Source organism: Halichoerus grypus, chromosome 5 (assembly GCF_964656455.1).
Source record: "Halichoerus grypus chromosome 5, mHalGry1.hap1.1, whole genome shotgun sequence".
Taxonomy (NCBI): Eukaryota; Metazoa; Chordata; class Mammalia; order Carnivora; family Phocidae; genus Halichoerus; species Halichoerus grypus.
The window spans coordinates 104440389-104494143 of NC_135716.1; the positions used below are offsets into that span (position 1 = coordinate 104440389).

The 53755-nt window shown below is 41.0% G+C and overlaps 2 long non-coding RNA genes and 1 pseudogene across 5 annotated transcripts in view; 1 reads left to right on the top strand and 2 right to left on the bottom strand.

Annotated features, from left to right (window-relative positions):
• Positions 1–4850, bottom strand: part of LOC118521144 (uncharacterized) — a 30453-nt gene extending 25603 nt beyond the window's left edge. The window contains exon 1 of the long non-coding RNA XR_004910015.2: positions 4767–4850. This is a non-coding gene — a long non-coding RNA (uncharacterized LOC118521144). The remainder of the gene's footprint in view (positions 1–4766) is intronic.
• Positions 4851–23190: 18340 nt separating this feature from the next.
• LOC118521142 (uncharacterized) lies at positions 23191–39057 on the top strand. 4 transcript variants are annotated; one of them, XR_013447546.1, is made up of 6 exons: positions 23191–24136; positions 24842–24915; positions 26142–26284; positions 29501–29651; positions 36254–36400; positions 37860–39057. It is a non-coding gene; the product is annotated as an uncharacterized LOC118521142 (long non-coding RNA). The 4 variants fall into 4 exon arrangements; XR_013447547.1 differs by lacking the exons at positions 36254–36400; positions 37860–39057 and adding an exon at positions 35079–35215 and having other exon boundaries at positions 23201–24136; XR_004910013.2 differs by lacking the exons at positions 36254–36400; positions 37860–39057 and having other exon boundaries at positions 23206–24136; positions 29501–29678.
• A 5936-nt stretch (positions 39058–44993) lies between these two features.
• LOC118521171 (small ribosomal subunit protein uS2 pseudogene) lies at positions 44994–45955 on the bottom strand (annotated as a pseudogene).
• Positions 45956–53755: the final 7800 nt, after the last annotated feature.

Sequence of the window (53755 nt, forward strand, 5' to 3'; positions counted from 1 at the left end):
TGGACCTCAATTTCTTCATTTATAAAATGGGGCATATAACAGCGTTGTGTGAGGAATAAGTGAAATAAGACTTAGCATATAGTGAGCACATGATAATTATTGGTAGTTATTATTCTAATTTTCTTTTGAGGCCACTTCTTACCTCTCCCACTCTGGTATTTGATGTAAATCTAAATTGAGAAGATATTTCTCAACCAGTAGTACCTGATTCTGCTTAGTAGAATGATTAACGTTAAACGGAAATTTGAACTGAAATTAAAAGAAGTTCCATGGCAGTCCTATTGCTGGGAAGGCAGTGTCCCCACAGTGGTCCTCGTACAAGCAGGGTCATGGGAGCCACCTCCCAGAAGCTCAGGTACCAAGACTGGCTCTAGAGAGCCTGGTTCCCACCCATAAGGGGAGCTGTCAGCAGAGGAGTGATAAATAAGGACGGAATCTCCTCTGTCATTGGATTAAATTCAAAATAGTAAAGTAAGATATCTTTGCCAAAAAGAAATCCAGAAAAAAAATGGACATTGAAATTTTCTTTTGAGGACAATTTCCCACAGGGACTTTTTATCCCCCCGGGACTTTTTTCCCCCCTTTCTTGTTACCTATAAATGTCTCGGGTGCCTGGGTAGCTCAGTCAGTTAAGCATCTACCTTCGGCTCAGGTCGTGATCTCAGGGTCCTGGGATCGAGCCCCACATCAGGCTCCCTGCTCAGCAGGGAGCCTGCTTCTCCCTCTCCCTCTGCCTGCCGCTCCCCCTGCTTGTGCTCTCTCTCTCTGTCAAATAAATAAAATCTTAAAAAAAAAAAAAGTCTCAATTCACAGAAAAGATTAGTAGCAGGAAAAAAAGAATAATAAAATATTCTCCATTGTTTTGATGGCTATTTAAGGACAGAAGATACTAATATCTGGTAAAAGAATTAACTTTCTGTTTCAATTTACTGAAAATATTTGCTTTCTAGATTATGGAATCATAGAGCTTAAAACCAAGGGAAGGGGGCTTGAAGGCATGCAACAAATTTCTTTTTCTTTTCTTTTTTTTTCCTACAATGAAAAAACTAAGGCCTTGAAAGGAAGTAGAAGCGAAGTAGAAGCTAAGTCCCCTGTCTCCTGGACTAGTGCTTATACATTATGATCTTTCACCTGGCTTATGTTAGCCAGTCTTTCTTAAGAGTTCTGCAATCACACAAAAGCCCGGCAATGATCCATGCTGTCCAAAGACTTCATAGCAAGAGGCAGATACCATGATAACATTTGTAAATTCCAATTTCTTCTTCTATTTAAAGTATTTAAAATGGAAAGGATCAAGCAATGGTTTCGAAATTAACACCAATGTCTATTTCAATGGGAGGAGCCATACATGTTAGCTGCTTAAAGCTGGGACCCCAGACACACATCTGCACTTGTTATTTAAAGTCTTGGGCCCTCTCAGATAAGAGTTATATTTTGGAAGAATACAGAGAGATTGAGAATCAGCTATAGAGGGGCTGATGGCCAAGGAAATTATCTTTGAAGGCACTTATGAGACCCTGGGTGGCATAATACCCAGAGAAATTATTGGAGCTGAGGAGTCAGGCAGGGCTACCGTGATGGGGACTGGTGACTTGAGTTTTGCAGGATGAGTAAGCATAGGTGGACAAGATAGGAAGGGTGTTCCTGGCAGAGGAAACAGTAAATTGCAAATGTTGTTCCTCAGAGATAGTGACTGTGGCTAAATTTTGAAGGATGAGTAAGAACAGGTAGACAAGACAGGAAAGAGTAATCCTGGCAAAGGAAACAGATTAAATCTTGAAGGTTTACTTCCAGATATGATAAGCTCCTTAAAGTCAGAGGCCATGTGCTGCTTCATTTTCCAACCCAAACTCTAGCACAGAGGCTGGCAGAATAGGAAATATGGAATGAATGACTGTTGAGTAGATGAATGGACACAGGCAGGGAGCACGTATCCTCAATTTTAGTCCTCAGAATTCAGCACTCTATCCCAAATGGGGTCTAGGAATCTATGTACTCTTCCAAGCTCCCCTAAGCCTCTGTCATGAGACATGCATCAGACAGCTGTGACCATGGGTCACATCTGGTAGCAGCTGTCTGGTTACCCAAGACTCACCAGTTTGAAGAGGAAGGCACTGTTTTCTTAGCTTTGGGCTCTGCTGGGAAATGAAGTCAATCTTAATACAGAGATAAAAATCAGCTGCAGGATAAATCAAGTTGTTCCTTAATAAAAACATGGACTAGGGTTATGGGTGGAGGGTAGCAAACATATTAAATTCCCCCTCACAGAGCAGAGAGTCTTCCTTTGATGTTGCGTTTCAAACTGAGGATCATCTTATAGTATCTAGATAAAATTATCCATCCCTCTAGCTACACAGCTGACAGAATTTAAGAGCAAAGTGGTTAATGCTCCCCAGTCCGTGAAGCCTTCTCCTGCTTCTGGGGACTAAAGTTTGGACTAACAAGCCCATGGTTGTAAGGACACTGAGGCAAACCACTTCCATTATGTTATATTTTTTTAATATAAAGGTAATACATGCTAGTGGTAATTTTTTTCCAAATAGAACAAAAGGATAGTGTAATCAAGTAATATTGATAATTGTTGAAACTAGGTGATGGGTAAATGGTGGGGGGAGGTCCATTTTATCATTTTTTTTACTTGTATATGTTTGAAATTTTCTCTAACAAAATATATTTTAAAAAGGAGTCTCCATGCCCCCCATGGTCTATAGCCCCTTAGGCCTCCAATTCTACTCTCCAGAGTTAGACATGAGATGATTTTTTCTATATTAAGTGTCCATTCAAGTCTTTTGCCCATTTCTCTTTTAGGGATTTTTGGGATATTCTTTCTTATTTGTTTGTAATTTCACTAATAAGGCAATTTTTCTTTTGTCTGATGTATGCTACAGACATTTTGGCGCACAGTATAATGATATGGTCAAGAGTAAACCTCTGGATCCAGATGACTGGGTTGCTGGAACACTTATCACTCCTGACAGGCAATATTGGCCAACTTACTCCAAAAAACCATCCACTGAAGTATACTATTGGTACAAAATGTACCCTAATCTCAGATTTACTTCTTGGATGCTCTCCCTTCCTAAATCTCTACACCTGATCAATCATCTGTTGCTCTAGTATCTTCTAAATCCACTTTTCTTCCGCATCGCAACTGTTACTACCTCTACTAAGTTTACCTTAATTTCTGGCCTGGATTACTGCACGAACCTCCCTGCCTCCAGACTTACCCTACCCCTTCCTCACCAAAGCCAGAGTAATCTTTCTTAAACTCCGACCTGATTCTCTGTTTTCCCTGGCTGAAAGCACTGTCAGTACTACCTCCTGCCCTAGAATCCATCCAAGCTCTTAACCCAGCAACCAGAGTATTCTGAACATCACTAGCACCTGCCACAGAGCTGATTTTTTAAAATCCAGGATTTAAGTGTGCTGGCTGTTAAATTGCTGGTAGCTGAAATCAGCCACGATGGGAAGATTCATACTGTGGAAATCAGCTGATATTCTCAGAGCTGGTTGACCAGCACACTTCACCTCCCCAGCCTCATCTCTTCTCACTCCCAGCTGGAGCTTTGCTCTCCAGCTGCACTGAACTACTGCCTGTTGTCTCTCGCTTCTGTGCCCTTATACCACTGCTCTGTCTGGAGGGCAACTCCTCTTCCTACTGGCTCTCTTCTACTCTTTCTTTAGGTCCTACATTAGCACTCACCTCCTCAAGGATGCCTTTCCTAATGTTCTGCCTTCATGTTGACTGATGTACCCCTTCTCTGTGCTCCCACAGCCTGCAGACATAAGTCTGTCTATATCTGCAACTACATATAAAATAGGATTTGCTATTTGCCACACAATGTAAAAAGTTGAGATGCATGACCTCATTTAATCCTCAGTTGCATGAGATGGTCACTATTGTTAAAAAAAAAAAAATTCAGGGGCACCTGGGTGCCTCCATTGGTTAAGCATCTGGCTCCTGATTTTGGCTTAGGTCATGATCTCCAGGTCCTGGGATCAAGCCCCGAGTCAGGCTCCACACTCAGTGCAGAGCCTGCTTGAAATTCTCTCTCTCCCTCTCCCTCTGCTTCTCCCCTGCATGTTCTCTTTCTAAAATAAATAAATCTTTTTTAAAAAAACAAAAACAAAATTCAACTGAGTAAATGTAACAATTTAATTGGCTTTATTCAACAATTCATAAATCAGGCAGCATCCCATCTAACGAGTAGAAGGGAGCTTCAAAGAGTTGCTAGAAATGGAAGGATCTTATAGGCAGAAGGAAGGTGGGACAGGAATTTTGAATAGTGGATTATTTCAGGCAAGGTTACCTTCCCTTAAGGGAAGACAGAATATCTTCTCATGTGAACTAGCCTCATAGTGCTGATCAGGAAATTCCAGACTGACTGGCCAAAAATTCCACTCCAGGGAAAGGATAAAACTGCAGTTAGGTTAGCTATTCACAAGCCTTGGTGGGGCTTAGCAGAAGTGACTCCATTCGGGAGGGCCTCTCGTTTCTTTTTAGCACTATCTGAGATGAAGAAATTCAGGCTTAGAGCATTTCTATAAACACCACGAGATTAGAAGATACCTTGTACACACATGTATCACAGTGCCTGGTACTTAGTGGGTGTTCAACACATGTAGATATTGAATAAATTCATTCTAAACCACTAAACAGCTTGTCAAATTCTATATTATAACATTCAAAGCATTTTGTCCCAATGTCATATTAATGCTCATAAACTCTCTAGAAGCTTACAAATAATGCTGACTGGAAAGTTTACCCATTAATTTTCACAGCTAGCTGGTGCAAGACTCCTTTCTCAGGAAGCAGCGAACAAGAGTGCCCCTAAATTGCTGTTACTCAGACCTCAGCTGGGACTCAGAAGGCTGGGACTTCTCCCCTGAAAGCATTGGCTTCCTGAGTTTCCACAAGAGGCTTTTTTTTCACTGTTTTGTTTTTAAGTTGTGATTTCTGCATGACCACCCCTGAGATTCATTTGACCTTTTGTCGTAGTTTCAAAAGAGCAGCCAAGAAACTTGGTTTTGAAATTGAATCAGAGACAAGGGTTATGAACCTGAGTACTCTCCCGGCCATTTGGTTGCACTGTGAACTGTTAGGGCACAGCTGTCAATAAAGTTTTATCCAGCAAAAGTAGTCCCCCAAAGAAACGATATTCATTTGAGAACGAAACTACTTCCAACTGACTTTACCTCTTGGATTTTTTCAGTAATCACAACTAATGTCTATAGCACCTTCGTGGCGGCTGCCTAGCCATGGCTTCCTCAACACTTTCTGTTGTTCTGCTATGCATTGATTCCTTAAATGGATTCAAAACTCCTAAATGGGAAGAGAGCTTCTCCTCCTTGAAATGGAACCATGTGCTTCCTGCAGGCATAAAAACAGCTTATTTGAACATTAGGAAAAATCAACCAAATTAAGATAAAGGACTTTTTTCAAGCCAACTGATTGAAAATTGGTTCTTTTTTAAATGATGTCTAATGCTAAGTCTTTTATTGATTTCCCCTGAAGATTAACTAGAATCAGAGAAGCAATAACGGGAGGCCACTCTACATGAGGAAAACTGAAGTAAAACCATTTTACAAAAAGCGTTTACTCTCCCTTTTCTTTACCCTCCCTTGGCAACACATTTGGGACATAGCAAGGCAGACTGAAATAAACTTTGTTGTAAGAATTTCAAAGGGGGGCGCCTGGGTGGCTCAGTCGCTTAAGCGTCTGCCTTCAGCTCAGGTCATGATCTCAGCCTCCTGGGATCGAGGCCCACATTGGGCTCCCTGCTCCGCGGGGAGTCTGCTTCTCCCTCTCCCTCAGCCTGCTGCTCTGCCTACTTGTGCTCTCTCTCTATCTCTCTGTCACATAAATAAATAAAATCTTAAAAAAAAAAAAAAGAATCTCAAAGGACTCTGTTTACCTGGTTCAGGTTCCTATTCTTCACCAGACTTAAAGAGGATTCTTTAAACTCAAGATAATAAGAAATGACAAAAATATTTGTTAAAAATAACTGAACCTACATTCTGTGCTGTGTATCATAAGCACAAGGAATAGTAGCTTATAGCATTACTATTGATGCCCAGTATGTACTGCAAAGCTACTTTGATTAAAATTTCCTTATACTTACTTTTCTGAAATTGTGCACCACAAATGTATTCTCAGGGAATTATTGGATACAGCCATTGGCTGTATCACCAATGAAGAGGTAGTGCATTGAGGATAAGCATAAATTTTGGATCTCTGAATGTAAACTTTTGAAAAACCTCCTTTTTCTTCTTTATTTTTTTTAAATTTTTAAATGGGGGCATAATATACATATAGTACAGTGTTTAAATCTTAAGTACAGCTTAATTACTTTTTACATGTGTATCCATGGAAGTACCACACAAACAAGACATAAAACATCCCTGGCCTCCCAGAGTCTTTCTGAAACCCACTCCCAGTCAATACCCTCCAAAAATAACCACTCTTCTATTACCATAAATTAGTTTTACCTGTCCTTGAACTTCATATAAATGGAATCATAATTGTTTTCTTCTGTGCCTAGCTTCTTTCACACAACATTATGTCGGTGAGATTCATCTATGTTGTTGCATATAATAATAGCTTGCTCTTTTTCATTATTTTATAATATTCTACTATTGATGGACATTTGGGTTTAAGTCTTTGGTTATTATGAATAGAGTAACTATGAACATTCTTGTATATCTTTGAGGTGGACATAATTCTCTGGGGTATACACCTAGAAGTGGAATTGCTAGAATACAGAGGAGACTATGTCTGGAAGCTTTATCTTTAATAATTAAAAAAAAAAAAGAGTGGTGGTAGGGGGTACAATACCTTCTATCGGTATCTATTTGTGTTAGTTGACATTCTGAGGGAGTGTTTTATAGCTGTAGTTGGTCAAATTGAACAGGTGCACTTCTAGGTAAAATCTCAAGGAGTGAGTGGGTAAAGCCAGAAGATACTTGAACTACCTCACTAATACATTGTATATGGGTCAATAAGAATTATTTACATGACTTATTTGATCCTCTAGGAAATGCCAAAGTTTGAAATATTCTGTCATTAAAAATTCTTGGAAGTATGAGAGTGCTCCAATTAGACTCAACTATAAGATCTTTGATGCAACGCAAAGCTATCTATGGACCCAAGTAATCACAGGAGAGTTTTTCACAGGGAAATGAACAATGTCCTCGTCTACCTTTTCTATTGGCCATGGAGGATTTGGAACTTCCACTTGGAAGTCATCAGTGAGAATAAAAATATTTTCCTTCTTATTTCAACCACAGCACCCAACTTCAAATAAAATGTCTCCTCTCTCTTTGGGTTTTTCGCAGGTTTGAGTTAAAGTCTTTGCATGGGGAATAAATCTGGTGCCAAGTACGAGTTAATATTATATTATACTTATCCTCTGGGGAAGCTGAAGTCTGATCAACTTCCTCCACATTGTAGAACTGTTTCTTCTTTCCCTTAAATGCATCCCTGCCCTCCCCAGCTCTCCCGCGACTACAACACAAATGATTTGTGTTTATCTGTTATGTCCTAGTCTCCTTTTGCAAATCACTTTATTTTCTGTAAAACCCCTTTGTTACAGCATATCTCTTAACTACCTTCCTACATCCCATTGGCATTAGATTAATTGTACAAAGTTTATCTTGGGGTTTTGTCTAGACTTAAAAAAAAAAAGAAAGGAAAAAAAGCAACCTGGGAATAGTTCCAGGTTTTTTGATTAACTGGGCAGTTCTGGAAATTAAGTCTGCTTTTGCCATTCTTCACTTGAATTACGGTATTTGTCACTGGCCTTTTATATCTGGGTGTGCTGGTAAGAATTTCTGCTAATACAGGATGTAACAACTTGGATTCTCAAGAAAGTGTTCATTCTGAAGTCATTTCACCTTCGTATATAAATCTTTACTTAGGTTTCTTAATAAAACAGGGGTCAATGTTAGACCTTTTCTAAAAAAAAAAAAAAAATGTTACCGGGGCGCCTGGGTGGTTCAGTCATTAAGCGTCTGCCTTCGGCTTAGGTCATGATCCCAGGGTCCTAGGATTGAGCCCTGAGTCGGGCTCCCTGCTCCTCGAGAAGCCTGCTTCTCCCTCTCCCTCTGCCCCTGTTTGTGTTCCCTCTCTCGCTGTCTCTCTCTCTGTCAAATAAATAAATAAAATCTTAAACATAAATAAATAAATAAATAAAAATTTTTTTAAATGCTACCAAGTCCTTATCATAGAGATCGGTGTGGTCTTCAAATCTTTTCCTTCAGATGGCTTTAACATCTGTTGGTCCAATTTAACTTTGTTTCGAAGGAACTTGGATCAGCGAGGATTATTTTATTCACTATAGGCAACCACTCTTCAAGATTGTCCAATTTGTTCCTCTGTTGGAATCTACATGCACAATTCTGAAAACTATGATAACTATAATTTTATTCAAATTGATCAGTAGCATGTGGCTGCCTGAAAGGCACCATCAAACTAAGAACAGTCAACATGTTGATTACAAAACTGGATCAGCTCTGGGGCACCTGGGTGACTCAGTCAGTTGAGCATCGGACTCTTTTTTTTTTTTTTTAAGATTTTATTTATTTATTTGACAGAGAGAGACACAGCAAGAGAGGGAACACAAACAGGGGGAGTGGGAGAGGGAGAAGCAGGCTTCCCGCCGAGGAGGGAGCCCGATATGGGGCTCGATCCCAGGACCCTGAGATCATGACCTTAGCCAAAGGCAGACGCTTAACGACTGAGCCACCCAGGCGCCCCAAGCATCGGACTCTTGATTTCTGCTCAGGTCCTGATCTCAGGGTCATGGAATCAAGCCCCAGGTCAGGCTCCATGCTCTTAGCTTAAGCTTCTCTCTCACCTTCTCCCTCTCCCTGCTCGTGTGCTCTCTCTCAAAACAAACAAACAAATAAACAAACAAACAAACAAACAAATAAAAACAAAGCCAGATTGGGGCGCCTGGGTGGCTCAGATGGTTAAGTGTCTGCCTTCGGCTCAGGTCATGATCTCAGGGTCTTGGGATCGAGCCCCGCGTCGGGCTCCCTACTCAGCGGGAGGCCTGCTTCTCTCTCTCCCTCTACTACTCCTCCCTGCTTGTACTCTCTCACTCTCTCTGTCGAATAAATAAATAAAATCTTTAAAAAAAAAAAACAAAGCCAGATTAGTTCTACCTTCATGAGATGGACCAAGAGTTGCTTCTTGCTAAGTGGTCTTCTGCATACCTTGCCACTAGAAGAAAGAAAGGGAAGGAACTAACATTCATTGAATGCCACATGCCGAACACTCTGGAAATATTTTACATGGGTTAGCTGAAAATTCATAATTACAGGAAAGGAGTGAAGTAACTTTTCATAATGACAAGAATGGAGAATTTCTTAATCATAGGTGTTATGTATTTTACAGATTCTTGTCCAATCTGAGGAGGTCTCTTTGGGGATGAGTAGAAGAGGTTGAGCAGCTGAGTTTAAAAGACTTTCCTGTCTTGAATAATTATTGGTTCAACTCCTGAATGTATTTTCTCAATTGCTGCTATTTATACTTCTAGCCTTGCCCTAACTCTCTTATTATTAACTTGTTAATAATTTTAATTATATATATATAAAACAAGTTAATATTTTTTTTTTTTTTAAAGATTTTATTTATTTATTTGAGAGAGAGAGAATGAGAGAGAGCACATGAGAGGGGGGGAGGGTCAGAGGGAGAAGCAGACTCCCCGCCGAGCAGGGAGCCCGACGCGGGACTCGATCCAGGTACTCCAGGATCATGACCTGAGCCGAAGGCAGTCGCCCAACCAACTGAGCCACCCAGGCGCCCTAAAACAAGTTAATATTAACTTGTTAATAATTTACTTATCTGCTTCTATATTGCTGCTTAGCTGCTACCCTGGGGATGGACTTTCTCCTGGATTGCTGCTCAGTTCTTATGTTGGCTCTTGTCCTGCTTGGGCTGCCCGCTTTTCTCACTTTTCCAGAAACTCCTGGCACTACTGGTTCGCTCTTAATGGTATACCTGCCAACTCTTGCTGATTCCTCCCACTTCCCATTTCATCTCCCCGTCTATTCTGGACTTGTTCCACCTCAGATTGGTGCCACCTCATTTGTTTTCCCACTCTGTGTAACTTGATTCCAGATCTGATGCATAGGATAGGATTGACCAAGGCACATACGATTGTCCGCATATCCTATACCTCTGCACAGTTAAATTGAAAGGATCACATTGACCAAAAGTTATGACCAGGACAATTCTGGAAATTATTCTTTGCACTGGTCTATAGATCTGGTCTTATAAATAAAATCAAGGAGAACTCAAATGATTGATCTTGAAAACCAACAAAGAGTTGCAGGAGAATCCAAATCTGCTTATCTATTTTTTGAAGAGTAGCATCTAATGATTTGATAAGATCTCTGAAGTAAGGAACTGCCTGTCAGAATAATTTTCTGATGTTGGGTAAGTTTTACAAGATACAAAACAATTGCAAATCTCTGATTTTCTTTTTTTTTCTTAAGATTTTATTTATTTATTGAGAGAGAATGAGAGATCAGGGAAGGGGGAGAGAGAGAGAGAATCCCAAGCAGACTCCACACCCAGCACAGAGCCTGATGCAGGGCTTGATCCTGAGATTATGACCTGACCGAAAATCAAGAGTTGGACACTTAACCAACTGAACCACGTAGGTGCCCCTTTTCTGGTTCAATTCACAAAACTAGAAGAAATTAATAATAATAATAATAATAATAATAATAATTCATTGCCTTAAGCCACTAAGCATTGATGTGGTTGATTATACAGCAGTAGATAACTGAGACAAAGGGGGCCCAAGTTTCAGGATAAAGCAAGAATCCAAACCAAGTACTTCCCATCAAAAATTTTGTCTCTGGATTTCTCTCTCCACATTCAATCTAGTTGGCCTTTCTCCAGTTGTTTTTTCCATAATGTTAGTAACGAATGTGAATGATTACTGTTAAGCTTAAGCCTTCTATATATGGGTATGTGTATATAAATCTTAGGTTTGTTTGTAAATTTATTACATAAATACAATTCATAAAAGCTATTGGCACATCACAAAGTCAGACTTGTAGAATTAATGGTGGGGAATCCCAGTGGAGATCACCAAATTTTACATATCAATGACTTATTGGGCAACAAGGATACACGATTTGATATGTGCTCTTATTCTTTTTCCATAAGTGGGTACTAAAGGAACCCATTCTATGGCCACTAAAAATATCCAACATGATAATTTGCTCTCTGGCTTCCTAGAGAAAATATCCTGCATGATAATTTGCTCTCTGGCTTCCAGGAGAAATTAATCCTCTGCCATTACTAAGAGACAATTCCAGCCCCCAGAAACTAGAAATATAAAACTTCCTAGACCCACAGCTTGGCTTCTGAACAGCAAATCAGTCTCCTGCTTAAACTCTCTGACTCTATATCTTGATTTCAGCAACTGGACTTTTGGTTTGCTCTTTGTGTCCAAAAACAGAGAGAAAATGGTATCTAAGAAAAAGAAGAGCCAAGAATATATTTCACATTTACAACATACGAGGCATTTTTCTATGTGCTTCTAGGTTATCTCCTAATCCAGTAATATACGGACTTCTCTTCTCCCCAGTTCTCTGCATTTCAGCAAATGCCCCCCATCCCGTGTCCATACCGTCACTTAATCTCTAATCCAAGACATGTCCTTGATGCCTCTCTTCCTTTCATATTTTGAATCAACTCCATTATTGCGTCCTATCATATCTATCTCTAGAACCACTGAATTGAACACTTCGTATAATTAAATAAAATTTTATGGTATGTGAATTAAATTTCAGTAAAACTGTAATTTAAAAAATTAAATATATGTCTAGAATCTTTCCACCTCTCCTCATCACCACCGCTGTCATCCTTGTTCAAATCTCTATCTTTCCTTGCCTGGATCTCTGTAGCCACTTCCTAACTGGTCTCCTTGCTTCAGGTCTTACCCACTCATGCTCCATTTCCACACTGCACTCAGAACAATCCTCTAAAAACATAATCCCTACCACGTTACTTTCTTGCTCAAAACCCATCCAGTGATTTCCCACTGGCCTGAGAATAAAAGCCATCAGGGTCCCCCATAATCTGGCCTTTCTTTCCAACATCATCTCTATTACTCTCCACCTGCTCCTTTCCTCCACCACACTGGCCTTCTTGCTCTTCCTAAACTGTGCTAAATTCACTCCCATCTAAGAACGACTAGTCTTAGCATTGGTGTTCTTTCTGCCTGGGACGCACTTCCTTCAGATCTTATAGATCTCTGTTTAGTTCTTCTCATCAGAGACTTTCCAAGGCCATTCTATATGATGTCCCATCTGAACTTCCCCATTATTCTTTATCTCTTTAAACTGCTTTACCTTTTCTCTGTAGCACTCATCATTACATGACATTGTATTACATGGCCATTTGTTCATAGCAATGTAATCTCCATGAGTAGAGAGGCCCTATCTGTCTTCAGCACTTAAAATAGTATCTGGCACATAGCAGATGCTCAGTAAATATTGTGGAATGTTGAATGAATGTGAATGACAAATTAAGAAATGAAGGTATAAATATTACTAAACATCTCTCTTTACCTGGTTTACCAGTTTTTCTGTTCGAGGACACTCTTCATATCACAAATGGCAACCTTACAAAACATAACTGTGCTCTGGTTAGGTCTCATTCCCCGCCCCCCCCCCCAGAGCTTTGTGGGAAATATCCCAGCCACTTTGAGGAGATTCCAACAATTTCAAATGGTAGGAAGAAAAGATCTCTAATATGCCCCGTAAAAGGCCTACAGTGCCCTCCTTCCACTGAAAGGACATTGAGCTCCCAGTCACAAAAACATTTTCCTAAAATTATCAGTATTGAAGCCCAATCATATATTCTCCGATAACTCTTTATTACATGTGAATATATGGTGGGTCCTGTGCTGGACATTGAATATATAAAACTAAATACAGTAGGGTCACTTGAGGGTTCTTTCAGTTTCCCTTGACTAAAACACATGGTTTAAAGAAGAAACTAACCTAATTTTTCAATAACACATCATTACTTTTTCATTTCAAAGAACGAACATATTTCTTATTTTCTACCCTGGTAAGAGCTACTATACGATTACTCCTACCCACTGACAATGTCTCTCTTAGTCCCTCTCCTCCTGCCCCTCCTCTCACAGAATATGTCCATCTTCTTTCTAGAGGTTAGCCCACTCACCCTACTCTTGATTCCACCACCTCCAACTACCCCTCCGTCATTCCATCACTGTAATTTTTATCACCAAATTTGTCAAAAGAACATTTTCATTTTATACTGAACTTGATTCCTTATCTATCACCAATGATCTCCTCTGAGCTCAGGGCCACTTTCCACGTTCCCTTCCTCCTGCCGCTCTCTAAAGTATTTGACCCTATTGACCTTTCCCTCCTCCTCAGACTCTCCTCTGCCTCATTTGAGCCGATCCTACACTACTCTGTTCTCTCCTCCTCTCCTTCTTATCAGTGATCCTCAGTCTCCCTCCCAGGCTTATCTTCTTCCCATTCTCTGCAAATGCGAAGTCCCCAAGGCTCTGCCTTTCAGCCACTCTTCCCCTATGATATTCACATCTGCATTCATGGCTTCAGCTGTCACCTCTTTCGTAGATCCCACGGTCTACAACTTCAATCACAACCACAATCCTAAATCCTATTTCCATGACTCCAGGTGCCTATTAAACATTTCCAACTGAAATTCCTCAAACTCAGCATAACTAAAATAAAACATCATATTCCCATTCTAAAAGTCAATTATTTTTCTTATCTTTCTAATTTCATTTATGATACCACCACTGTCTAATCGTCTTCAACTTCCTGCTCTGTGTGTCTCCTTTGTTCCCCAAACAGATGGGTTTTCAAGTTTTGTTGATTTCCTTTGCAGATTGCCTGTCCATGTTCTGTCCACTTCATTGCTGCTCTGATTCTCCCTTCAGTATCTCCTACCTAGACCCTTCAAGTAGCCTCATAAATGTCTTCAGCTTCTCTTCAATCCATTCTTCACTTAGTTTCCAAAACCTCTAGTGCCTTATCATTGCCTGCTGAGCAGACTCTAAAGTCCTTAGTCTGGAATTTAAGACTATTATTTCTCTGTGTGGCAACTTACCTTCCACCAGAAGTGGACTGTTCACTTTTTTCCTGAGTACACCTTTTTCTTGAGCATCTTCATGTCTTTCTTAATAGTCTTCTGTGCACCTAGACCACCTTTTCCCCATTTCCTTCTCATAAAATCTTACTATTTTCTGCCCAAGCCAAAGGATACATCCTCTGTAAGCCCTGTCAAAGGAAATCTCTCTTTCTTCTTACCTCTCTAACATATTGCTTGCACCTCATTTTAAATATTATAGATATTTGTGTGTAGCTTACTTTCGAATTATATTTTAAACTCCTTAAAAATAGGATGACTTCTCTGGTAGATTATATTATTATTCCCAAGTATTCACCGCCTTGGGAGAATTATATGTGTCTGCCCCTCGTCGGAGGTTTCCCCAAATGACTAGCTTTGGCCAGTTAAGTTTGAGCACCTTAAATATGCCACTTCTGGCCCCTGGCATGTTTCTGTCATCTCTCTTGGGCCCCTGCCGCCAGATGGGCTTATCCCAATGAGTGGCGGCTCCACCTGCCCAGATCCCAGAAATGAAAAAATGGAACTTGAGCTACAACTAACTCACAGTGGACTTCAACATCGATGAGAAATAAACTATTGCATTGTAAATTACTGAACTCTAGGGGTTGTTTGTTAAGGCAGCATAACTTAACCTAAACTGAATCGACCTCTTACCCAACTCAACAAATATTCAGTCATTCATTCCACAATGCTGAGAGCATACTCTACGCCAAGACTTCTTTAAGCACCATGGAACATGCAAAAATTTGTAAAACATTACGTCTGTCTTCGTTTGTCTCAGTTCTGAATAGTAAGATAAGACATGTTCTCAAGTTGCTACAATACAATGCAAAGTGTCACAAATCTATTTGGAGACTTGCAAACAAAGAGCTATGAGGTATCAGAAAAGAAGCAAGTAACACTCCACTGGAGGAATCAGAAAGAGTTGCATGAAGGAAGTATTATTTGTATCTTGCAGCACACCTGGAACACGGTCCATTTTAAAGATGGGTTGAATAGAGAAATAAATGGACAGCTAGTTGTCATCCATAAAAGCTGGTATTTCTGTGTTAATGAAACCACATCAGGGCAAGTGAAATATTCCAGGGTAAAAGATAATGGCACTTAAGAACTTGTGAGTGGGTGAATTTGCTTTAACTAGATCCTCTGATGAGAGAAATCTTACTCATCGACGCTGGCATCTTTAAGCTCCGATTATTTCTAGTTAGTCATGTGGCTTTTCATATGATCTGCTGCTTTTGGCAGACTGCTTGAGCAAGATTATCTCACAGTCAGCAACCAAAGCCTTCCTATTTTCAGTTTGATCCTTGATGGGAACCATCAAGCAGAACCTTCGGGCCTGGTACTTCCGAGTTCATCAGGGCTGGGAGAACTCAGGCCAAGATTCAGCGAGGCATGTACAGTATCCAAGGCAGACAAGAATGCACACCTGAAATAGCTTATAACGGAGCTTTTGGAAGAAATCTTTCCCTCCCTAACTCTCACAAATGCTTCTAGAGTGATTCAAATGATAAGTGCCCTTTTCCTGGGTTCATAAATTACAAATTCGGGAATTGGCTAAGTAGCTTAATCATGCACCCAGTGCCACAGACAGGAAAATGTTGCATGCATGAGGACGGGGGTGGGGGGGATGGGGGAGAGTTGGGGGGGGTGATAAATGAACTCTTGTCTTAGCTTTCCCCTAGCCAGATTGAGCCACAGGCAAAAATGTTAAGTTCTTTTCAGCTCTGAAATTCTGTGAGTCTATGAAACTGCATATTTGCCTCTGAGAATTGGGCAGCTTAAGCTCACTGGACATTTTTTCAAATGATATGGGAATGAGGATCCTTACCTCCCCACCCCCATGGTTTTCCTAACTAAGCAGGGTAAGCATATTTTGTGGAATGTCAGCTCCAGCAACATTTACCCCAGGATGACAATAGAAACCTCACACGTCTACACTTGAAAGCAAGTGCCCCACACTAGAATAACATCTTCAGATAATGCTAACACCATGTCAGATATATGAAAGCAGACTCTCCCCTTTCCACATAGAGATCATTCTGGAAAGATAAAGTGAGTATGGCAAGGGTGCCAAGTCTATAACGGAGTTTCTGAGAGAAGAATAACTTCATACCCTCCACAGTTCAAACCTGACCTCTCCAACAGTCATTCCCTGAGGCTGAAGAAGTTGCTTACTCTCTCCATGCCTCAGTTTTCAGATCTGCATAAGAGTAACCTTGCATGGCTACAGTGAGGTTATTTTGTAGATATGAAAGTCCCCAGGGCCCAGAAGGCACTCATATGAACGCAATGTATCTTAATGCTCTTCCCCTCGGGACTACCCCTTAGCCTATTTCAGTTCCTACCTTGAAGATTATTTTATTGACTTTCTTTTTCTTTAACTTTTAGTTAAATATTGCTTTCACTTGTGTTTAATGTGTTTCACAATAAGCTGAGAAACCACAGACACACAAAAACATAGACAATCCAGGATGAAAAAATGTGCCGAATCATCCAGTGTAGAATCATCATCTACTTTTAAGCTTACCAACAAAATTTGAGATCTCTTACCATCCACAAAAATTCCTTTGGCCCATAACAACTTTAGTTTTAAAATTTCCTAAGCCCTAGGGGCACCTGGGTGGCTCAGTCTGTTGAGTATCTGGTTTCATCTCAGGTCATGATGTTGAGGTCCTGGGATTGAGCCCCACATCAGGCTCCCTGCTCAGTGGGGTGTCTGCCTGTCTCTCTCTCTCTTTCTCTGTTCCTCCCCTCACTCACGCTCTCTCTTTCTAAAATAAATAAATAAATCTTTAAAAAAATAAAATAAAATTTCCTAAATTCTAGCACACAGTATCTCCAGGGCCTCCATCAACAAACTGCTCTTCACTGCTGACTCCTAACTCCCAAGAGCAGCACCCACCACCCTTCTCCCAGCTAAGTAGAAAAGGGTTTCATACCCTTCCTTTTTTTGCTTTGTCTCTTTATTTCAGTATTTCCAGGCATCATATTGGCTGTGTACTTTGTGACCTAACCAACCTTCAGTTTACATAGGAGGAAACTAAAGGACAGGAAAATGAATGATTTACTCAATGCCAAGAAGTTATCAGCAAACGTCAGTCAGTGTTAGAACTGAGCTCCCTGCCTTTTCTTGATCTCGTCCTTTCAGTTGATAGCAGGGCCCCTGGGGCAGGGAAGGCTCTTCACAGATATTTATCGAATAAGTATTACATGAATGAATGTTCAGTGTCCTCCGCTGTGGATTGAGGGTGACACTCTTCTGAAATAGGTACAACCTATTGTTATCTTCAGCTTAAAATGTTGGAATATTACTTAGGAGTCCAGATGTCTGTGTTTAGTTCTGCTCCTTCAGCTCGATGATAGTTGCTAATGCACACACAATACATACACAGAATGATACAACCTCCGGCTATTTCATAAGCAAAGATAGGAAACACACAAAACAGAAAGTTTGTTAGAGTCTCACTCTATGAGAAGGCAGAGGAAGGAAAATGATCATACGATAGATCACTGCCATAGGATTATAATTTATTATGTGCTTTTATAAACCTTAGCTCATTTAAGCCTTATGTCAACCTTACGGGAATGGTAGGGGGGATATCATCGCTGGTCTTTGAAACATTGAAAACTCAAAGAATTTAAGTGAATTTTCCCAGATTACAAACTTACAAAGAAAACTAATACCCAAAGCTAGAGCCTAGTTCTTCTTTTTCTGGATTGAATTAGTTGTTCTTGGGCTATAAGGTATTTAATCTTTGATGCCGAGTATAACTTTTGTTAAATAGGTGTATTCTGTCTTCCTGCTGAAGAACCTTAAAGTCAAGGCTAACTCATTCATATTTGATTCCCTATATCTAAGCACAGTTTCCTTCACAAGGTAGAACTTCAAAAGGTTATAACAATAATATATTATATTATTAAATTATATTATTAAATAACAATAATATTATTTTGATGGATAAAAAATAACGTTTTTAAGAAACAGCAGCTACATTTAGCAAGTCGGCTCTTCCAGGATATTGAGCAAGCAAAATGAAAAGTTTATTTCTTAATACATGTCCCATCAACTTGGTATGAGCAAAAATTTTTATGAGGGAAATTTGGTCATTTTGAGAGAAACTGTCATAAATCTTTCTGAATGTGCCTCCTTCTGGTGTCCCTAAAAGATCTGTGATTTGCCAAATGATGAAAGATGTATTCTCTCCTAAACTCTAAAATTAGAAACATTGTTCTGTCCCCTCCTCTTTTTTTTTTCCTAATGCCCCTGTTGGAACAGGTTTCCATGTTACCGTTCAAGGATTGGTTTTAGGCAAAAAGCTACTTCTCATGTTTAGAATTCAGGAGATATTTAAATAAGAATCTTCATCATTAATACAGATAATATTTATGGAGTGTTCAGTGTATGTCATGCTTTTTATACATTATCTTGTCTAACTCTTAAATGATTTGACTCCTTGAAAATCTCATTAACTCGTGGGATTATCCCTTTTATCACACAGGGAATATTATTATCCTTATTGTATAGTTAAGGAGACTGAATCTTAGAGTTCACACAACCAGTAAGCATCAGCGGTGAGATTTGACCCTAGGTCTCTCTTAATTTGGAATTTAACAACTATCCTATACGGTTTCTGTCACTATCAATGATAGCAGATGGACCTCATGTTAATGGCAGACAGTCTCAATTTCTTTTTGAATACCTGATAGACCAAGCTGTTGACCGTGGTAACAAAAAGCCTAATTCATCCCCACACCTAACTTGTGATTATGTAAAGGTTTTTCACTTCAGTATTCTCTGTAAGAGAATACAAAACTACGATGGGATTCCACCCTACACCCATCAGGATGGCTACTATAAAAAAACAAAACATAGCAAAGTACAAACGGTGAGAATGCAGAGTAATTGGAACCCTCGTGCCCTATTGGTGGGAATGTAAATGGTACAGACACTGTGGAAAACAGTATGGGGGCTCCTCAAAAAAATTATAAATAGGATTACCATATGATCCAACAATTCCACTTCTGAATGCATACCCAAAAGTATTGAAAACAGCATCTCAAAGTAGTATTTTTACACCCATGTTTATAGCAACATTATCCACAGTAGCTAAAACGTGGAAGCAACCCAAGTGTCTATTGACAGATGAACAAGATATACATAAAATTGAATATTATTCAGCTTAAAAAGGAGGGAAATTCTCTATAGTTAAGAGTCTGTTTCTTCTACTCCTAAAACCAATATTGCACTGTATGTCAATTAAAATTTAAATAACTGAAGAGTATTATGCTGAGCGAAATAAATCAATCAGAGAAAGACATGTATCATATGACCTCACTGATATGAGGAATTCTTAATCTCATGAAACAAACTGAGGGTTGCTGGAGTGGTGGGGGGTGGGAGGGGTGGGTGGCTGGGTGATAGACATTGGAGAGGGTATGTGTTATGGTGAGTGCTGTGAATTGTGTAAGACTGTTGAATCACAGACCTGTACCTCTGAAACAAATAATACATCTTATGTTAAAAAAAAAAAGAAGAAGAAGATAGCAGGAAGGGAAAAATGAAGGGGGCGGAATCGGAGGGGGAGACGAACCATGAGAGACTATGGACTCTGAGAAACAAACTGAGGGTTCTAGAGGGGAGGGGGGCGGGGGGATGGGTTAGCCTGGTGATGGGTATTAAAGAGGGCACGTATTGAATGGAGCACTGGATGAATCATGGAACACTACATCAAAAAATAAATAAATTTTTAAAATAAATAAATAAATAAATTTTTTAAAGAGTCTCTGTTTCTTGGTTTGTCTCTCTCTCTTTTTTTCCTTTGTTAGTTTTGTGTCTTAAATTCCACAAATGAGTAAAATCATATGGTATTTGTCTTTCTCTGACTGACTTATTTCACTTAGCATTATATTCTCTAGTCCATCCATGTTGTTGCAAATGGCAAGATTTCATTTGTTTATGGCTGAATATTATTCCTTTGTACATATATACTGGAATTAAAATTAAAACTCTAATTTTAAAAAAAAGAAAGAAAGAAAATGCTTTGTCTTTCCTGAGTGCTAAGATTTTTTTTGTAAAAAAATATAATTTTTGTCTTCTACTGATGTACTTGATATTAAATCTGGATTCTTACAGCTTGAAAAAAAAAAGGAGGGAAATTCTGACACAGACTACAACATAGATGAACCTTGAGGACATTTGCTAAATGAAATAAACAGTCACAAAAAGACAGAACTGGGGCACCTGGGTGGCTCAGTTGGTTAAGTTTCTGCCTTCAGCTCAGGTCATGATCTCCAGGTCCTGGGATGGAGCCCCGCATCGGGATCCCTGCTCAGCAGGGAGCCTGCTTCTCCCTCTCCCTCTGCCCCTCTGCCCTGCTTGTGTGATCACTCACTCTCTTTCTCTCTCTTGCTCTCTCGCTCTATCTCAAATAAATAAAATCTTAAAAAAAAAAGATAGAAACTGATACCACTTATATGAGATACCCAGAGTAGTCAAAATCCTAGAAACAGAAAGTAGAAGGTGGTTGCCAGGAACTAGGGAGACAGGAAAACACAGAGTTATTGTTTAATGGGTATAGAGTTTCAGTTTTACAAAATAAAAGTGTTCTGGAGATGGATGGTGGTGACCATTGCACAACATTATAAAAGTATTTAATGCCACTGAACTGTACACCTAAAAATAGTTAAAATGGTAAATTTTATGTCATCCATCTTTTGCCATAATAAAAAACGTTTGAGAAAAAATTACATTAAAGTTGAATAATTGTCAATTCATGGTCAATTTGAACAACCAGTTCAAACGTGTTAGGTTAAAAAGGAGAGTCATTTTCACATCATAAAAAATAATCAAGGAGCGCTTGGGTGGCTCAGTCTGTTAAGCGTCTGCCTTTGGCCGAGGTCACGATCGTAGGGTCCTGGGAATCAGCCCGACGTTGGACTCCCTGCTCAGCAGGGAGTCTGCTTCTCTGTCTGCCCCCTGTTCGTGCTCTCTCTCTCTCAAATAAATAAATAAAATCTTTTTAAAAAAATAATCAAGAACCACAAGAGAGTCATATTCAGAGAGAGGTGGCTTGTTTCTTATGTACCTGCGCCAGACAATGTGGCTTGTGATTAAAGGGTTATCCAGATGCACAGGACCTCTGAGAAAACAATTGCTGTGTGCTAAGGCAGGGGGAGGTCCGGCAGGCCGGATGGCTCATTCATCACCTTACGGAAGGCAGCCTCTTAAGATCATGTAAACGGGATGAAGAGCTCTCTCGGAAGGTTCCAACAAACATATGCCAGCCCTCTGAGTTCTCTGTCTGGGGTCATTTCACTTGAAATGACTCATCTTAATCTTTTAAGGTTCTGGGAAGAGTAAGATATATATCAGTCAGGAGGTCCCACATCTCTTAACTGCCGCCTTTATGACAGAGAAGAAATCCTTCCTGAATGACCACACTTGAAGGTAGGAAACAGCAGGGCAGAGTCCAGAGCTCTGCATGGATTGTTTACTCAAAAAATCCCTAATAATTACCAGAGCAAAAACTGGATTTAGGAAGCTAAATTCAAAACTTATTTTGGTGACCTTCAGAAAGGACCCTTCAGCACAAAAATTTATCATAAATGTTACCATGCTTTGCCCTTTGAAATGAAATTCATTTACTTCAAGTTGAACATTGCTGGTTATTTTACCCACTTCTACTGCTGTATTTCTGGAGCATATTCCCCATCCTTTCCACAGATTTTGGTCTTTTTTTTTTTTTTCCAGTGGAAAAGGAATTTGTTGGGTCATGTGTTCCTAGAATTCTTTCTGTAGTTTGTTCTAAGTCATTCATATCCTCTCTCCTAGTCTGTCACTCACCTCTGAACCATTTGCCCACTGTAATGGGTGAAAAGGGCTAATCTAGATGCAGCTCAATTCAACGCAGAGAGCTCCAGATTAAAAGCCAGAGACCAAGCCTATGATTTTCCTATCAGTAGCATCACATCCTTCTTGCTGCAATAAGCACTAAATCTTATAGGTAAGTGAGGCATTTAATAAACACTATATCCCTGGAACAACTTTATAAGCCCATAGAAATGAAAATCCATAAAGTACCTAGAAAATTACTGCACAAAGCAGGTGAACAACAGATGAAGATTTTACTCTGATGTTGCTTCTGCCATTTATTTATTCACTCATACATTCATACATTCACGCATTCAGCAACTATTTATCGAATGGCTACTATTCGTAGACACTAGAAATAGGATGGTGAACAAGGCAGACATGGTCCCAACAATCACAGAAGTTACATTCTAGTGGGAGGAGGTATGTAGAGAAGTTGAGAGGAAACCACAATAGCTTATAATAAATGCTATCGTAATGGGAGAATCGTAGTGTGCTACTGGGACCACAGAGGAGGGGCGACTAGCACAAGTGTGTGTGTGTGTGCATGTGTGTGTGTATGTGTGTGTGCATGTGTGTGCGTGCGTGTGTGTGTGTGTTTATGTGTGTAGCTGGTCACCAAGGGCTCCCATGATTAAATCCCAGTTGATACTTAAAATATGAGTTTAAGGGGCACCTGGGTGGCTCAGTCAGTTAAACGTCTGACTTCAGCTCAGGTCATGATCTCAAGGGTCCTGGGTTTGAGCCTCAAGTCGGGCTCCCCACTCAAGGGGGAGTCTGCTCCTGGCCCTCTCCTTCTCCCTCTGCCCCTCCTCCTAATTACGCACTCTCTAATAAATAAAATGTTTTAAAAATAAATGAAATAAGAGTTTAATTTAGACAAATAGAGGGCTGGGGTGGGGTGGGGAGACAAGGGAGAACCAGTACGTACAAAGGCCCAGAGGCTAAAAAGAAGATTCCATTAATTCCATAATGTTTTGGCGATCGTCCCACATTTTACTTCTCTTCTCTGTGACAGAAGGCGGTGTCTTGGCCAAACACTTGGGCAAGACTGTATTTGGAGTTGCAAGCTGTTGCCCGTAAAAGTTATTTTCTCTGTTTATAATGGTTAAGCTGTTTGACTATGTCATTTATTGCATTCCCCACTGAAAACGTGACCAGCTCACAGACAGGGAGCATAGCTCAGTGTATTTCCCAGAAGCCAGGGTAGTATTCCTTACACAATGGAAGCTTTAGAAATGCTGGTGCTAAACAAATAGATAAACAGCAGAGAGAGGTCGGCAACCAAGCTGGAACTCCCAGAATTTTCAAGGGAGCGGCAATGTTTATCCACGGAGGTTTTTAAGCCAGCATTACTTGCTGAAGTTCCAACAGTAGGAGCTTAGCCACAAAGAGCCTCATTATATGGTATCTTGGCAATCCAAATAGTCACCTCCCCTCTGACTGAATTTGGTTGACTCCGTCGATGACAGAGGCCAAAATCAGGAGTTTCGAGTCCTGTGAAAGGTTCCTTAGCTTCAGGGAGAGAGAGAGAAGACCCGTTCCACAGTCCCGCGCATCGCCACACCCTGAACTCAGGCCAGGCTGAGGGAAGTAGCGTTGCATGGAGCGTGTGGCCCGCAGTATGAGCCAGGCACTGTACCAGGTGCTGTGGACATAAACATAAAGAAGTAGTTTCTGCCACTAAGATACATCTGGCACTTAGCAGTGGCTTGATAAATATTTGCTGAGAAACTGACTGAACACAGTCCCACGTATTTCAGCAAAACACTTACCACAAACTATATTACAGTTTTGTTTTTATAGTGGGACTTTCTCCTAGGCTGTGGAAATTTTCGTATCCCATGGACTCTTTGTAGTCTCTACCAAAGGACCTCCCCTGCGGTCCCGAAGAGAACCCCTGCCATTGCTTTTGAAGACAGTAAGAGCTGCAGCTGCTGAGGGGGCCCTGGTCCCCCCTCATGGAGACTTTGGCGTGCCTCTGCTCCGACGTCACCCTACCCTGTGCGCAGCTGTTGGACCCAAAGAGCTGCTCTGAGAGTCGCAGTAGCCCTAAGAGCTCCAGAGTCATCCTGAGAGAATGTTCTACAAAGAACGCACGTTTGTAGGTAAGCAGGACTCCACTCCACTCTTGGATTGCCCCACTGCCGGTGCTCCTGGCCCCCAAGAGCAGAGGGTTCTGACAGGAGGAATCAGTAACTTTATTTCCTGATGCAGAGAACAAACATATTCCTTTCCTCTGAAACCTGGAAAATCATATCCATTAGTGGCCTATTTATTCATAAATATCCTCAAAACGAGGGTTCTGTCTGCTCAGGTAAGGACAATCTTAAATCTCAGGGAGTCAAGTTCTTCCTTTAATCAGCCCCAATAATACTGGTCAGAAGCTCTGGTTTTGAGTTTTCTGAGCCATATGAGCAAGCCATTTTGTTTCCAGGGCACTTTCCTCAGCCTCTTTGGCATAAACTGCAACGAGGTCTTAGCTATTTTCTGTTTGAAGTGGTGTCTCGGACTTTGGGATTCATGTGATCATTGAGCATGCTGAGAAAAATGAAGCAAGCAGTGTGACATCGAGGCGAGGATTGCCCTTTCCAGTGACGGCGGGGGGGCAGACAAGATTAGCCAGATGGCAATACTGTAACAGGCTCGAGGTGCAATTTTCATTACTCTCTGTAGAACGCACACTGATTTGGGGAGGAAGGAAGACAATAATGAGCGGCACTGTCCCACAACTGAGCTTTACGGACACAAAAATGTTCTTCATCAAACTCCAACCTCTTTCATTTGTTTCTTCCTAATTCTCATCTCCTCAGGCTGGCTGGGAATATTCTCTGCCCTGGTTTCTGTCATCGGGTCCTTGGATCATCATCCATCACTCACTCAGCAAGTATGTATTAGGTCCCTGTCGTGTACCCGGCCCTGGGAGTAAGTTCCAGAGCTTCTGTCTAGTAATGAAGTATTTGAGGTAGAGAGTGGTAAGTACGATGAAAAGGCATCTATCTACAAGGCAAGGGGGCTCGGGAAGGAAGAACTCTGTTCCAGCAGTTCCTGATAACTTTCCTACAAGTAAGACCCTGGAGCTGAGTCCGTCAGGACATATGGGAGTTTCTGAGCGAATAAGTACAGGACGAGGAGCAGGGGGCCGGAGACAGAACTCCGGGGAAAGAAAGAAGGCTAGCAGCAGCCAGTGCTTACTGATGTGTGTGTCACTGACATGTTTATCATGTCCTACGCACTCTTCCATGTTCTTTACTGGCATTCATCTTTTTAATCCTCACAAAAACTATATGAGGTAGTTCCACTGTGGCAACTGACACACAGAGAGACAAGCAAGTTGGCCAAAATCACACAACTAAAAAGTGACGAGTCCACAGTAAGAATCAGAGCCTGAGCCCTTAACCAGTAGGATAGTGTGCAGAAAGAGATGTGCACGGATCCAGAAATGCGAGAACAAGGCCTTCCGGGGGAAACGGGAGTCAATGTGAAGGGACAGAGTGGTCACGAGGGAGCATCAGAAGCAAATGAGAGTGAAGAGATAATGGCCAGGTTAGAGAGGGTTGCATACCCTGCTGAAGTTTGTACTTTTTTTTTGGGGGGGGGTGTTTAATTTTTTTTTATTATTATGTCATGTTAATCACCATACATTACATCATTAGCTTTTGATGTAGTGTTCCATGATTCATTGTTTGCGTATAACACCCAGTGCTCCATGCAGTATATGTCCTCTTTAATACCCATCACCAGGCTAACCCATCCCTCCACCCCCTCCGCTCTAGAACCCTCAGTTTGTTTCTCAGAGTCCATAGTCTCTCATGGTTCATCACCCCCTCCGATTTCCCCCCCTTCATTTTTCCCTTCCTACTATCTTCTTTTTTTTTTTTTTAACATATAATGTATTATTTGTTTCAGAGGTACAGGTCTGTGATTCAACAGTCTTACACAATTCACAGCACTCACCATAGCACATACCCTCCCCAATGTCCATCGCCCAGCCACCCCATCCCTCCCACCCCCCACCACTCCAGCAACCCTCAGTTTGTTTCCTGAGATTAAGAATTCCTCATATCAGTGAGGTCATATGATACATGTCTTTCTCTGATTGACGTATTTAAGCCTCAGAGCACCGGGAGCCGTGAAAGGGTCTATACCCAAGCTCAGATCTGCATTTCCGGAAGATGACTGACAGCAGGGTGGAGGAGGGATTGCAGAGGAGCCAGCAAGCAGAGACCAGTTGAGACAGTAATGTCACTGTACAGGTGAGAGCAGGGAAGGGACAGGGGGAGGGGAGGGAGAGCCACAGGAGCTATTTAAATGATAGAATTTATAGAAGTCGGAGGGAAGCCGGCAGGAGTGGAATTTGATCCAGAAGGAAAGGAGAGAATGACTTCTAGGTTCAGGCTTGGGTAGAAGCAATGCCATTAACCAGAACAGGGAAATGCAAGAGAAGTATTTGGTTTAGGAGAGACACTTTGTTCAGTTGGGGAATACTACACTTAAGATGCCTGTGCCAGCTATCATTGCCATGTAACCAACCATCTTAAAACTTAATAGTTTATTTTTTTACTTTTTTAAAGATTTTATTTATTTGAGAGAGAGAGAGAGCGTGCACGAGCAGGGGGAGGGGCAGAGGCAGAGGGAGAAGCAGACTCCCCGCTGAGCAGGGAGCCCGACAAGGGGCTCAATCCCAGGACCCCAAGATTGTGACCCAAGCCAAAGGCAGACGCCCAACCGACTGAGCCACCCAGGTGCCCCAAAACTTAATAGATTAAAACAATAATTTATGCTTGTTGCTCATGGGTCTGTGAGTCAAGAGGGTTCAGCTGGGCAATTCTTGCTCGGAGTCTCTCAGATAATTACTGTCAGATGTTGGCTGGGCTGTAATCTTCTGAAGGCTCAGTTGGGCTGGTTGTCCAAAATGGCTCACTCGCATGGGCGGCAGCTGATGCTGGCTTTTGAATAGGAGTTCAGCGGGGCTTTTCCACCTACACATGGCCTCTCCATGTGACTTGAGCTTCTCACAGCAGGATAGCTGGCTTATAAGAGATAGAGTCCAAAGAAAAAGCATTTCTAGAGGCTTAGGCAGAAACTGCAAGGATTCTAATAACCTAGCTTTGGAAATCATTTAGTAGTTAGGAGTGGGTCACAGGGTCAGCCCAGATTCAAGGAGTGGGGGCTTCCTCGGACTTGAAGACTGAGCAACATATCTCACTGGGGCCCATCTTTGAAGACTTTGGGACATGCAGTTAGAGAAGTTTAATAGGTATTTAAGTTATGGGTCTCGAGTTCAGAAAGAAATCTGGGCTGGGAATCTAGCTGAGAAGATAATCGGTATGTAGGCAGTGATGAAAACCATGGATGTAGGGGAGCCTGGGTGGCTCAGTCGGTTAAGCGTCTGCCTTCGGCTCAGATCATGATCCCAGGGTCCTGGGATCGAGCCCCGCGTCGGGCTTCCTGCTCCGCCGGAAGCCTGCTTCTCCCTCTCCCGCTCCCCCTACTTGCATTCCCTCTCTCACTGTGTCTCTCTCTGTCAAATAAATAAATAAAATCTTAAAAAAAGAGAGAAAGAAAATCATGGATGTAGATGAGGTCTCCCAGGAGAATATACATCACACAACGAAAATAACTCCAGGGGAAGAACCTTAAAACGCCAACATCTAAATGGTAAGCACTGGAACAATGAGCCCCTAACCGAGACCAAGAGCTACAGAAGCAGAGAAAACCATGAAATATACAAGCCAAACGCAACATGTCAAGAGTATCAGATGCTGCAGAGAGGCAAAGTCAGGTGGGACCTGAAAACTGTTCTCACCAGCTTTGACAATTAGGTGTTCATGGGTGACTTTAGTAGGAATAGTTTTAGGGAATAGGAAAAAGCAAAGAAAAAAATAAAATAGACAATGACTGGTAGCTGAGAGAGAGCAGGCAAGAAACTATTACGAGACACACAATGGAAGGAAGACTTGTATTTTAAGATGGTTAGGGCAAGGACTCTGGGGTCGTATTGCCTATTTGCATGGATTTGCATATTGGCTCTCCCAGCTGTGTGATACTGATGGCTCTCCTAATTTAACCTCTCCAACCCTCACTTTTCTCCAAAGAAAGTGACATTTAAGCTGGCACTTGAAGGAGGACTAGGAATCAGCCAGGCAGCGGGTTGGGAGAATAAAGGTTTTGGCTGGGGTAACAGCAAGGATGTGAGTTTGGAACACACTTGGCTTGTGCAAGAAAAAGACTGGAGTGGGACGGGCTGGCAGGAGACGCAGGAGAGGCAGGGGGCGATGTGGTCCGTGGAGTAGCATGAGACTAGGGGAGGAGGAGACAGGAGTCTGATCTTTCTGGGCATTATACTTGGTGCGGGGGGTGGGGGGAGGGAGGGACATGGGTTTTATTCTAAGTTCAAAGGGAAGTCATTAGAAAGTTGTAAACAGATGAATTACATTATTTGACACATTTTAAAAAGATCACTCATGGGGGCGCTTGGGTGGCTCAGTCGGTTAAGTGTCTGCCTTCAGCTCAGGTCATGATCCCAGGAATTGAGTCCCGTGTCAGGCTCCCTGCCCCACAGAGGAGTCTGCTTCTCCCTCTCCCTCTCCCCCTGCTTGTGTGTGTGCACGCTCTCTCTCTCTCTCAAATAAATCAATAAATCACTCTGTTTTTAAAAATAAACATACACCTACCCAGCAATTCTACTCCTAGGTATTCACCCAAAACAAATGAAAACATGTGTTCACAAAAAGACTCATGCAAGAATATTCATAGCCATTTTATTTGTAGTAGCCAAAACCTAGAAAAAGTTCACATATCCATCAATTAAAAAATTATAAACACACTGCAATATATTCATAAGTAGACTACTACTCAGCAATAAAAGTAAGTGAATTACTGATATAGGCAACAACATGCTACGTGAGTCCATTCCTATGACTCTCTAACAGGCAAAGGCCACCTATAATGGAAAAAACTTCGAACGGTGGTTTCTTCTGGGGTAGGAGTGGGAGCAGGGCTTGCCTGGGAAGGGTTTTTAGGGAACTTCCTGAAGGCATAGTTAATGTTCTGTACTTGATAAGAGTTAGGGTTCAACAGTTGCCCAAACTCAGCAAATGTAAATTTAGGAGTTAAATTTCATATTAAAACAAACCAAAAAACCCCACACAATTATTGAACTCTCATGAATTATATGTATGCTGAAGGCTTTTTACAGGGAAGGGTACTAATATCTGCAATTTCTTTGAAATACACCCAATTTAAGGTGGATTTGTGATGAACGGGGGGAGAGATTGATGGCCAGAAATATAGTAAAGCAAGTATATGCATTTTGGGCTGAATTGTGTCATCTCAAAATTCACATGTGGAAGTCCTAACCCCCATTCCTGGGAATGGAACACTATTTGGTGATAGGAGGTTTCAGAGGTAATTAAGGTAATATGAGGTCATCTGGGTGGGTCCTAATCCAGTGAGTGGTCTCCTCACAGGAAGAAGAGATGAGGATTCAGATAACACAGACCGAGGGACAACCATGTGAGGACACACGGAGAAAATGGCCGTTTGCAAGCCAAGGACATGAGCCTCGGAAGAAACCAAACCTGCTGACACCTTGATTTTGGACTTCTAGCCTCCCAAATTGTGAGAAAATAAATTTTTGTTGCTTGAGCTATCCGGTCTGTGGTATTTTGTTATGGCAGCCTTAGCAAACTAATACATATAAGGAAAATGTTAATGGCAGAAACTAGGTAATAGGTATGAATATTCACTACACAATTACTTCAGCTTTGCTGCATAGTTCAAAATTTGCATAGTAAAACATTGCGGGGGGGTCACTCCGATCTCTGTGTTTAACGGATTTAGGGAACTGTGGAAGGTGGGAGGAGGGGGTTACAGTGACTGAAGTGAAGAATGGCAGGAGCTTGTTCTAGGATGATGGTGAGAGTAGGCTTGGAGAGAAATGGGCAGATTCTACATTTACGTGAGAGATGGAAACAGCAGGACTCTGAGACACTGGATACAGAATATGAGTGAAATGACAAAATCAAAGATGACTGCTATGTATTTCTACAACTGTGTGGCCATTCGTACTTACTAAGATGGAAAATATACGAGTCACGGGAGCGAATCCCAAGTCTTGTTTGGTCCTGTTATGTTTGAAATGCCCATGGGATACCCACCTGGCATGGTCAAGGAGTAAGTTAAATATAAAACGTAGAACTCAGACGATGCAAAGCATCTGAATGGCTTAGCACCAGGCCTGATACATAGTAAACATAATAAATGCTTAGTATTACCGCTAATTATTTTTGTAATTATAGGAGGTGTGACTAGAGGTAGATCTATTAACACTGAATATAGTATACTGGTATATTCTGCCTGAGAAAGGAGATAAGATTAAAAATATATGATTAGGGGGCACCTGGGTGGCTCAGTCGTTAAGCGTCTGCCTTCGGCTCAGATCATGGTCCCGGGGTCCTGGGATCGAGCCCCGCATCGGGCTCCCTGCTAGGCAGGAAGCCTGCTTCTCCCTCTCCCACTCCCCCTGCATGTGTTCCCTCTCTCTCTGTCTCTCTCTCTGTGTCAAATAAATAAATAAAATCTTGAAAAATAAAAATATATGATTAAATCTGAGATGCTATGTGAAATGGCTAATAGAAAGCATTTGCACAAGCCCCTGCACCGAATAACATAGGGCTGAGTGAGCTCAGGCTGTCCTGTTATCTCATCCATCCTTCGGGCAACGTCACTTCCAAATCAACTCAGAGAAATGATAATTTATTCTCCATTAAATAACTCATCCTAATGTTTAATAACTACTACAGTCACTTGGGTTTTTTTTCCCAATTTGAATTTGTCTAAATATAGCGAGAGCTCAAATTCTTGGCCCCAGAATGCAGCTTCTTAAAATCTTAATATATGGTATGATTTTGTTTCTATTTATCTGATAGGTCAGAGTCCCTGGATGGACTTGCAGTGCAGTATCCTTGGATGCAAAAATGTAACACATTTTAGACATCTTTGTTAGAATTTTATATTCTTCATTAGATACAGCACACGGATAGCGCCCCTAGAATAACCATGTAGGCAGGAAAATTGGGGGGGCAATGAAAACCTGTCATCCATGTCATTATTTCTGCATTCAGCCTTTCGGGAGGAGGAGAAGTGTCACTCAGGGCATCTCTGCAATTGCCTGAGCTGCATCGGTGTCCCCGGCTGCCTGACACGATCCTGTCGAGCTTGCTGACACCCTCCTGTTTCCTCCCCCATCTATGCATCCCTACTCTCTTCTCAGTGGAAACAGGCCCGGTATTTGTTCCAACTGAATGGTAAATAGTAGCACGCACAATTTTGATGGGGTTTCTCTTTTTGAAAGAACAGCTACCAGCTGCCTTGGGTGCTCGACAATGTGCTGGACACCACGCTCAGTGTCATTTCACTCACCCTTCGTAGCAAAGGTCCTCCGAGGTGGTATCTATTGTTCCTTCATTTTACAGATGAGGCAGCTTATACTCTAGGAGTTTAAGTAACCTGCTCCACTCGTAAGTGAGAGAACTGGGGTTCAAAATGAAGTCAGACAGCCAACAGAGAGAAATCTCCTAACTGCTGGATGTATCCTCAGCATCACTGATGAGCATGCCCTCAGGAGGCCAGAGGCTTAGCAGGGTGGGCTGATTCCCCTCACTCCTCAGCAGCCATGAAGCTCCCAGCTTTCTGTTCTGCCTCTGAGGGAAGAGCTGAATGATCAGCTCCTTTTCTGTATGAATCTGAAGGCTTCCCCAGCAAGGCCTCCTACATGGGCCCTCAGACCCTCTCAACTCCCCCCTCACGCCTGTAGTGTTTTTCCAGGGCATAAACCTTCCCATCTCCCAGTGAAGATGAATCCATCCGGATTAGATTTAGCTACTGGAGATGGTGCGGAAAAGGAGAAAGAGCAGCTAGCTATAAAAGGCCATAGAAAGACCAGGAAACTATTCAGGAATAAGTAGGTAGGCTCTGAAGTCAAACTTCACCTACCAAGCTGCTGATTGCCAATCGGCCCATTCCAAAAAGAATGAAAGGCTAACGTTCACTTGCCCCCAGTCTATTCTTTCCACTCTGGAGCCCACACATCCAGCGTATGGGACTTCACACAGCACTAAAACCAAGCTCCCACCTTGCTTCTTGCCCCTCTTGCTGCAATTTATATGCATTTATATTTTAAAAAGCTGATCATTTGGAGAAAGGAGTTCATTTCTCAACAAAATCTACAGCTGGTATAAATCAAAATTTCCATAAGGCTTTCACTCCACACTGCTCCGCTGGGCACCAAGAAAGCATCTCTGCTTGATCTGGAGAATGGTGATCACTGGTGAGCTACTCTGCACCACTGGCCTCATTCAGACCATCTCTAAGGTGTCCCATGGGGGCCTAAGCTGTTTAGTAGAGGCTTCAGGAATGGGCTGGAGAATAATGGTAAAAAGATTTGCCTGGGAGTGCTGGGGTAATTCTATTACTTAAGTCACAAAGTCAAGTTAATTCCAATGAAATATTTATGAGGTTTATTTACTATCTATCTTCCACATTAGACTAGGGCTGGATTAAGAGGCAACCCAGCCAGCCAACTGTCCCAAACATCAATCTAAAAGGGGAGCCAAAACCACGTACTGCTAAAACCTGGCCGGGACGTCATAAGAAGGAAGCAGTGTGTATTGACCTCATCACTTTTAGAGCACTAAATATGAACGGAAGAAGCACTAAATGCCTCCCAGCGAGAAGGAAAAATATCAAAGGAACAAGTTAAACTGCATTCTAAGGAGCTGGAAGGAATTAGCCCCAGGGCTTTTGCTTTGCTGGATGAGACTTACAGATTTGAGGGCAGCGAAATTGCTCTGGACCAGAGAGAAGAGGCAGAGAGCACTCCCGCTAAGAAGCACTCCGATCCCTCCCTCTTAGTTGAAGGGATGCCAAATTATTCCCTTGGCCAGGGTAGCCACCCGTCTTGGTGTGCCTCTGGCTGGAGGGAGAGCTCCGCGTAGACAGGGCTACCGCTGTTCTGTTCAAGACTGTCCACTCAGCATCTAGCTCTGTGCCTGCCAGAGGGTGCAGCCTAGGGGCATGCCATGGCTCTGCTCTAGGGGGCGCCATTCGCAGATTGTGGGGTCAGTGTATCAGCCTCCCAGGCAGTGCACTACCATTTGGGCTGCATACAGAGACCCCAAGATTTGTAGGTTGGCCTACTGAATGAGGAAATAACATGTAGACAGAGAAGGATTAACTTTTTTTCCCCAGCCTTTTCTCCGCACATCCGTGTCATTCCCTTCATTTAGTCTTATGCCTTCCTCAGTTGCCTTGAGCAGGGCGGGAGAGCTTTCTGCCTCTAACCATCCTGTGCTAATTCATTCTCCTTATTTGGCATGAGTCAGCTCTCTGTAACAACCCCAGATCATGCCACTTCCGTTCTTAAAAGCCTCCGATGGCTTCTCATTGCCAGCAGAAAGGATAGACTTCTTAGTGTGGAAATAAGACCCTCTATGATTAGTCCCAAACTGACTTGTCCAGAATCATCTCTCACTACTCCCTGCTTTTCATGCTCTGTGCTCCAGCCATGCCCAGTGTCAAATTCACTACATGCCTTCTCACTTGGGGCCACTGCCCATTCCATACCTGCTCCCAGGGCTCACCTTTTTCCCCCTTTTCAGTATTGGCATGGGTTTTCCACATTGCATATATCTTTAAAAACAAATATTTTTGTCATATTATGTATTTTTAAAAGATTTTATTTATTTATTTATTTATTTGAGACACACACACACACACACACACACACACACACACACACACACACACGGGAGGGAGAGGGAGAGAATCTCAAGCAGACGGCACACTGAGCATGGAGCCCAACCAGGGGTTTGATCCCACGACCCTGAGATCATGACCGGAGCCAAAACCAAGAGTCGGATGCTCAATCAACTGAGCCACCCAGGTGCCTCTGTCAAATTATATTTTTCTTACGAATTTTTAATTTTAGAATAGTTTCACATTTACGGAAAAGCTGCAAAGAGGGTACAGAGAGTTCCCATAGATCACACACCCAGTTTTTCTTATTATTAACATCTCATGCTGGCCCTGGTGCACTCGTCATAACTAATCAATCAATAGTGATACCTTATTATTAACCGAAGCCCATACTTTATTCAGTGTCTGAACCAAAGCTCATACTTTATTTCCTTAGTTCTTATTTGATTTTTCTTTTGCAGGATCCTACCCAGGATATCACATTACATTTAATTTTGATGTGTCCTGAGGCTTCTCTTGGTTATGGCGGTTTCATAAACTTCCCTTGTTTTTTGATGGCCCTGACTCTTTGGAGGACTATTGGTCAGATATTTTGTAGGATGCCCATCTACTAGAATTTGCCCGGTGGTTTTTTTCCTGATTACACTGGGGTTATAGGTTTTGGGGAAGAAGACCACAAAGTGCCATTCTCGTCACATGATATCAAGGATAAATGCTATCAACATGTCTTACCGCTATTAATGTCAACCTTGATCACCTGGCTGGGGTGGAGTTTTCCAGGTGTCTCTTCTGTAAAGTTACTCCCCATACCCTTTTCCATATTGTATTCTTCGGAAGGAAGTCACTATATGCAGCTCATACTTAAGGGCTGGGAAGTTATGCTCCACCTTCTTGAGGAGGGAGCATCTACATAAATTATCAAATTAGATTTCTAAAGCCATTTTGTTCTCTTGAATGTCTATTTTTACCCACAAGTTTCTAATAACCAGTGTGGCTTATTCTCAGTGGATTGTTTTGACTTTGGGTAGTCACAGAATTAGGGTAAAACGTAGATATATGGTTCAGTTTTTCTCATTTCCTTTCAAGGCCTATCCTCTGAACTGGAATTACTTGTTACATTTTAAATATATAATTTATAGCCTTTATTTAAACTTTACGAATAATAGAGAATGCCATCTATTCTCTAGAAAGAGGAGAAACAAAAGACTTGAAATGTTAATGATTCAGATTAGCAGAGAGTGAAAATTATTAATACACTAGACAACTATTGTTTTATATATATCTGCCTAGGAAGAAGTTGTAGAAGAATTCTGACCTGTTAAGAAAAAAAAATCATTTATTCTTAAAGTGGCACAAATGCATTCTGACCATCTGAGGACAATTCAGTGACTGTCAAGAATCTGTTCTGATGCTCTCCCATGTCCCACACCAATACGTGTTATTACTTGAGTGCCACGATGTGAAGCAGAAAGAGGCGACTCTCCTGCGCGAGTTCCAACGCTCTATGTTCTTCATTTAATATACTTTCCCAGAAGAAAGAATCTGCCACTGCCTATTATCAGATTCAGACAGATTATCCTGTTTTTTGAATTGGCAAGTCTTTAGAGTAAACATCTCTTGGCACAAACAGATTGTGCTTGTAAAGCCTTTCTGTCTAAAAGACAGAAAAACCCACCACCAAAGAAACATCTTGTTCAGCTTTCCCTAAGAGTCAGCTTGAAAAAAGGCAACCAAGTGCACCCAGATGGCAACTAGCTCATCACTACCCGCCTCACGGAATTCCAATGACCTTTTTCCCCCAAGCCAATTTATGTGTGGATAAGACCTAAATCTAGACACTTAAAGATTTACGGTAAAGTTGTTATCCCTAAGTATTCCCAATAAGTAAACAGTTAAGACATGATTCAAATGGCCTGAATTTGATCCCTGGAATCCCCCTAAAAGTGCTTTCCCTGGGGCACAATTTCCCTGAGGGGAAAAAAAAAAAAGAACAAAAGAAATGAAATCAGACTTCATTTTGGAATATCTGCATTGATAAGGGAAAGGAGCTATTAATCACAGAAATGTGTCTTAAAGTTGAACTTTCTAAAGCAAAACTGCACAGTATTTAGTAAATGTAAAATAATTATTGAAATTCATAAGCAAGCAAGCCATGGGCACTAGAATGAGTGATTCAGGAGCTTCACATTAGTCATTTTATTGTTTTTTTTTAATTAACATATAATGTATTATTTATTTCCGGGGTACAGGTCTGTGATTCATCAGTCTTAACAATTCACAGCGCTCACCACAACGCATACCCTCCCCAATGTCCATCACCCAGCCACCCCAACCCTCCCACCCCCCACCACTCCAGCAACCCTCAGTTTGTTTCCTGAGATTAAGAGTCTCTTATTTGGTTTTGAAGTGACCAACTATAGGAGGCATATCATGTCCACCCAATTATCTCCCTGTATTCCGAACAGGTGACACTGGGTATGTCTCAGTAGACACAACATGGAAGCCAACGACATCAGAATTACGTGAGTGACTGTTCCCAGCTGGAGAACTATACACATCTCTGTATGTTGCCATGAAGTGAGATCCACCGCATTTACCAAACAGTACACAAAGTAAGATCTAATTTTTGGTAAAATACAGATCTATAGTATGAATGTCTACATATGCAAAAAAAAAGTCTAAAATGCACTAAAATGAATTGTGAGAATATGAGTGATCTTTATTTTTCTCTTGTACTTTACTATACTTTCAGAATTTTTCTAATAGTACTTTTTAGAAACTTAACTTAAAAATAAAGATAGACATAAACATAATTTTTCTCTTTCCTGCCAGAATTTTTTCTTTTTCTCAGTCATATGTCTCTTAACTTACTTTCATACCCTTTGTTATTTGCAACTAAGTAGAAGGAATTCGGACTTCTTAAGAAAAAAATGTATTAACAGTATGGTATCTGATGGTGACTTGGATCAATTGGAGGCTACGTAGAAAAAAATTAAAATTCCATTTGGTTTTTTTCCTGCAAGAATTTTTAAAGCCTCTTAAGGGTTTATAAACAATCTGACTATACATCAAATTTTTGTATTTACAGCATCTGTTATCATTGGTGGTCATAAACATAACTTGACTTTTTTCCACGAGGAAGAGAAGTATGCAGTTTCTCTGGTTAATTCGCATACCTAAAAGCCTCAAAATCTCCTGGAACTGATAAAGTCTATCAGAGTCCCTTTGGTAGGAATGAGGGGAAGCTTATGCATTAAACAGGACCAAGTTCTCATATTCAAATGAATTTCCAATAGTTTGTGCATTTTTTTGAATTGTAAAATAGGAAGGTTTCTGGCAGCAAAACTAATATGCATTGCCTTGGATAGGGCATGAACCATGAGAAGGGTACTGGCAGCCACAACAGAGGAATATACTCTTCATATGCCCTTGACCGCTTCTTCTCTAGGCACAGGCCCTTCTCTGGGTAAGGCGCCCAGCTACGGGAGGGAAGGGCAAACACAGAACAGTGGGGGAGGAAGGAGACAGCCACATAACCAACCAGAGTCAACTGAGCAATGTTCCAGACACTCTGAAAAATTCACAGAATGCAGAAAATCATAATATAGGGATTGAAAACACAGCTCCTAGAATAGTGCTTAAACTTTTAATGCACACCAGGATCACCCTGAAGAGATTGTTAAAACACAGATTCTGGGGCCTCCCATCCAAAGATTTGGATTCAGTCAATCTAGAGTATGCCCAAGAATTTGCATTTTTCACAAGTTCCCAGATATTGTTGATGCTGCTGGTCTACAGATCACACTTTGAGAATAAATAGACTCTATTTGGCCTTAAATACTGTCTCTACCACTCACTGGCTGTGTTAAACAAGTGGATGACCCAGTCCCTCCCAGGCTCAGTCAACTCCTCTGTGAAATGGGGTAATACTAGCTCTTGCCTCCTAGTGTTTTTGTGAGGATAATATGAGAAAAGCCATCTAAGGCTCTTGGAAAAACACTCAATAAATGTCAGCTATTATTATTAATATTAACATTATTTTGATATTGTATCGAATCTTCCTGATTTCAGTTGAGGAAACTGAGGCCCCAAGAGATTGAGTGACTGGCACATGGTCTCAAGGCTAGTGATCAGTGAAGCTGGCATGTGGACCTTGGCCTTCCAGACCGTCTCAAGACACCAGACAGAGCGTACCCTGGGACATCTCGCAGAGGCTGAACATTTTCAGCTGGTCTCAAACCCATGATCTTCATGTAGGAAATAAATACCAAAACAAGCCTGCAAAGGTTGCAAGCATCTAACAAAGCTGACTGACACCAACCATGTCCTGCTTCTGCCAAATTGAAAGGGAACATACTGTACTGGGTTATCAAAATGGGAAACCAAGGTCATGCTGAATGAGGAAACTGTTAGAGCCCTAATAACTGAGGTGTTGGTATTCCTCCTCTTTCTGGAGAACATGAGGGGTCTGGTGGACATGAAACACACCCTTTGACCCCAGGAATTTATCAGGGGGACAATTCACAGTCATAATCTAAGCTGCCAACAGGACACTTGGGATAACAGAAAATTATCCCCAGACTGTTGCCTACCTTTGGCCTGCTGAAAAAGAGAGAATTCTTTAACTTTGGCTTTAATGAAATGCACAATTATGCATTTTTTAGAAGAACAGAACAAGCATCCTTTCCCAGCCAATAGAATGTAATGTGCTTTTCAGTAAAGCTGCTGAGAAAAGCAATAAATCCCAGCCTTGCCATATTAATATGTCTGACCTAGAAATCAAGAAAGAAGATGCTCTTCTCAAATCTCCAATCAGCTTTCTGCTTTGGGAAATTGGAACACTAGGGAGAAACAGAGATCCTGGAACATTATCTTCAAAGCAGAACTGAAAGGAATACTTTAGATTAAGAATAACTTCACAACATTCAGAAGATTCCAGCAATCCTTACATGATATCAGAAAACTGCTTTGAATTTTTAATGAATTGATAACTTACTTAACAGGATTATGATGACAATTAATACAGACCGTAGCACATAGTAAATGCTCTGTTACTGTTTGCAACCACGATTATGAATTATGATGATTTGGGGCTGTGGTAAAGCCAAGGGTTTACAGGCTGGTTCAGATCTCTGTGACTTTCACGATTCTGTGAAGTAAAGAAATCTGCTCCCTCAATGGGATTCAATAGAGAGAGTAACTGAGGGGAAGAAAAATATTTTAACAATGAAAGTTTTAGTAAACAAGGAAACAAGTCTTTTTAAAAAGAGCTGCATTTGGGTTTTGTTCATTTTTTAAAAAATCAAATTGGTTTATGTATTCTGTGAAGAAATATTCAGGACTTTTCAAAACCACAACTGATCGATTTTAACCAGGTAATCAGAATATGCACACAGACATACAGTAGGAAAAATGGTATGTCTTTTATTCTGACTTTCCAGTTCATCACAATCGGGTTCTTAGAGACCTGATGATCTCACAGGATATTTTCACTAACTGTAATTTTGTAATGTGTTCTGACATCCTACTGAGTTCTGAATGGCCAACTTTTATCAGTATTTTGGAACGGGACAGTTCCAGCTACTCATAGTACCAGGGCCCAAATGCATGTGTTTTCATACAATGTTGGAAATATAACCTATGCAGTTATTCATGAGGGTTGTAAAACTACGATTCAGGGCAAGTCAAAAAAGATGCTGATTACAATCACTTTTTCACCTCCTTTAAGAAGAGAGTTTAGGTTCATTAAACAGGGGTTTAATTTCAGCTGTGTAAAAAATACATCAGCATGTAACCAGGAAGGAATGGAAAACAGAACACGGTTTTCACCAGTCAATCCTGTACCTTTCAGAGTTTGTACCCCTCGCAGACTCTCCTCTCTTGTCCTGTCAGGTTTCTACTTCAATCCAGGACCACCATCGGATTCTGGGCTCTATCTATTACAAACCTACCCTGCCCTGTGAGCTTGGATGCTCTCTGACCTCCCGAGCTCCTCCACTTTCTGCTACACTTCAAATATTAGCTGACAGTTAGTAGAATCCCCAGCCTTTCGATGATGTGTGGTCTTGGGGAGTTCCTACCTCACCTCAGCTGGCTCCTATTGACCCCAAACCAACTCATCTATGGCCAACGGCCCATGAAGCCCCCTGATTTCCTGCCAGAGGTAACTCTGAAATTGATGCATTAGGTAGGAGGGTGATTAAATGTTTTGTTCAGTCTTAGTAACGTAGGCTACGGACATAATTTCATACAATAAAAAGTGGGAGTCAAGAGAAAAATGGGGGGCGGGGTCCAAAGTTTTCATGTAAACTACAAAGCCTTGCAGAAGAAGTTCCCTGTTGGATAAACTTGATTTATGTTCTCCCCCATACTTCTTGCACAGCATGTTTATGTCTTAGACCAACGTGTTCTATCAGTGGAGGATGTCTCGACACCCTTCCGGCTTCCCTCTGCCGCAAAGGCAAGCACCTTATTTTTTGAAGCCTGCTGACTGGCTACATCATGTAGAACGGGTTATTAAATTCATCTAGCTCTCAGTGCTACTTTCCCCAGAAAGGAAGACTTTGAGGAAATCAAAACAGCAGCAGGTCATGCAGGCAAACACTCATTTAGCTGTCATTAGCCCTCGGTGAGGAATCCTAATTCTGCCACGAAGGGCAAAAGAAGGCAGCTTTATTTCTCATCTGCATCTTTTGAATTCTAATAAGGGGAAAAAAGACATCTTTCTTTTTCTTTTTAAAGCCTAGAAGGAGATAGTGATCTATCTTTGATCACTTCCGTGCCATACTTACAGAATATAATAGAGAATTGCTCAAATAGCAAAATACAGTGTGAGCTCCATCTACAACTAGAATTATGTCCCACACAACAGCATCGGCTAGCTAATTCTGAGCCAAATAACAGTGATTCATTACATAAAAATTCACAAAAAAACAAATTTTGTTTCTCTAGAAGGCTTCCAGGCCATCTATCTCAAAGCTCCACTAAATAGTTTTGCATTCATCAAAACGTACTTAAAACTAAGGGTGCCCTAGGCTCTGAAAGATCAGTGGCTGGGCAGTAATGTGGTGCCATCTAGCTTCCCTCCTCAGGGATATTCGTCCATCACTAGATGTTCTCAAATGCCTGAAGAAATTAGACTGGGTTCAACAATGGGCTACAGCTTGATGAGTCAGAAACAGACAAAGAGAAAAATGCCTCCTTTCATATTCATGCAAAGACAATTGAACACCAGAGGTGGAGTCTGGAGATCCTCTGAATCTGAGCCCACTACCCCAGCCAGGCTTTCCCCACCTCGTCACCTGTGCCCCTGCAGGAGGAGAATGTGATCTGGAACACACACACAGTGCCTCTGGTGGGGGCTCCGCACACCGTGCATTTCTCCTGACCACCTCCAAACACGCCTTCAATATTCCCACCTCTGCCACAAATGCTCTTCCCAACCAAGAACTCCTCCCCCTTTAATCCCCCTCTCAGATCCTTCCAAATTCAAGTCTCACTTCCCATTGCAGCCTTTCCCTGACCATACCAAACTCCAACAATGGTCTCATCTCTGGGTTACATTGTGTTCTCAGTTCTTCATTGTGTCTTTCGTTACTCTGCGTGCGCCTACTTGCCCATTCCAGTCCTCAACCTGGGGTCTCCTACTCGTCCTTCAAGGCTCAGGTCCACTGTCAGCAGCTCTACTTGACCACACACTCCCTCCGACAAACCCATACGCTGCCTCCTTCGTGTGTATACCTCTACTAGAGAACTCATTTTTTTTCTCACCCTATTAGACTCTAAGCAGGGGCTGTGTTTTAGCCTTCCACTTTAATCATCAGTAAATTGTTGTTGAGTAAGTAAATGGTTGAAAGAATGAGACATAGCCTTTGAATTATTTAATGTTACATAGTGTTTCTCCAACTAGTCTACATTTTTTGCGGAAGGACTGTATCTTTCAATCCTTCCCTTGCCATAATCCTCCACACAATGACTGATCCTTGCTTAATCTCTTCTGACCCTACTTAAAAAAACAAAAACAAACAAAACGAAAACCCTACATTTCCCTAGTGAATTTACTCTCCACTCTCTAAAATAAGCAGTCTCCTTCCCCCCCCATCCACACTCCTATTCTCATTCCCAACTGAAGGCTTTGCTTCTAATTTCACTGAAAAATAGATGTAATCTGGGTTCTGGCTGTTTGATTGACCAGACACTGAGATCTTCCTTCCACATAATATTGAAAAATGCGTAATAAAATATTTTTTTTTAATTTGCAAATAATTGGATGAAATGGCAAAAAATTAGGGAAATGAGATGGCATCCGAAGTGAGACCAGGAGACGAGGGAAGCACTGAAGCATCCCACACATGCTGCTGAGGTACCCACCCTTGGCTCTCATTGCTCAGGAGGGACTGGAGGTAAAGACTACACTGGGGCCCAGGCTCTGGAGCCAGGTGGAGGTCTGCCCACACCCAAGATACACACTGTTCTCAACACATTATCCAGAGTAATCATTTCAAAATGTCTCTCAACTGCTCACAATTCCCCAGAGACTCCTTATTTCCATGGCCCTTCAAGGATCTCCTTGACCGGAGGCTCCTCCCCACCTCCTTGAACTCCCTCTTGCCTCTCTCCCACTCATTCACTCCACTCCCGCCATACTGGCCTCCTTGCTCTTCCTCATGTTGTTGCAATCCCTGCTGCAACAGCCACACCTCTTCCCACATCAGGTCCTCAACTTCCCATTCCCCTTTCTAGTATCCTCATCTTCATGTGGCCTATCCCCCACTCCATCCAGCTCAGTGTAACATCCTCAAAAAGGCCTTCCTTGATTACATTATAAAATGGACCTCTCTCCCTTCATTCTCCATTCCCTCCCCCAAATTCACCTTGCTTCACAGCACTATCATGACCCGAAAGTACACTTCAAATTTTTGTTAAATATTTATTATCTGTCTTCCCAACTTGAATGTGAACTTTATGATGGAAGAAATTTTCTCTTTCTTATTTAGATCAATAAACCAATCCTAGCTTGGGTCTGAAGAGGGGTGCTTTATTCACACTTAACTTTGTCCAAATGATACGGTCTTCAGAGGAAAGGGGACATGAAAGGAGGTGTATTATTTGCTGTGGGATAATGACAATAACAAACAACCCCCAAGCTTCAGGGACCTCACACAATAAAGGTTTATTCTTTACTCAGGCTGTAGTCCTCACAGGTGTTCCTAGTCGGATGGCCCAACTAGTGGCTCCACTATCCCCTAGGACCTTGGAGTCCTCCACTGAATCCTTTGCATCTGTCAGAAGATCGGAAACTAGGGAGACAATAGTATTATCCAGGAGATTTTAGGGGTCAGGTTTCATCAGAACACAAGTTCACAATCAGAACTTTGATAGATCCTGGGAAAGCATTTTAACTGATTCCAGAGGGAAAAGGAAGTAGGGTGTGGTGAACCCACAGCATAGTAGGGTCTGTCATGAGAGGTAACCAGCAGGCAATGTACAAGCTGTTTTTCAAAGGATGAGAAACTTACCCTGGAAAAGTGTTTCAGGAGAAGGGAACAGCAGATGCAAAGGCAAAGAAATATAAAGAAAATAATAGCATATTTTAGGAACTTCAGGCTGCTGATGTGGCTGAATCCATTGTCAATGTACACTGTGAAACAAAAAGGCATAAGGTTGGGGTAATAGGCAGACTCTAGACCATGAAGGACCCTGTATGCCATGACAAAGGGTTCAGACTTATTCTGAGGGTAACAGGGAGCTTTTGAAGGATATTAAAGGCACAGGTTGGAGAATAGTATGATCAAATGTGTGTTCTTAAAAGATCCCTCCGATGGGGGCACCTGGGTGGCTCAGTCGGTTAAGTGTCTGCCTTCGGCTCAGGTCATGATCCTGGAGTCCCAGGATCGAGTTCTACATCGGGCTCCCTGCTCAGCGGGGAGACTGCTTCTCCCTCTGACCCTCCCCCCTCTCATGCTCTCTCTCTCTCATTCTCTCTCTCTCAAATAAATAAATAAAAATCTTTAATTAAAAAAAAAAGATCCCTCCAATGGAATGATCTGTATGGAAGACGACTTTGAATAGAGGGAATGGAGATAAGATAATTAGGAAGCTATTGAAGAAGGATAACAAGAAATGTTGAGGGATAGAAGTCGAACTAAGATAGTAGTTATACAGTGCTTGTTAAATTATTTTTTCTTCTGGAAAGTCTCATGAGCATACTTACTGTCTTTGATGAACTAAAGACTCTAATATTATTCCTGAAGTTTAGAAATCTATCTCATAGAGGTTCGTAAAGTCACATTTTAATTAAATCTCTAATTAGATTTTTAATGCCTATCATTTAAAGCTAAAGGTAAGTCTAAATGGCTAAAGTTATTTTTCAGTCAATGCTAAGGATTATTTGGGGGAGGAAAGCAAGGAGTAGAGTTATGGGTAGGTATGAGTAAACTCTCACTTACGTTAACAGTATGTATATGAGGGGGGAAAATTGATAAACATCTCCCCCCAACACCCACTGTGACAATATAGTTCTAATCAAAAAACAAATAGAAAAGATAGATTGTTCATCATAACACTGTATTTATCTCCACCAGATAAATTAATATCGCACTTCAATTAAATTAAGCTTTCAGTGTTTCCATAACCACAACTAACAACATGTTTACACTTTTCTCCTTATAATGACAAACCTTTCCATTCATAACAATTCTTTCTTTTTTGTCATCTTTTTATTTTTAAATTTTTTTACAGCTTTACTGAGGCATAATTGACAAAAAATATATATGTAAGTGTACTCTGTAATGTGTATTCATTGTGAAATGATTACTAGAATAAAGTTAATTAACACATTCATCACCTCACATAGCTACCATTTTCATTTATTTATTTTGATACGGTGAAAACACTTTAGATCTACTCTCTTAGCAAATTTCAAGTACACATTACAATATATTTTATATATATTTTATTATTTATTTATTTATTTATTTATTTATTTATTTTTAGAGAGACAGTATGAGGAGGGGCAGAGAGAGACAGGGGGAGAGAGAGAGAGAGAATCCCAAGCAGGCTCCACACCCAGCGCAGTGACCATGGGGGGCTCGATCTCATGATCCTGAGATCATGACCTGCAGGGCAACCAAGAGTTCTATGCTTAACCGACTGAGGCCCACATTACAGTATTTTTTTTTTTAAAAAAGAACTGTTTATTTTCCATCAACCTTCTTTCCATTTTGTTTGCCTTTGTGGAAGAGGAAGACCGCTCATGGTTGTTCCCACCCATTCCGTGGCCTGAGCAGTGGGAGCTGCAGACCAGTCTTCCGTGGCCCCGGCCGGACGCTCCAGTCCTCAGTGGGGAACTGCTGAATAGGCACAGAGGGCACCTGCACGCCGTCAGACCAGTCTGTGACTTCAGGTTGAATAGCAGTGAACTCAGGAACTGGAACAGTCCTTTCACCCTGAAAGTCCTCCTCGGTCACAGAGTTCTCAGCAGCGACCTGCCCTTCCTTTTCAATCTCTTCAGGATCTCTGTAGAAGTGGAGATCAGGCATGATCTCCCGTGGGTGCTCACGGGAAATGGTGCCACCCATGCACGGAACTTCCCAGGCCCACTGAGTGAGCTCCCTTGTTGTTGCAAGGGATGGCGATGTCCACGTAGTGCAGAGGAGAGTCTGTGTTACCCAGAGCGATGATAGGCAGGTTAACATAAGACGCCTCTGTAAGAGGCTAGCGGTCAGCCCTGGGCTCAGTAACCGCCAGCAGTCTCGGCTCCCGGAAGGCTGCCTGGATCTGGGTAGTGAAGGTTCCAGGAGTGAAGTGGCCAGCAGTAGGAGTGGCTCCGGTAGCAGCAGCAAACTTCAGCACAGCTCCTGGCCAGTATTCCTGGATGATGATACCGACATCAGCCAGGTTTTTAGCGGCAGCCATGGCATGAGCTGCCAGCAGGAGCTTCTCCCAGGTTCTCTTCAGATTTATGATGCAGATACCATCACTTTCCCTTTTGTAGATGTACTGTTCCATTTGGAAGTCAAGGTTGGTGCCCCCTAAGTGGGTTCCTGCTGCAGGGAATGTGAGGACATCCTCCTCCTTCGTTTGCAGGACATCAAGGGCTCTGGACATTGTGAAAATTGCCCTTTAAGTTATGATGGGAACGCAAAACAATGCTGTATGGATCCTTCCCTGGGTAACACACAAAAGCCCACATTACAGTATTTTTAACTATAGTCACCATGCTGTACTTTAGACCCTCAGAATTTATTCCTCTTATAATTGGAAGTTTGTACCTTTTTTTTTTTTTTTTTTTTACATATTTAGGGTAATTTTATTTTATTCTTTAAAATGTTTTAAGTTTTTATTTAAATTCTAGTTAGGTAACATATAGGGTAACATTAGTTTCAGGAGTAGAATTTAGTGATTCATCACTTACATGTAACATCCAGTACTCATCACAAGTGCCCTCCTTAATCCTCATCACCCATTTAGCCCATCCCCCTGCCCACTTCCCCTACAGCAACCCTCAGTTTTTTCTCTTTTAACCCCCTCTTCCCCTGTGTTCATCTGTTTTGTTTCTTAAATTCCACATATGAGTGAAATCATACAGTATTTCTCTTTCTCTGACTGACTTATTTCATTTAGCATAATACACTCTAGCTCCATCCACTTCATTGCAAATGGCAAGATTTCATTCCTTTTGATGGCCAAGTAATATCCCACTGCATATATACACCACATCTTCTTTATCCATTCATCAGTTGATGAACATTCCAGCTCTTTCCATAATTTGGCTATTGTTGATAATGCTGCTATAAACCTTGGGGTGCATGTGCCCTTTCAAATCATTATTTTTGTATCCTTTTGGGTAAATACCTAGTAGTGCAATTGCTGAGTCATAAGGTAGTTCTATTTTTAACTTTTTGAGGAACCTCCATACTGTTTTCCAGAGTGGCTGCCCAAGTTTGCATTCCCACCAGCAGTGTAAGAGGGTTCCCCTTTCTCCACATCCTCACCATCTGTTGTTTCCTGTGTTGTTAATTTTAGCCACTCTGACAGGTGTGAGGCAGTATCTCATTGAAGTTTTGATTTGTATTTCCCTGATGATGAGGGATGTTGAGCATCTTTTCATGGCTAACTGAAGCCATCTGTATGTCTTTTTTGGAAAAATGTCTGTTCATGTCTTCTCCCTGTTCCTTAACTGGATTATTTGTGTTTTTGGGTGAAAGTTTGTACCCTTTGACCAATGTCTACCAGTTTCCCCATCCTCCAGTCCCTGGTAACTACTCTCTAGTTCCATGAATTTGACTTTTTTACATTCCACAGATAAGTGAGATCATACAATATTTTTCTTTCTCTGCCTGACTTATTCCACTTAACATAATGTCTTTGAGGTTCATCCATGTTGTCACAAATGACAGGATTTCCTTCTTTTTTATGGTTGAATAATATTCCATCGTGTATACATACACTACATTTTCTTATTCATTCATGAACAGACACTTACTTTGTAGGTTGTTTCCATATCTTGGCTATTGTGAATCATAGTGAAATGAACATGGGAGTGCAGATATCTCTTTGAGACCCTGGTTTCAATTTCTTTGTATATATACACAGTAGCGGGATTGCTTGATTGCATAGTAGTTCCACTTTTAATTTTTTTAAGAATCTCCATATTGTTTTCCATAATGGCTCTACCAATTTACATTCCCACCAACAGTGTAGAAGGATTCCTTTTTTTCCACCCCCTCACCCACACTGGCTATCTCTTGTCCTTTTGATAAAAGTCATCCTAACAGGTGTGAGGTGATATCTCATTGTGGTCCTGATTTCCATTTCTCTGATGATTAGTGATTTTGAGCATCTTTTCATATATGCATTGGGAAAATCTATGGAAAAATCTCTTTTTATATTCTTTGCCCATCTTTTGTTTTTAAAGATTTTATTTATTTATTTGACAGAGAGAGACACAACGAGAGAGGGAACACAAGCAGGGGGAGTGGGAGAGGGAGAAGAAGGCTTCCCGTCGAGCAGGGAGCCCAATGTGGGGCTCAATACCAGGACCCTGGGATCATGACCTGAGCCGAAGGCAGATGCTTAACAACTGAGCCACCCAGGCGCCCCTCTTTGCCCATCTTTTAACGAAGTTGTTTGGATTGGGTTATTGAGAAAGATATGTACACTAAAAATTATAAGAAATGAATGAGGGACAGCTGGTTAAGCATCCAACTCTTGATTTCAGCTCAGGTCATGATCTCACCATCATGGGATGGAGCCCCATGTCACGCTCTGCACTCAGTGGGGAGTCTGCTTCTCTCCCTCTCCCTCGCACTCTCCCCATGCACTCTCTCTCTCTCTCAAATAAGTGAATGAATCTTTAAAAAAAGATATGAATGAAAGAAATTGAAGAAGACACAAAGAAATAGAATGACATCCCAAACTGGTGGATTGGAAGAATTAATTTTGTTAAAATGTCTATACTACCGAACTGATCTATCTACAGATTTAATGTGATCCCCATCAAAACGCCAATAGCATTTTTCACAAAAACAGGACAAAAATACTAAAATTTGCATGAAATCACAAAATACCTCAAATAGCCAAAGCAATCTTTAGAAAGAAGAAGGCATCATACTTCTTAATTTCAAACTATATTATAAAGCTATAGTAATCAAAACAATGTGATTTTGGCATAAAAATAGACTCATAGAGGGGCACCTGGGTGGCTCAGTCAGTTAAGCATCTGCCTTTGGCTCAGGTTATGATCCCAAGGTCCTGGGATCAAGCCCCGCATTGGGCTTCCTGTTCCTCGGGGAGCCTGTTTCTCCCTCTCCCTCTGCCTGCCATTCCCCCTGCTTGTGCTTGCTCTCTTTCTGCCAGATAAATAAATAAATAATCTTTTAAAAAAAAAACAGACTCATAGATCAATGAAACAGAATAGACCCCAGAAATAAACCCACACATATACAGTCAACCAATCCATGACAAGGGAACCAACCATACACAATGGGGAAAGGATAGTCTTTTCTACAAACTGTATTGGGAGGTTGGATATCCACATGCAAAAGAATGCAACTGTACCTTTATCTTACACCATATACCAAAAATCAACTTAAAATTTAAAAGATTTAAACATAAGGCTTGAAACCGTAAAACTCCTAGAAGAAAACACAGGGGAATAGCTCCTTGATATTGATCTTGGCAATGATTTTTTGGACTTGATACTAAAAGCTCAGGCAACAAAAAGAAAAATAAATAAGTGGGACTACATCAAACTTAAAAGCTTCTGCACAGCAAAGAAAACAATCAACAAAGTGAAAAGGCAACTTACGGAATGGGAAAAAATATTTACAAACCATATATCTGATAAAGGGTTAATGTCCAAAATAACTCTTATTTAGAATGATTAGATCTATAATCTAGATATTTTTAAGTTTTTGGAAGAAGTGGGAAAAGACACAGTGTATTTTCTTTCCTACTCAGTAGAAAGGTTCTAAAAAGGGCAAATTAAAGCACCAGCAATACTTTTTAAAGCAACCTTTACAAATCTAAAATCATTTTGTGTGATAATACCTATTATATTGAAATGGTAGAATTATGGGTGAGTGACTTATTTTGCTCTATCAAAATCTCTGTGTAAGTACATTACTTGTATAATAAAAAATGAATAAAGACAGACTCATTTTGACAAGTTAATTTGCTCACAAAATTATCAGGGATTCCTGAGTTCAAATCTCAGCACCACCACTTATGTGACATTGAGCAAGTTGATATCATTATTATTATTAATATTATTATTACTATTAGTGTTATTATTACTATTAGTATTATTAGATAGCATTCAGCATGTATTATGTGCCAGTCATTCTGTTAGGTACTTTATATACATTATCTCGTATTAGCACATCTTTCAAAATATGCTTCTTCACCTATTAAAGTAATTGATAATAACACCTACTTTGTAGGACAATTATGAAGATTAGATGAGATTATATATGAAAAGCATGTTGTAAACCATATAACTTTATGCATGTGTTGATTTCAATCTCTATATATTTTAATTATAAAGAATATTCAGGTAATCAAACCAAATTCACTAATACTTTGTATTTTTAAAAAACAATGGTAAATTTGTCCTACTAATGAACTTCAAGGAATTGGCTTCTTTTAACTGTAACTAGTTTCTGACAAGCAGGCACAATGGGAAGAACTGAAGCAAAAATCCAGTTATGGAATGAATAAGTCATGGGAATAAAAGGCATAGCATAGAGAATATAGTCAATGGTATTATAATAGTGTTGTATGGGGAGAAATGGGAGCTACACTTGCAGTGAACACAGCATAACATATGGAGATGTTGAATCACTATGTTGTACAACTGGAACTAATGTAACATCAGGTGTCAACTATGCTGAAATTTTAAAAGATGAATGAAAAAAAAAAAAAGATACAGAAAGCACTTATCTCCAGAAAAGTGCTAGGGAGGAAAGTAGGAGAAGATGGAAATTTCTCAGTCCTTGTAATACAGACTAATGGGAATCATGTTTGAACTCTCCCCGTTATCAGTCACTGTTGTTTCTCATGCTTCACTTTTATGCCCTTTACAGACTTATTTGAACAACTGTATTCACAGTGACACAAGATTTTTTTCTTTTTCTTTGCTAGTTTAATTTAATTTACAAATATACAAATTATTTTTCAGACTGCAATAGATGAAGGTAAAAAGAAAGGTTGCTTATGTCCAGCAAAGGCTTTACCATGTGGTGCTGGAAAGATTGGCTTAGCAGAATATTGATCGGACTGTATTTCTGGTTCAAATTTTGGGTTATGTTCTGTGTTGTATCCCCTCAAAACAAGATCCCTTTGGTCATCAAATTGCTCAAGCTGAAAACTAAGAACTATGCCTCAGTCTTCCTCTTCCTGATCTTCCATATCGAATCTGCCAGCAAATCCCATGTTTCTATCCCAAAGGGCTCCTGTATCTTCCCAACAACCTCCATTTCTATTGTTGTCTCACTGCTAAATCCTCATCTTGTCTCACCTGAACTTTTACCACCACCTCTAACTCACTCTTCTTCATTCCTGAGAGAATATTCGTATCCCTTTTGTAGCTTAATTTTTCTCTCATACTTCTTTTACTGTGTTCTGGGATAATGCTTTCAATTCAGCCTCCTAGATCTATTATTGTCCAATATTGTAACCACTAGTCACAAGTGGCTACCGAGCACTTGAGATGTGGCTGGTCTGGATTGAGATGTGCTATAAGTAAAAAATACACACCCAGTATTCAAACAATTAGAATGAAAATAAAAGCTTTCATACAGTATTCTGTAATTATGCCTGAGCCAGCCAGGCACCCTTTGCATGATCTTTATGTTGGGTAGAGCTATTCTCCATTGCTAATTCAGTTGTCAGCTGTTCCATTCAACCATTTTACTGAGGGGCATGGACTGCTTTGGAAATCAAGTTTTAAATTTCCTAAAGCTCTTTAGTGTTCTCTAATGGCTTCCTTTGCAACTATTCTGATTTTATGAGTTTAAAATCATCTCAATCTTTCTGGAGACACATAGATTGAATTTTATTAAATTCCTATTTCCTATACTAATTTGATTTCCTCAGGATTTAGATTCTCCATTTTTGTTTCCATTTTGGAGCCTCTCTTTCATGCTGTTGGTTTCTCCTCCAGTGGTTTTGATTCTTGGCTGCCCATAGCTAAAATGAGTATCTGGACCAGTCAGTTATTGGTGACCAGTGTTTCCTCAACCCAAGTGAATCCCTTGGCAATGAATAAGGATAATAATTAATATAATCCTAGACGTGAGGAGTGTGCAGGAACATGTGGCCTGGCTAGCTTCTTTATGGCGCATGAAGAGCTCCCCTTTTTGGTACAGGGACTCCTTTTGACGATACCTGGGGCACTGCTCTAATTGTCTCTCTAGCGCCAATATTTATTTTGGAGCTCCTCAAAATATATCATCCATTCTGTTTAAAACTTTCAGTCTCTCACAAGAAATCATTTTAACATAAGAAATGGAAACTTATTCAGAACCGTGTGGTAGCATAACCAATAGAAGAAGAAAAGAGAAGAGGAAAAGACAAAATATCATTATGGAAATAGCTTTCAGACTACTCAGGTAGTTAGAGCCAGTTGTTTTCATACCAACCCAAATCTTGCAAGAAGGCAGGATGAGGTAGAGATAAAGGGCATCAACTATTCAGATATCTGATGACCAATGTTTAACCACTGAACTTATCCAGAACTGACTTGGGCTCTCTTGAAGTTCTCACTGGAAAAACTTGGCATTCAGTAAAGAGGAGAAGAAATTAAAGTCTTTAGAAAGGTTTAAAACTGATGATCTCTAAGGTCTAGTCTAGGGAATGAATCAAAAAGAGCATCCTGGGATGTATTACAAGTAACATTGAACTGGAGGCCTTGTCATAAAGTCCCACTGCCAGTAACTGGCTGTATAACTCAGAAAAGATTTTGCTGAACAAGAAGAAAAGGGTAAAAAGCTTAGGGTTAAAGATGTAATTGTACATGAGTGTGTATACGTGTGTGTGTGTGCGCGCGTGTGTGCACGCACATGTACTCTATAGAAACAAAGAAAAGGGCAGGAAAAAAAGTTTTGCTTTCAGACAAGGTACAGTGAGCATGACTCCAGGGAGCATGCAGTAGTCAATAAATAATTGTTGAATGGATGAATTCCCACCTATTTAAAATACCCCCAATGAGAATCTGTGCAAGCATCCTTTAAGAATTCTCTCCCCTAAAACTCAGCATGTGATTTATCTCTTCCACAAAAAATGAAATGGTATACTGATTTTATCTCCTTTGCACAGAAAATGTGGCAACCGAAACAGAATGCTTGTGCTTGGAGGAAAATAAAGGGTTGCTTATTCTAATTAGTCTCATCCTCAAATAGGAAAGTGGGTTTCTGAGATGCTCAGAGCCTGTTCAAGGTTGCAGAGCTGGCTGGTATCAGATCCTGGACTGAGCCCAAGGCTTCTGGTTCTGTGTCCAGGACACTTTCTCCTTCCCCAGCTAACAATGCCCCACTGTATTGCTTGTCTCATCGAACAACAAAGCAGGTCAGGTGGCCAGCACTTGTTGGCATACTATCTGATCTATCCTGCAGAACTCGGATTCTGGCTTGAGTTCTACTGAAAGTCAAGGTTGGCTTAACAGTTGTTCATTCCATTTATTCGGTAAATAGTGAGAACTTATTGTATGCCAGGAATTATGTTAGGTGGGCACTATTGATCCAACAATGAACACAGCAGTCATGGTCCTGCCTTCACAGGACCTTACATTTTGGTAGGGCTTACATTTTGGTAGGAATTCCTACCAGGAAACAATGACAAATAAATTACTAAATATTGTGATAAGTGATACAAAGGAAGCAAATAAGGTACCTGTGGCAGAGAATAAAAAGGGGACCTACTTTAAATAGGGTAGCCTGAAGAGGTTGCTAAAAAGAGTGTCATTTATGCTGAGTCTGAAACAAGCAAAGGAGTCAAGCATTGGAAGAGCTTCTAGGTGGAGGGAACAGCAAATGAGAGTTTCTTGAGGCAACAAGGAGCTCGGCAGGCCTGAGAAACTGAGAGAAGACCTGTGCGTCTGGATCACAGTGAGGGAAGGAAAGAGTGAGCTGAGATGACATCAGAGTGGAAGACTGGGCCAGGTCACCCGGGACATAGAGGCTTTGGTTTGGAGCTTGGATTTTACATCAAGTATATAGGAAACCACTGAAGGGTTTCAAGCATGGAGTAACTACTCACTTCAAGAGGAAAAAAAAAACCTCATTTAATTATCATAACTCTGTAAGATAGGTGCTATTACAATTTATAACTGAAACAACTACAACATAGAAAACTGAAATAAATTGCCTAAATTCACATCGTGAGTAAGTGGCAGAGTCAGGATTCGAACCTAGGTCCTATCATTGCAGAGTATGCACTCTTTTTTAAAAAAAAATATTTATTTGAGA